The sequence below is a fragment of the Rattus norvegicus genome, chromosome 7 (assembly GCF_021556685.1).
Source record: "Rattus norvegicus strain SHRSP/BbbUtx chromosome 7, alternate assembly SHRSP_T2T, whole genome shotgun sequence".
Lineage (NCBI taxonomy): Eukaryota > Metazoa > Chordata > Mammalia > Rodentia > Muridae > Rattus > Rattus norvegicus.
Window position 1 is genome coordinate 72,365,797 of NC_141540.1, and position 71,452 is coordinate 72,437,248.

Consider the following 71,452-nt stretch of genomic DNA (forward strand, 5'->3'; position numbering starts at 1 on the left):
GTCAGGGTTGGGGACACTTTCTTACTTTATTGGGAAACACGATCTATCTTTAGATCGATCTAAAATAGAATCTTCATAACTTTAACATTTCTCTTCATGTTGAATAAAAAGGAATTCTCTTTCTCATACACACACACACACATACACACACATACACACACTCACAAACATACACATACATACATATACACACACATATTCATACACGCATACACACTCACAAACACACACATGCATACATACACACACATATATACACATACACACTCACACACATACACATATACATACATACATACACACTCACACACAAGAGTGTCTTGTCTATGAATGGAAATGCTCTCCTGATGTTTTGACAGTCAGTGAGATACCATAGAAGAAAAGTTCTGTGATCCAGGCTGTTAACATTTAAGTCCATGACAGTGTAAAAAGTCCTATCATATCTCTTGAACTGCCATACTCAGGAAGTCCCCACCCTCCACATGTTCTCCACATGACAACAACACAGCACAGTAGATAGACATGGCTCTCTATATCACAAAGATTCACTATCCAGTGCCCTAGACACGCAAGACACCGACACCTACTGTGGAGGGTGTTGTAGTGACTAGTACACTTTACAACACTTATAAATATGTAAGCTTGTTGTTCGCAAAAGGGGCTCAATAGAGAACCCATTATTGCTTTTCAGTGCTTTAATTTGGTTGAGTGACATCGTACACTATTTCTCTTAGATGCTTTCCCGATAATCAAGGACAATATACATCCCGAGGCAAGCAAGCCCATCCGTAAGGGACTGTTCTTCACACAAGAGTCAAAGGATGTTTTATTAGCAGTTACAAAGACAACTCTCTGGAAACATTAACCATCACCCTTTATCATGGAGAACAAAGCAAAGGGCAGCGAAGGAATTTACTCACCCAGCTCCCCAGATGTCTGGCACCCGGATGAACCTCCACTTACCAAGTGCTTGGCGGTGACTACCTCATTAGGCTTCCTGTGCTATCACACACCATGCTAGGAGTCAGAGGAAGATGGGATGCAGTGACAAAACCCTACTCAACCCACTCTTGTCCCCGGAGACTCACAGTGAGGCCCACGCCCTTAGAGACCTTCCAGAGAGATCACTTTGCATCTGCCCCGGTGTTTAACAAAATGCTCCTCTTACATCCTGACAGGATGATGCGCTTAGGAGACAGAAGCAGGGGGCTCTCTGTGAGTTCGAGACCAGTCGGGTCTACAGAGTGAGTTACAGAGACAGTCAGAGCTTTCTCAAAAAGAAGAGGAAAAGAAGAAATTTATTTTACAACCTCAATGAGTATTAGAATCGCTTGTGGCACATCTTTGTCAAAGACACCGTGGCAAAGAACGGTCCGAGTGAGGACTACCAGACTTGTGCAGATACTGATGTTGAAGGTTGGCCTTAACAATGTCACCTACCCTGTTACCTGTGCACAGCTGTGGGGCACATTCTATTACTTACTAGAAAGGCAGTTACAAATTAAGTTACCAATTGTGTTTTCTCTCCCGTAACCAGTTTAAGACTTTAAAGTAACCTTTCTAGAACAGTTGTTACATTTTCTCATCCTAAATGGTCTTCCTGTGCTGCTCACTGTTGGGTTTGGGATGGAAGCCAAGAAAACTTACTTCAGAGACAGAAGCTTTAAAAAGAAAGCTTCTGAGTGCTCAGGGAAGCAATCAGCTCGGGATTTGAACCTCGACCTCTAGGGGAAGTTGGATTGCATATTTAAAGAGTAAAAACCACAAAAACAAGGGAGGCTTCGGTTAGCTGCGAGGTCATCCAATCCTGTTTTGCCGTTAAGATTTTAGCAAGAGACTCTCTGTTAGAGGCTGGGCCTTGTCCAGGACACCTGGCTTCAAGGCCCTTAATATATTCCCCTGGTCCTGGGTTCAAGGTGATAAGGGACAAAGAAACAGGTCAGCTCCAAGCAGTTAATGAGATTTGGTAGGCAATTGTTATATATTGTTACAAGTCCCGCAATTGTTATATATGTTACAACTCCCCCACTTTGGTTAAGATAACAGCAGGTTCTATATTCTTTTACTAGTTCAACAGACAATTAAGAAAACATTATACCAGGGTGGGAGCTGGTCTCCAAGCCTAGAAATGTGAACCTAGCTTGACCCTGCTAACAAAATGGAGGAGCAAAATGGAAGAGCTGTTTGTGAGAAGGCTGCGAGTCCTTGCTAAACAGCTCTCAATAGTGTGTGGTTTATAACATGCCTCGTGTTAAAACATGTCTCCGTTTCTTCCCCCATGTGGTCTCATTAGCCACACTGTTACCCTGCTTGCCAGCAACACATAATCCCATACAGTTCATAGTTGTGACTTTCTAGAATAATTACACGGAAAGTAAATGAAATTAAAGATACTTACTATAAACGGCTGCCCTCTAGATACTCTGTGCATAGTAAAGTATCTGTGGAGCCGGCGCTCATCTCGATGGACTCCCAACAGATGGAGGGCTCCAGTTTGTCACATTACTTTGGAATTTCAAAATGTGCCTAATGGGAATTCACTGTCTGCACCAGCTGTACAGGTGACCTCCCTGCCTTCCACTTACCACATTCAGAATATATGAGACAGGTTTAAACACAATTTTAAAATACAGCATATGCAAATATCGCTGTGCTTGACATATTTACTCTGTTGCAAAAAAAAAAAAAAAAAAAAAAAAAAAAGTCCTTTCTGCTTTAAACCCTGGGTGTATGGTCTTTCTGAAAGTCTTTCTGCAAACAGATGTGGATTATTCTTCTGCTTCAAAAGTTGCAAAAGCTTCTTTGCCATTCTTTACACTTACTAGACAGGACAATGCTTTCTTTTATGTGGTAAGAGTTTACCAAGACTTCTTGTCAAACATAGAATTAAATGAGGGACATGTAGACACTATCCTGACTCAGAAGTGCCTTTGCTATGAATACTCGAATGTTCTCCCCATGAATGGAGCATTATTTGGGTTCAGCGTCTGTGTCCAAATACCCATTCTATAAAACACGATAGGCAGTGTGAAGATTGGAACACGGGTTGTGTTGCTTGCAAAGCTGCGCTCTTTTCTCATATCCCACACTACATCCCTGGGACCCCACTAGTACCAACTGTGGGTATCTCACACTAAAAAGAAAGAGTCCCAAGTCAGGGACAGAAAATGCATCGAGAGGAATCTGGAGTCTCTTTTTTGAAAGACAATTTTCAAAATTCATGAGCTTGTGCCAAAGGAGATGGGGTATAAACTCGGAGAGACTCCCTGGCCAAAAACAAAAACAAAACAAAGCAAAACTAATCAGCCATAATGCCCGGACTTTTATATACCGGAGTGGAAGGGCATCTACATATGTAACAATGCCCTCCAGGAGAAATCACTACTGATTAAAAGAAACTTAAAGGATAGACAATGAAATACAATGTTCGCATCCTGTTCCGAATGAATTGACTCTAAAAGGTGTGGGGGCCCTGTGAATACAGACTGGGTAGTGGAGGATAATTAGTAACTGTGACTCACTTTGTTGATGGTTACATTTAGGGGGAAAAAACTTATGAGCGATGAGAAAGGAAGTAATTATAGTGAAATGGCCTGACTTCAGAAATTCACTTTAAAGTATTTTGGCCACAAAAAAAAGTGCAATAAAGGAAAGAAATGAGACAAAATTGGCCAAATCTGTATATTTATTAAATCTGGGTGATCTATGTATAGAGGTTCATTTTAATATGTATTCTGTGCTTTTATTTAAAATTAGCATATTTAACTTTTTATCCTTGAAATTAATTTTATCCCTAAATGTGTTAATTTATAAATTAGAATTAATTCATTCTTAAAATTAATGTGACCTTTATTAAGTTATAGCTTAAATTTCCATTTCCTATAACTAAAGGACTTTTCCCTATGGTGCTTTATCCACACAGCAGCAAAACAGCGAATTAAAATGACACAGGTCCTGTAAAGGTGCCCACAGTGACTACTGTTGAACCTCTTGGCATTCTCAAGAAAACAGTGCATAGCGGGGTAAGGCAACTTCCAGTGCTATGTAGATAAGAAATTCCCACCTCGCTGCCTTGAGGGAGAAAGAGGATATATAAAGTTGAGTAGTCAGGAAGGTGGGAAGGATCTACTGGGGGTGGGAGGAAAAACATGACCAAAGTATATTTTATGAGAAAAAAAAAAGAACTGAGAAGTTATGGATACGATGGTCTGTGTCGTCTGCCAGGGAGTAAACTGTCATTGTCACTGGCGTAGCCAAGGAGCCACGGCCATGTGCTGAGAAGGGGACAGGACATCACTCTCTACTTCTAATCCTACATCATACATGACAACTGCTTCTCATCACACTCCTGGCACTCAGGTTAGACAGACAGAAACAAGATCACCTATGGAACAGAAAATAATTGGAATGTGGGGTCTGGCAGACAGCAAAGGGGACTAGGAGGCCATTCACGTTGGGAGCAATGTGTTCATTGTCTACAAACATGTTTGCTGGAAACGTTCTGCTCTCCGTGTCTTTCTCGCTGTTATGTAAACCAACCTTGTTTATGTTGTTTTCAGCATAGACAACCAATACTATCTTAAATTTTTTTCAAGGGGTTAAGACGAACCTTTGATTTTATTAAAGGAGTAAAATCTAGCTTTGAACAGTTTTGTTCCTGAGGCAGAGAGGCAGAGGTCTCATCAGCCAGAGGTTAGAACATTCCCCCAATCTTCTGTGAGAAAACAACCCCTTCAAGCAACCCATATAGCACCACGGGGAAGGGTTGAGGGAGCCAACTTCTTTATCCGGAAGTGTAATTTCCTTTGATAGTCTGCGATTTGAGCCCAATCTTTGTCACATCCCATGGTTTGTTTTGTTGTGCTTTGTATTTCTATAGAGACAGGGTCTCACTGTAGCCAACACCAACATAGGCCCCAATTCAGGATCTTCCTCATGGACCTCCCAAGTGTTAAATCACAGACACGCAGCCCCACCTACAGCACGAGCGCTGACTCACTCTTAGGCATTCACCATTCCCAGGATAGCAATCCCAAAGTACACTTCCACTAGGGAAGAACTTAAGCCCCTTCTTTCTCCAGACACCTCGTCTTCCTAACATGAGCTGATATCACAAAGTGAACGGTGCTGATGACTGATGATATTTAACATCTGCCCATTTTGTTTGTTTTACTTTGTTTTATTAAATGCAGGGTCTCATATATTTCAGGTTGACTTCAAATTGAATGCATAGCCAAGGGTGATTTTCAACTTCTTTTTTTTTTTATAGTTAAATTTTTTTCCTCCATCTTTATTAAAATTGGGTATTTCTCACTTACATTTCAATTGTTATTCCCTTTCCCAGTTTCCAGGCCAACATCCCCCTAACCCTTCCTCCTCCCCTTCTATATTGGTGTTCCCCTCTCCATCCTCCCCCCATTACCACCCTCCCCCCAACAATCTCGTTCACTGGGGTTTCAGTCTTGGCAGGACCAAGGGCTTCCCCTTCCACTGGTGCTCTTACAAGACTATTCATTGCTACCTATGAGGTTGGACCCAGGGTCAGTCCATGTATAGTCTTTGGGTAGTGGCTTAGTCCCTGGAAACTCTGGTTGGTTGGCATTGTTGTTCATAAGGGGTCTCGAGCCCCTTCAAGCTCTTCCAGTCCTTTCTTTGATTCCCTCAACGGGGGTCCTGTTCTCAGTTCAGTGGTTTGCTGCTGGCATTCACCTATGTATTTGCTGTATTCTGGGTGTGTCTCTCAGGAGAGATCTACATCTGGTTCCTGTCGGCCTGCACTTCTTTGCTTCATCCATCTTATCTAGTTTGGTGCCTCTACCCCCTAATTCTAGGATCGCAGATGCATACCGCCCCAACCCATTTATGATTTTGTGCAATAGTAGAACTCAAAGCCAGGCTTCTCACACGCTAAGCAAGTTCTCTGTGACTCATGAGCCATCCCCCCAACCCTCTTTTGGCCATTTTTGTATCTGCCTGAAAGAATATCTGTTCAGGTGATATGACTTTTTAACTTTTTATTGGATCTTTGTGAATTTCACATCATGTACCCCATCCCATTCATCTCCTTCCCCCAACCCTGTACCCATCCTCCACCCTTACAACCTCTGCCCAAACAGAGAAAAGAAAATCTTATTGTAGAAGTCATAGAGTGTCACAGTGTGGCCCACAGTACACCCTTTGTCCTCACAGGGTCATTGCAATGACTCATTGGGTCTGGCTTCTGCTACTCTATCAATACTGGAACCTCACTGGGACTCCTCTTAGATATCCTATTGTTGCCTTGTGTCATGGAGATCCTATTGTTTGGGATCTGTAGAACTGACCTCCAGCAGATCAGCTCTCTTGCTCTCCCACCTCCAGGGCCAACTTTCCCACAATGCCCATGTGAAGGGTGGGGCCCTCCTCTCCACAGGCGTCAGATATCAACATGTCCCTAGGTGGCAGCCCAGACCAGGGATGCTTGCCTGGCCTTTGATGGTAACAGACCCTTGCTGCTATAGGGCCATGGGCTTAGATTGTCCACCAGTAGCAGCACAGGCCAGGACCCCACCATGGTCCCAGGTGGCATAACTGTCTACTCACATCACGTTGTTCCTCACTCCCCTCGAGCCTCCAGTTCTGCCTGTCTTCAGAGTGCCCACACCCTTTCTGTTTCTCTCTATTCCATTTCTCCATCGCTTACTTGCTCCTCTTAGTGGTGCCCGGAATCTCTGAGTGACTGGGGTCATCTCAGGAGTGGTCTCAGGAGTGCTATGCACTTCTCGAGCATTATGGCACCAGGCATAGGTCATCTCTGGCATGGTCTGCTCCACCACCATCAGTCCTGTGTGGCACTGTACTGGTGGTCATCTCAGATCTCAGGCTAGTTCCCTGTCCATGTCCCATGGCACTAGTCCCATGGCATCTTGAGCTAGCTCTTTACCAGGACTGCCAGAGTGGCCCCTCACAAGGGCCATCTGTCTCCTGCTCACTCCTGCCTGAGGCCACAGCCCCAGGTTGGGTTCTTCTAGTCTCCAGCTTGCTCCCCATTCTCAGATCCCATCCAGACTGCCTGGCTCTAGACTGGTCAGCATTTCAGGCTTACTCCTCACCCCCACCCCTGGGAATGTTAGCCTACTAATCATTCAGATGTTCATAGGTCAGAACACTGAGCATAGACGGAGCCTCTTGCCTCCCTGCCACCTACAGCACACGTGCGACACAGCAGCCACACCTGTACTGCCTGTAGGGATAGGATGATTTTTGAAGGCTGTAAATGACAGAAGAATCCATAAGAAATCTTTAGAGAGAGTTTCAAGAACGCTAGAAAGGAACTCCCCAGGAGCTATCTTCCTCCCTCATGTGTCCAAATGGCCCTGACACTGATTTAATCCCTAGATTCATTCATGTTACTTATAATACTCACTCCTCAGATCCATGCTGTTAGCAAGGTCTGAATAGTACACTCAGATCAAAGACAATTTATATTTCACCGTTTCAACAATATATCAAGTGTGGGTTCCATGTCATGGAATGGGGCCCTAAATACCAGCAAAAACTAGGTGGTTACCCACCTAATATTCATGCCACTCTATGGCACATGTGGGCACATCTTGCTGACAAACCATTATCATAGATCATATTGTTATGTAATTGGGTGATATTGCTGGTATTTTCCTTCAGTACCATGGACAGGGCCTTCAACTACCTTGCACATTAGCTGATGGGGAGAATCTTCTAGTTGAGCATCAGCCCAATTTCTCCTTATTCTCCATGTCATAAATATGTGGTATCTTCAGCAATAAGGTCTTACCAGCAGGTTAGGGATGGTTACTAAGAGCACTGGCAGTAGCCTATAGTGTTTGGGTGTGGTCTACAAGACCCCTTCGACCAATAATTCAAAAATATGCAACCTACTCCTGATAGCGGGGTTTTTATTTGATAGCATATGATATCTAATTAGGGTTTCTCTCTCCTTGGTTACATGATGACTCCATATTGTTAGGTTTGGTCTGTCACTATGTATTGTAATGCTAAATTCTATATCCCAAGATCTAGCTGACTCAAAATGAGTGAGTCCTCACGTATGCCAGCTTTCATTGTACAAGCCTTGCTCCTTAATTTAAAACTATTTGTCAATAAAGATGCTGACAGCCTGTAGCCCAGCAGAGATAAGCAGGGCTTTGGTTCCTGGGCTTGGGGTCTGAGGAGAGACCATGAGGAGAGGGAGAAGGAGGAGGAAAGCAATATGGGGAGGTGTGTTGTGAGCACAAGGCCGTGAGGGATGGCCTATTGGAGTAGGATCAGCCTCTAACCCACATTTGTTCTTTGTAAAGAATCACTCGGCCAATTTTTCCAAGCACAGTTCAGATTAGGCAGGATTTCAGAGTCCATGTCTCCTCTTCCTCCTCTTCCTCCTCCTCCTCCTCCTCTTCTTCTTCCTCTTCTTCCTCCTCCTCCTCATTTTTAAATATGGTTTTTCATTTTCTCCTGGAGAGAAAATGTTCAGGAACAATATGTATGCATCTGACTCAAAGGGGAAAATAGTAGCTTGTATGTGTACATTTCACTTTCTTAAAAAGCACTTTAGGCCAATGCTCAGTATACTAACATGTGCCTCCAGTAACTGAAGACGCGACTCAGCATATTTAACCTAAGAGTCTGTAAATGGTTCCAAAGGTTTCCAAATCTCTGCCCTAGGATAATTTATTTCTCTCTGGTAGCATAGAGTCCGCGGAGCAGGGGAGGCAGATAGATAATTGGGCACCGGCATAACTCCTTTCTCAGTTGGCAACCTTTTAAAGCCTGTTAAATCCAAATGGCAGTTGGCCTCTCTGTCCCTCCTCCGGCTGATGTCTGTTGCAGACTCCCCAGCCTGTTTTGACTGGCTCTTAAAAAGAAAAGCAAAACACTGTTGGTGGCCTGTGTCAGGCAGGGAAACACCCCCCACAAAACTGCAAGAGCAGAAAAGGCTAGTCTGTTCATAGCACAGGGCATAGCCCAGTGTCTGTGCCTCTGCCTAATGGGACTTCTTGTCTTCAGATTAGCCCACAATTGGGAAGTGGTTCATCCTAAGAGAGATTCAAGTAAGAGAGTTCTTCTCTTTGAACAGCAGGCAAGTAAATAGAATACAATCTGCAGCCCGCACACAGCTCCAGGCTGAGAAAGGCACAACTCAGGCGCCCGCCGCACAAGCCAGCTACCAATTCCCTAGTTCGCGAGGGTTAGCAACAGGCTCTTTTGCCGAACTGTTTTGGGAGGAACAAATCACCGTAGCAACACCGAGATGAAATTTTTGTTATTTAAAACATGGAGTCTCAATTCTGACTGCACATTGGAATCACTTGTGGAGATTTTTAAGAAGAGAAATGACTAGGTCCCACCCTCCGGACTTTGTTTTGTTCTGTTTTGTTTTTCTTTAACTCCAACAGGGAGTTTGAAGCCACAGAGACCAGAAAAGGCTGGCATGAGATGTGGAGAAAGTTTATAAACAGAGACTTTAAAGCAGGACTCTGCAGAACAAACTTCTCAGGTGAAGACCTGCTGACCTAGAACAATACCTGTGAAGGAGGCGGTTGGTATTCTGTCTAAGCTCCACCCCCACAGCTACCTGGTAGCAGCCAGGTATGCTCCGCCCCACAGTTGCCTAGCAACAGCCAGCCGTGCCTGACTACATAAGGGGCTGCTTGCCCGCTCCTCCTCCTCCTCTTACTCTCTCTTCCTCCTTTCTCACACCCCCTTGCTCTTTGTTCTTCGATGCTCCTGCCCCCTTCCCCCCCCACACACACACACACATGCCGATGGCCAGCTGCCTTTCCACTCTTCTACTCTTCTCTCATTAAACCTCTCCACGAGGAACCATGGTGGCTGGATGTGTTCTGTCCAGGCATGGGCAGAGATTCAAAACCCTAACAGAGGCTATATCACAGTGCCCAGTATCAAGACCCTGGGCTATGAGCAGTTTGTGATATATTCTTTATATAAGTTAATTGCTTAATAGAGTACTGCAGTTAAGCCAAAGTCAGCGTAGCTCAAAATACGGCCTGTCATTATCCGTGTTTTGATTGCAAAGAGGCACCGTGACCATGGCAACTCTTAGAGAGGAAACTATTTACCTGGGGCTGACCTACAGTTTCAGAGCTTTATCCCATTCATGACAGGAAGCGTGGCAGTACGCAGGTAGATATGGTGCTGGAGAGGTAGCAGGCAGCAGGAATGAGACCCTCTCTTCTCCCCCAGGGCTGTTGGCTACAAGGGCAAAGGAAGTGGGGTGGGGGTGGGGGTTAGGGCTGGAACAGCTATGATTGACTTCCAGGATGAGCTCCACTTTGCTGGAGTGAACAAGGGTTCTATAGATCTTGTGGAGTGGGTGGGGTTTCCAGGGTGAATATACACTATTGGCTAGGGTGGGAAAACTTCTTTTACATGAAGAGGAATTATAAGAACCTACCAGGCGCGTTCAGGTTCTATGGTGGTAAGGGATGGGGGACTGTTTAACCTGTAATCTGGCCATAGACTGTATGACTATGCTCAGAGGTTTTGGGGGTTTACAGTAGGAAAGTGCTAAACCTAATTATCATTCACAGGAAGGGCTGAGCAGGACCTCTGTGCTAAGTCACGCAGCATTTGCAGGAAATTGTGCAATATTATCCTCTAGATAAGGTCAGGCACCTGTGCTTAGAGACACTCTCCATATAGGATCAGGAAAGAGGAGGATGAGAGTCCTCCATTTTTCACCAGACTAGGAGAGCTTATCTGAACATGGTAACTTTGACCTTAACAGCAGGCTCTTCCAACATAAGAAGAGAAAGAAAGATTGGTCCTGGCTTGAGCATTTGAAACCTCAACCCCTGACCCCATGACACCCCTCTCCAACATCTACTTCAACCGTATACATCTTAATTTTTCAAATAGTTCACTCCCTATGAACCTGGGGATGGGGAGGCATTTTCATTCAAACCTCCACACAGTCCTTACATCAGAAGCAACTGCACTTCCCAGGAGCTTGTCAGAGATGCTGGGCCTCCAACCCAGGCTGGAATGCTGTTCACAAACTGACGGTAAGATCCTATTGCTGAAGTCAACATCTACACAACTCATTAAACATGGAGAAGCCAAGCTGGTGCCTCTATAAAGCCTTCACCCCTACTGACTAGGAGTGTTCATGGTATGGAACAGGACTGCACACACTATCAGAGAAAGGTAAACACTAATCTAGCTATAAACCCTTCAATCCTCAGTGGTGACCTGCCTGCATGATACATTGGTGGAAAGGTGACAAAATCTGTAGAAGTAACCAGCCACTCTCTGACTGGATTTACGGTCCCCTTCACGAGACGGAACCCATGCCTGACACTGCTCAGATGACCAAGAACCTGGGAGTGCGTAGGCCATGAGCCTAGGGGAAAACTAAATACTGCTGTTCTGCTAAAGGAATGTTGCAATAAAATGACTCCTAACAACATTCCGCTGTACCCGTTTGTCTTAGTCGTGGTTTCTATTCCTGCACAAACATCATGACCAAGAAGCAAGTTGGGGAGGAAAGGGTTTATTCAGCTTACACTTTCACGTTGCTGTTCATCACCAAAGGAAGTCAGGACTGGAACTCAAGCAGGTCAGGAAGCAGGAGCTGATGCAGAGGCCATGGAGGGATGTTACTTACTGGCTTGCTTCCCCTGGCTTGCTCAGTTTGCCTTCTTATAGAACCCAAGACCACCAGCCCAGGGATGGCTCCACCCACAATGGCCCTTCCCCTTTGATCGATAATTGAGAAAATGCCTTACAGCTGGGTCTCATGGAGGCATTTGCTCAAAAGAGGCTCCTTTCTTTGAGATAACAATAACTTGTGTCAAGTTGACACACAAAACCAGCCAGTACAGGTCTCCTCCAACACAGGCATCATGGTGGAAACTAGGGCATGTCTCCTGGTGGCTGGAAAGCATAACAGAAAAACTTGAAAGCCAAATCCCAGTCTTCCCAACAAAGGCTTGTCCCCAGTGTCTACCGGGCTCCATCTCTTTTTGCTAACATACAGGGCTAGAGAGATGGCTCAGCAGTTAAGAGCACTGGCTGCTCTTCCAGAGGATCTGGATTCAATTCCCAGCACCCACACGGCAGCTCACAACCATCTGTAACTCCAATTCCAAAGGATCAGACGCTCTCTTCTGACCTCCACCAGCACCAGGCAGATGTGGCGTGCAGACATGTAAAATAAAACATGCTACTCATATAAAATAGTATGCTTGTCATTGCATTTTAATGCATGCATGGGTATTTTGATCATATTCACTACCATCACCCTCACTCACCTCCCTTGGTCCCTTTTTTCTTCCCTATGTTCTCCTCATACTTTCACGGTTTCTCTGTTTGTTTTAGTCCCATACATGAGACAAAGCTTGTTTTTCTAAGTGTGCTTATTTCACTTAACACAGACAGCAGTCTCTGGTTTTTTTCCATTTTCCTGCAAGTGACATGTTTTTATTCTTTATGGCTAAATAAAACTCCACTGTGTATGTACCATATTTTCTAAATCTATTCACCCACAGATGGACACCTGTACCACAAGATGCTCTACAAGAATACACTTGCCAATTAAAGTTCAAGAAGTAATACTCTTGCTACATATGGAACACTGAAGCCTGTGGTCCTTCTAGAAACTCCCCTTCACGAATTGGTAGGAAGGACTGATGCTTTCCAGGCACTTCGCTGGGGTTAGAGGTCATAAGGTCACTGACTCACAAGTCCTTTGAATAGAAACAAAAGGTGATAAATATGCACCACAGTCACTCATTTTTAAAGCTGGGGACACTGCTTAAAGGGAGCCAGCAACAGGAATGCTTTATTCAGCATGTAGAGGCTGCCAAGGGTGGCATCTTCTGTCATCTTCATTTCTAGTCACATACGTAGAGACACACACAAGAGTTAGGTAAAAATGAAGTAAGGAGTACGGATCAACTTCAGCCTAAGAGTCCAGGGGAGGCACACTATACACTTGTACCGTCCTAACTACTTCCTGAGGATGAAGCGCTGAATTAATTCATTTCATTAATTCTTGCTTCGTGGAACTTAACAAAATTTTTAGGCAGAAGGTGACGAGAGAAACAAAATAAAAGTATAAATTATGAGGATCATAGAAAGTAAAAATTTTCAGGGGGAAAATTAAATAAAGAAATATGGGTAGTAAGCGACAGATCAGGGTTGAAAATGTAAAAGTGATCAAGCAAAGGCCTCAAGGGCTTCTCTCCCCTCGAGAGAGGAGAGAAAAGAGCAGGCAGATACCCGGAGGGAAGCGCTATAGGAGAACGGTGACCCTGAGGCCTTGAGCCAGTTGTACTCCCTGGGCAAGCCAACAGCACAAAGAATCTGGTGCGCCTGGAGACGCAGAGGTACTTACCGCGAAGCCGGAGAGCCTGAATTCCATTCCCTGGACCCACACGGTGGGCAAAGAGAACCAAGAACCACACGCTCTTCTCTGACCTCCACATATCCACTCACAAACACGCACAAATAAAACACACTTCTTTTTTTTTTTTATTTAACTAAAAGAAAAAGACTCAGGCTTTTTCTGAGAGATGACTCAGCGGTTAGGAGCACTGACTGCCCTTCCAGAGGTGCTGAGTTCAATTCTCAGCAACCATGTGGTGGCTCACAACCATCTGTAAGCGGATGTGATGCCCTCTCTGGTATGTCTGAAGACAGCATACTCATATACATAAAATATTTTTTTAAAAAAAGACCCTAAAAGAATACAGGAATCACTAATGCTACCCCTGGTTTGAAACAATGCTCTTCTCCTCCTGGGGCTGAGAGAAAGGCCTTGTTAAAGAGAATACAGTCATGGTTCGCCAAATTAATAGTTGTTGAGGTGCTATTATGCTGTAGAAGTTTCTGGAAATCCACCCTCTAATGTACCGGAGAGAGGCTTCCACTGTTAGACCCTACGCCTTGGAACTCTCTAGAAAGCTATGCAAGGGGCTGCCAAGGAAGCTGCTGGAAGCTGGATACAGTCAGATGTCTGCACGAGAGAAACTCACACAAAGAAGCTAGCCGCTTCCCTAAAGGAGCAGGGCAGTGGAGGAGCCACATTTGGTGGAAACTGAAAACTACAGAAGTGAGACAGAAAGAAGCCACTGAATAACTGGGAGCCTTCCTAGAGAGCACACCAGAACCAGGAAGAAAAATTCTGCCCAACATCCCTCGAGCACCCTCTAGTGGCAGAGTTTAACATGGCACCCACCTTCAGAAGAGCAGCAGCGTCACGGTGGTAACCAATGGGGTTTGAAGCTGAGAGGCTAGCCAGGACTCCATGTTGAGGCCACACCTTCAGGAAAGCAAAGTAAATACGTGAAAGATGACCCAGATCTGAATTTTTCAATGCTCTGATATTTTTAGGGATTTTATTCAACGTCCATGGCGAAAGCCTTGTAGAATGTTCTAATTAACATAAAATTTCTAAGCAATGTTCCTGAGTTGCTTTTAAAAGACCAAAAAATAATGAGTGATGGACATGGTCACTTAAGAGTAACGCAGAGTCTCAAAACATTAGCTGGCTGCTGGCTGCCTCACAGAGACTGTCTTCGGAATGAGAGACACTTCTTAGATGTGAAGTCCTCTTTCCTCTTAAAACCATCTTGCTGTAACGATTCTATCCTCAACTTAGAATATTGAAACAGCAAGTTACAGGGTAATAAACTTCCCCCTCTCGTGGAAGGAGGCAGAAGCCTCACCAAGTGGAATGAGACGCCGCGTTGAAGTACTGAGAACAAAGTCTGAGCATAGGTGGGCAGGATCATAATCGCTTCCGTTGGCACCAGAAGGAATCGCTCTCGACTTTCTCATCGAGTCAAGCAAGCTGCTAGAACTTTCGTCTAATCAAATCTAATCTCCATCTCCAAAAGTCCCCAAAGTACTTTTAGACTGAATAACTTATTTGGTTCATTTTTTTTACATTGCTAATGGGTTTCATCTTTAGACCAGACATGAGGCCAAAAACTCTTTCCGGTTTTTAAGAGTTAAATGTTAGCCAGAAAAGAAGCATAATTCTTCCTTGACAAGAAGTTTTCTCCGAGTCAGATTCCCAACACAGAATCAGAAAACTGAGAGTAAAATGGAACCCAGGTGCTAGACTCGTTTTTAATTTAGCCATAAATGAAAAGAGGAGAAATATTAACTCTTGATACAAGTTGTTGTGTTATTACAGAAAACATCTTAATGGAGGAATGGCCCCACTTTGCTCAGTGATTAATTGTATAAACGAACTGTAATGTGCTGGCCACATAGTAACTGTGTGTTGGGGGTGGGGATGGAGTGAGTGACCACAGCAAGGAGACATCTTTGTGGTAGCTGGATGTGCAATGGACGTTGTGGCTTAGGTAGTGACCAGGGTTTACCACACATCTTTTCAGTCACGACACAATTTCTCAGGCTCTGTTCACAGTCATCGGTGGGATCATCAGACAGCAAGGTGACATTCTGACGCTGGAACGATATTTTCTCATAGAAAGCCTCATTGCTCGTCGATGTTGTGACTTCGGGTTAGGCATGGCCAGGCTGGTGATTTAGGCTTTTGTAAACATATAACCATGCATCCGTTTGTCATCCATGAATGTGTAGGTCCTTTTATACAGCCCTTTGGGCATTAATGCCTTGGTCATATGCAAACTGATTCATTCTGAGATGTTTTAATTGCCCATTATTTAAATACATTTCAAATTTTTAAACAGGGGGAAACGTAAGAGGCTCAAACTAACATCTGGGGCAGATCAGATCCTTACTGACTGCAGATCCTGCGCCAAGGAACATTATTTGGGTCATAGTCTACCTAGACCCACTCAAGCAAAAAGCCTCTATTAGGAAAGTATTTTATTGTAGCGTAAAATGTAATCTGCTGGAAATGTATATGAATTTTTATGAGTCTCGTTTTATTTAAATTCAGAGAGTTATTAGTTATGTGCCACACTGAGGATTTGAAATCCTTTGAATCGCTTCTGGGCCTTGCGGATCCTTGCCCTGGAGAACATGCATGTTGATGTATATACATGCTCTCACATGGTTCTTGCCTGGAGAACATGCGTGTTGATGCACATGCTCACACAGCCATCCTTATCAGCAAGCAGCTAAGTCTCGACTGCACGTCAAGTGGCAAAGTTCCCACACACACTGATTCACCTGCTGTAATTCGGAAACAGCTCCTTTCACCTCCAAGTATGTGCAAGAGCAATTAGTGGAATTCAACGTTAACCCAAACAAAATGATTTTTATGGAGGGGTCTAAAGTAATTAGTTGCTTATATCACCAAATGATTTTAAAACAATGTGCTTAAAACTGTGGAAACTTTTCTATGGTTTGTGTGGTATTTAAAATATACCCCGAAAAGCATGAGAAAGTATAGTGTTCTATTACATATTATGAACCCATCATTAGTTAAGAGCTGGGAAGAAGAAAGGAAGGAAGAGAAGGAGAGGGAGGAAGGAGGGAGGGAGGGAGGGGGAGGGAAGGAAGGAGGGAAGGGTAGAGACTAACCTTCGGGTGGGATATTATCCAATTGGTAAAGATTATTAGAAAAACTAACACTCTACAGACCCCACTTACAGCATGTATATTATAGCTATGCCATGCTGTTTATGGTCAACATTTAATAAGACATGGTCAGCAGCCATGGTTTATGAGCTGAATCTGGCCCAGCATTTATTTTGGTCCAGCCTACAAGGTACGTGCAGTTTTTCACATTTTTTAATGATGGGGAAAAAATCAAGAAGGATAACACTTTATGATATGTGAAAATGGTGTGAAATTCAAGTTTTAGAGTCCAAAAATCAGGTGCTATTGAGACCCAGCTGCACTGCCCACTCATTGGCTGCTGCACTGCTGAAGGCTGCAGAACCAACCTGTGCCAGCAGAGACAAGCCACAAAGACCGAAGCAGTCATTGGCTCCAAAACAGAACACTGTGTACCACATTGTAGGGGTTTGGAAGGTGATATTTAGGTCCATAAATATATCATTTATATATATTTTGTTATTATTTATATATATTATATATATTATTTATATATACATATGGTTTATGGATTAAGTTTTTTGATCCCCAGAGGTTTCTCATGATCTAACGATGTAGTACAGAAACTCACCTCAACATCCAGGCCACCTTGAGTAAGCTACTGAACTGGGTGGTGATAGCTCACACCTTTAATCTCTGCACTGGAGGCAAAGGCAGGTAGAAAGCCGAGTTCAAGGCCAGCCTGGTGTCACAGAAAAACCCTCTTGGAAAACAAACAAGAGGATTTGTTGAACTGACTTATAGGCTGTGGTCCAGGCAGTCCAGTGATGAGTACCGGTCCATGTGGCTGGATATCTCAGAAGTCTCAGCCTGATGCTGGAGTCCTGGAGGACTCTGGAGAGCTGCTGGCCTTCAGTGTACACTGGAATCTTGAAAACGTTGCATTGAATACTGAGCACAGCCACAAGAAAGGCAAGCTTACCAATCAGAGGGAGGGCAAGTAGGCACAAAGCCGGTCCTTCTTCCTTGTCCTCTCACATGCCACCAGAAGGTGTGACCCAGATTTAGGGTGGGTCTTCTTAAGAGACTATCACACACACACACACACACACACACACACACACACACACACACACCAAGAAGGCTTGGCTGAGATGTGCTACTGCATGGATGAACCTTGGGGACACTGTGTTAAGTGAAGTAAGCCAGTAAGTAAATGGCAAATGTCCTATAATTCCACTGTGTGATATACTTAGTCAGAAATCATAGAGAGAGCAGAATAGTGGTCTCCGGGAGCTGGGAAGGTGGAGAAGTGAGCACCGTGCATACCGGGCACAAAATGTTGATGTTGCAACATGAGAAGAGATGTGGAGACAGGGCACTCGACATTAAAATTCATGTAACACCAGTGTACATTTAAAAGTGGATTGCTCGCCAGGCATCTTGACTCATGCCTGTGATCCCAGCACATGGAAGGCAGAGGCAGGTAGACCTGAGTTGGAAGCCAGCCTGGTCTACAGAGTGGGTTCTAGGCCAGCCAAGGCTACACAGTGAAACCTTGTTTCACAAAAACAAAGATGGGATAATGCAGAGTGTTTTGTGTCTCTTTTCTCTCTTAAATACATGAACTTTGATATCAAATCATCCAAAAAGTAGAACCCAGAACTGGGTGTGCTGATACATGCCTCTAATCCCAGCACTCTGGAATCTGGGACAGAAGGACCACAAGTTCAAAGCCAGCATGGGCCACACAGTTAAATACCATCAATAATAATAATAACAATATAATAACAACAAAATAAAATTTAAATGCCAACTATTACCACAGTTTTAAAAAATAAAAAAAGGCCTTATAATCATTTAAACTTTGGAAATTGTTTAGAAGTTTTATGGCAATTAGAACATTCCCCCAGAATTTGGCCACAGACAATTGGATAAAATCCATAACAATATCTGAGCAATAAAAATTTCAGAGCTTGGGCTGGAGAGATGGCTCAGTGGTTAAGATCACTGACTGCTCTTCCAACGGTCCTGAGTTCAATTCCCAGCAACCACATGATGGCTCACAACCATCTGTAATGGGATCTGATGCCCTCTTCTGGTGTGTCTGAGGATAGCTACAGTGTACTCATATACATTAAATAAATCATTTTTAAAAAATTTCAGAGTTAAAAAAAAATTTCAGAGCTATATCAGTGTTTCTCAACCTGTAGCCTGTGACCCCTTCAGGGGTCAAACAACCCACTCATGGTGGTTGCCTAAGACCATCAGAAAACACAGACATTTACATTATAATTCATCACAGTAGCAAAATTACACCTAAGCAGCAATGAAATAATTTTATGGGTGGGGGGTCACCACAACATGAGGAGCTGTATTAAAGGGTCACAGTGTTAGAGGGTTGAAAACCACTGACTTAAAAGGCTGGGGGGGGGGGGGTCTTCCTAGGAAGATTTCCAGTAGCCAAGTTTCATACTTTACTGTGATCAACCAAATGGGGATCCCCTCTATCGTAATGTAAAATTCATTATCCTAAAAGCAATTACACTGTGAACACATGAAGGCGGGGATATTGACAGCTTGAACATTTGGCCAAAAGAAGTATTGAAATATTTGAAGAATTACATTTAGTTACTAAGTCAGTCACTTGTCTGAATACAAAATCCCATTTGCCAAAAGATTTAAGTCCAGATCCAAACAAATCTTCACATCTAAAACAGATGCAGCGACGTTGCAAATAATAATTTTCTATCACATAAAAATCAGGAGAGATACAGTTTGCTTTTAGGATATCAATGAAATGCTGATAATAGAACATTATTGGGAAAAAGAAGCATTTTGTTACCATGGGCTTTGTTTTAGATCAATAATTTGATAAAAATACTCAAGTGTCCCTTTCTATTTATTTTAAAACAAGATAAAAATCTACCAGAGTAAAATGCCTCTGGGTCTGTACATACTGCCTCAAAAAATAAAAACTCATTTTCAAAGGATGACATAGTCCCCAGCTCATCCACAGAACTTTTCCTGCTGTTTTTCCAAAATCTAAATGCAATCTCAAGGACTCCCTTTGGCAAACCAGAGCAGGAGAAATTCCAAGAGTGGGAACCAAAGATAAGAGCCTCTATGACAGAAGCTGGTGTCCAGTTCCCTGGAGAGCATAGAGCAAAGGTCACACTGCTCTGTGCGCACGGCTGCCTGTTCTCCACCTTCCCACCCTGGGAGTCACTGGCCAGGAAGTATGTCTACTGCCACCCAACTGGGGCTTCTTGGCCAAACCCCAATTTAAAGAAATGCATGGAGCTCGGAAAAGAAACTATTAGGCATGGGGCAGTAGGGGAAAGAATCTTTGATCAAGGCTCAGTGGTTAAGAGCACTGGCTGCTCTTCCAGAGGTCCTCAGTTCAGTTCCCAGCAACCACATGGTGGCTCACAACCATCTGTAATGGGATCAGATGCCCTCTTCTGGTGTGTCTGAAGACAGTGACAGTGTTCTCAAACATGAAGTAAATAAACAAATCTTTTTTAAAAAAAATCTTTGACCAAGGCACTTCTCTTCCTGTGAGCCCCAAGCATGCTGGTCTCATCTCTACGCACACGTCTGAAGAGCAAATGAAAACTACAGTCCAGTCAGAAAAGGCATTACTCTTAAACCAGGTTTTAGTTGTACGTTTCTAATTAATTCAAACTGCTCAGCTTATCTCTTGAGTTTTGTCAACTCAGTCTGAGGTTAGATCTTCAACCACAAAGTGTGTGAACAATACAGGCTCAATGGTTCAGGAGTGAGAGACCTTGCTGCCCTTTCAGAAGACCCAAGTTTGTTCCCAGCACCCACAACTGGCAGCTCACAACCGCTTGTAAGCCTTTGTGGATGTCCACAAACATGAACCCATTCCAACAAAATTTGTAATTTTAGTTTTTTCTTTTATTAATTTTTATTTATATGAGTACAGTGTAGCTGTCTTCAGACACACCAGCAGAGGACATCAGATCCCATTACAGATGATTGTGAACCACCATGTTGTTGCTGGGAACTGAACTCAGGACCTCTGGAAGAATAGCCAGTGCTCTTAACTGCTGAGCCATCTCTCCAGTCCCCTGGTTATTTTAGTCTTAAAAAAAAAATCAATAAATTCTACACGCCAAGCTCAACGGGGGGGGGGGGGGGAGCACTGGAGAAAAGTCCCAGTCAGAACTTTCCCTTCTGATTCATAGAATTCTAAATTTCCAAACTTCTGTAATTATCATGTTTTACATATGACTTCTGAGATTACATGTCCAGGTTCTGGGAAATGACATTATCTAAAGTGTGTGTATCCAACCAGGTGATAACCCATGTCATCTGCTAAGGCACTTTGTCTCCTCATCCACAAGCTAACTCCCTTCAGGGATAATCCTGTGACATTTAGAGCCCTGTCCATCTGCCAGGCACTGGCTCAAGAACTTCCTCAGAACTGTATCTCTAACTCCCTCCCACTTCTGCCATACCAAACCTAACCATTCTTCATCTGAGGAAAGAAGGCTCAGAGGGGGTCAGTAAACCACCCAAGACCTTCAGATGACGCTGAAGGAGCTTCCCTTTGACTGCGCAAACACCATTCATCATGTAGCTGCTTCACCTCCCTAAAGGTAAGAACCTTCCTGGGGTTTATCATCCAGGATAAAGAGCAATAGATCAGATCAGTAAATGACCAGAACCCTGTGCTAAAGGTATAAGAGGAGAACTGGACAGCTAGAGGTATGAAGGGTGAGGGGTGGGGGTGTTGGCAGAGAACATTTTCCAGAGAAACCTCCCAGCACTCCTGGGACAGGTCACCACAGACTGTGTCTGTCCTGTACAGGGTACCTGATGAGTGTTTCAAACAGGTCATCTCACTGCATGTCCAGAATAGTTCTGTGAAAAAGGTAACTAAGGTTATTTGCTTCCTTTCACCAATCAAGAGACTCTAAGACTAAAAGTTGCCTGATGTTAAACAGATCCAGGGGCCAAAGATTTAAAACAAACACTTATAAATCTGACTTAAAGCCCAGGGTCTTTCTACTATACGACCTCCTCACAAGAAAGAGAGGTGAGAGGAGGAGGAAAAGGAGGAGGGGGAAGGAGGAAGTAAACGCTCGTTAAAAATATTCTGACATAAACTAGAGAGAACTCTCAGGCAGTAAAGGATTGTAGGGCATGGGTTCAATTCCCAGAGTTATGTAGGTAGAGAAAAGTAGATTCCTGAGATTCCTGAGTCCTATTTGCCAATTAACCTGACCAGAGGTAAAAGAGTTGGTCTCAAAAAAAGAAGAAAAGAAGAAGAAGAAGAAGAAGAAGAAGAGGAGGAGGAGGAGGAGGAGGAGGAGGAGGAGGAGGAGGAGGAGGAAGAAGAGGAGGAGGAGGAGGAGGAGGAGGAGGAAGAGGAGGAGGAAGAGGAAGAGGAAGAGGAAGAAGAAAGAGAGAGAGAAGGAAGAAAGAAAGAAAGAAAGAAAGAAAGAAAGAAAGAAAGAAAGAAAGAAGTTGTTGTTTGCCAAAACTCAGGGTGTGCTTGAATTGTGGTGCACATCTTTGATCCCAACACTTGGGAGGCAAAAGCAGGAGGATCTTTGTGAGCTAAAGGCTAGCCCTGTCTATATATCGAGTTCTAGGACTAAATTGAGACACCCTGCCTCAAAATAAATAAATAAACAAACAAACAAACAAACAAATCAAGGTCCTCTGACCTCCACATGAATGTGGACATACCCACGAGTGTTTGCGTGTGTGTGTGTGTGTGTGTGTGTGTATACGCGCGCGCGCACACACACACACACACACACACACACACACACACACACGCATACACACAATCTTGGTACCATAAACTCCTGGATACTGCCAAAGCAGCCTGGCAAATTAAAATCGACTTGAGGCTACCAAACTCAGTTTATAAACAAACTGGAAAATTCATACTTAACGGTCTAACGGAGAGTTGAGTCCCAGCCAATCAGAAGCAGCTGAGCGCCAGCTAATCACAAACTGCATCTATTGGACAACGAAGGAAACCAGCGCGTGACCAGTTCAGCTCCCCTGAACCTTACTCCCCCTTCCTTCTGTGCTCTCCAGCCTACTTAGCAGCTCCCTGAGCCTCTCCTGCCTTGAGTTGGTGACTGAGTCTCTTCTTGACTGTGAAAGACTTTTTTTTTTTAAAAAAAAACTGCCCAAAGCCAGCCAACCACAGCACATCCCATGGGGTGATCTTCTGTGTCTGGAAATGTTTGTGCAAATGTGAGCATGTGTCAGCTCGTGCTGGAAGGGCTAAGGTGAGAATTTAGACTACCCGACCTCTGGGTACCCTTGAAGCTAAAGATAATATTATTCCATGGAATAATTCTTGGTTTCCATGGAAACGCGAGCGTTCCCAGAAGTTAAGTGCAGCCACAAAATGAAGTTCTACTTAGCACTGGTTTTGTTGCTTGACAACATTGTACTTCTCTGAAGACAAGAGCGTTGCCTCGTCACCTTAATTATGCCAGGCGTGGTCCTCCCTCTTTTCAAGGACACACAAGCATCCTTACCCACCTCTCTGTTCTCATCTTGCTTATCCTCTCGACCATAACAAACACTTCCCCAGACAGTTTCTCCTGTTTCCATGGCCCCACACTCCCTCTCCCCTGGTCCTGGCTGTCCCTTCTTTGCCTCTCTTACTGGTTCCTCCTCCTGCCAGTCTCCACTTTGGAACACAGTTTGGGACTACCTCCCCTGGTATCAGTACGCTGTCCCTGGACCAACTGGTTCAGCTCCTGATCCTCAAATATTACCCAAGCACAAACAATGCCCGCACTTGAGTCTTCCACTCTGACACACCTGGGGTCAATGTGCTCACGTCCAACACGCACCAGAAAGCAACCACGTCTGATCGCAACGCAGAACTTCTCTCTTCCTGTTCCGGTAATTTCTCAAGACAACTCTTGGCTGTGGCAGCTTACATCCGCAATCTCCAACAGGCTGAGACAAGAGGATTGCACAAATTCAAGGCCTCCCTGGGCTGTGTAGTGAGTTCTAGGCTAACTTGGCCTCCAGAATGATAACCTGTCTCAAAGAAACAAAACCATGTTCCCTCCATCCCCATTTAGAACGCATCAGTAAATCTCTTTGGTGCTCCAAAATGTATGTTACAATCAACAATTTCTTTCCACCTCTACTGTTTCATGGCTCACCTGAAGTAGCGCGGAAGCTCTTCATTCTTGTCCACGGAGTTGTGTTCCCAGTTTCTATTAGAATAGCATTTGACCTCCTCGCCGGGTCCTTACATCATCTTCGCAGCAGCCAGTCCTTGCTGCCTCCGCTCCCTTTCCTCCTCACTCCCCAGGATACAGCTACCACAGTCCCTGCTGTTACTTCACTCACCCCTCCTGGCGTGTGTTTCCAATATCCGGGACGCTAACTTCCTCACCGCTTCAACATCCGCTCCAGTGCCCTCCACTTCCGGTGCCCCACATTCTCAATCGCATTACTCTGTCTTATTCTCTTCATGGGCTCTTTGTTTGCTTGTCCATTGTCTTTATTTCCACTGGACAATAAGCTCTAGGGAGGCTGAGATCCATCCATCTTGTTAGAATCCCACTGCTTCAGAGGGTGCTGGTTCTCAGTAAATATTTGTGGAAGTCATTCCATACGTTAAAGTTTTCTGTTCCTTGAGTCTGGCGAGGATTTTCTGCCGTAACAGGCGTTAAAGGTATTAAAGACATTAGCCTCTGTCATAAGCGAGAGATGATAGACTCTCAGGTGGCCCAAGTGACCCTGACCAGACTCTATCGGTTCTGAGTCTTATGAGTGGCCCATAAGTGGCAGCTTCACCAGAGGCTTACGGGATCCCTTCCTTTTGCTGCTTTCCCAGGTTCTTAATCTTGCATTCCCAACATTTTAATGTGAAAAATGGAAATAAAATAATGAATTAACTAATTTTTCCAGGATTACGTGTGCTTACTCAAAATATAAGTCCAGCGTGGTGGTGCGTGCCTTTAATCCCAGCACTCAGGAGGCGGAGGCAGGCAGATCTCTGCAAACTGGAAGCCAGCCTGGTCTTTATAGTGAGCTTCAAGCCAGCCAAGCATGTATAGTGAGATCCTGTCTCAAAACAACCAAAACTAAGTTAATAACAATGTGCTTACTTAAAATGCAAAGATACCAAGGCAGAATAGTGCTAACAATTGGGCCAGGACATAAATTACTCTTTATACAGTCAGATGTATGTCCTATTCCCCTAGAATACTATCCAAAGGTAACATTATGACCCAATTCCAATTTCATAGAGAAATTCCCATGTGGATACCCTCCACAATCTCTAGTGAGTTTCTGGTTTCACAGCAAGCACGTTTCAGCCCTAGCATAGCAAGTGGAGTTTCAGGAAACTCCACTATTTCTAGATATTAAAGCAAATCTCATAAGGAGGATTAAGGATTAGGTGTTATTAACATTGACAAAGACAAAATAATCATTCTTAATCACAACTGCATTACAGGGGAAGTGACTCCCTTCTGTTGGATTTTGGGTTACCATTATTCCGAAACTAGCTTCTGAAAGATCCAAGGTAACTCATCATCGTCGGATGTGGAAAGACACAATTTGCCATCGGTCTCCTATTACTTCTAGACTGCTCAGTTATCTGTGACTGGATCAATAAGGGCTGCTGGCTCCACAGGAAGGATGATGCCCTGACAGAGAGAAGCACAGACAAGGTGAGCATGACAGATGGCAATGTGCGAGATACTTACAGAGACAGAGCATCCCCTTGGCCTCTTCCACCACCAACCCTGCTTCCAAGAGACGCTGGGCCAAGTGAGAGGTGGGCTTAAGTGAGGTTGGTCATGAGGGGAAACCCTTTATGCTGTTGTTACAGAATTCACATGAATACTGGAGAAAACTATTTCAGAACTGAGTCACCCAGAGGGCTGCTCATGATTCTCAGCAAGTCCTTTTGCTCAGTCAAACAGCCAAATGTTTCATTTCTAACTCTTCTATCAACAATTTAACAATGACTTAGTTTCACTTCCTGGGGCAGGTAATATGCTCCATTGTTAGGCATGGCGCTCACATCTGTAATCCTCATGCTAGGCATAAGCAGGCAAGGAGACTGCAAGCTTCCAGGCAGCCAAAAAAAAAGAAAGAAGGAAAAAGAAAGAAAGAAAGAAAGAAAGAAAGAAAGAAAGAAAGAAAGAAAGGAAGAAAGGAAGAAAGAAAGGAGAAGAAAAAGAAAATCTTGAGGAAAAAGGTACCAGAATAAGATGAACATCAGCACAGCTCTGGAGAAGAAAAGTGTCTTAGTTTGGGGTTTTATTGCTGTGAAAACACCATGGCCAAAAAGCACATTGGGGAGGAAGGGGTTTATTTGGCTTACACATCCATATTGCTGTTCATTACCTAAGGAAGTCAGGACAGGGACTCAGACAGGGCAGGAACCTAGAAGCAGAAGCGGATACAGAGGCCATGGAGGGGTTCTTACTGGCTTTCTTCTCCTGGCTTGCTGCCTGCTTTCTTAAAAGCCCAGAACCACTGGCCCAGGGATGACCCTACCCACAATGGGCTAAGTAAGAAAACACCCAACAGGGTTGGGGATTTAGCTCAGTGGTAGAGCGCTTGCCTAGCAAGCGCAAGGCCCTGTCAAGGCCCTGGGTTCGGTCCCCAGCTCTGAGAAAAAAAAAAAAAAAGAAAAGAAAAGAAACACCCAACAGTTGGATTTTATGGAGGCATTTCCTCAGCTGAGGTTCCCTCCTTTCAGATACATCTAGTTTGTGGGTCAAGTTGGCATAAGACTAGCCAGCACAAAAGGACTTCTGGGTAGTGGCAACTTGCAAGCCATCAATACTACTATAAACTGCCTACGATTGTCTGCTCTTTAAACTCAAAATCCATTGACCAATCTTCTGACAAGAATGCCCCCACACTGGGCTGGCGAGATGACTCAGCCAGTAAAGGATTTGTCATGCAAACCTAATGACCCAAATCCCACCCCCAAAATCTACAGAAAGCTGGTTGTGCCTTCACATAGTCATAATAAACACTAATCCTTTCAAGAAGAACGAGCACAGCCCTGGTTTTCTTTCTTTGTGTGGCATGCGGCACAAGGACACGATGAGCTGATGTTATGAAGTTGTGTGCATTTATGTGCATCTGTGTTAAAGGACAAAAGCCAGCACCCTGGGATGTGATTCCCAATGATCCAGTGTTTGTGTTTCCCCTTCTTCACAGCAGCCGGGTGACACTGGATTCATTAAAGAAAATACTAATTGTTCAATAGGTGAGAGACACATTAAGAAACCAGTAGAGGGTCTGGAGAGACAGCTCAGTGGTTAAGAGCACTGGCTGCTCCTCCAGAGGTCCTGAGTTCAATTCCCAGCACCCACATGGAGGCTCACAGCCATCTGTAATGGGATCCGATGCCCTCTTCTGGTGTGTCTGAAGACAGCTACAGTGTACTCATACACAAAATAAATTTTTTGTGTAAAATATTTTTTTTTTAAAGATTTATTTATTTATTATATATAAGTACACTATAGCTGTCATTAGATACACCAGAAGAGGGCATCGGATCTCTTTACAGATGGTTGTGAGCCACCATGTGGTTGCTGGGAATTGAACTCAGGACCTCTGGAAGAACAGTCGGGTGCTCTTAACCGCTGAGCCATCTCTCCAGTCCAAATATTTTAAAAAACAAATAAAAAGAAAAAGATCAGTAGAAACAATTATCTGTTGTCACTATACTATTTTGAAAAATGCTGAAACAATACTACGGGAACTAAAACCCTGCTCCCATTCAAACCTGAGGCAGATTTTCCTCCTCATTTAAACTGAAAATTCCTCTCTCTGAAATAGAACTTATCTCACAACTCTGGGTCCTATCCTAATGCCTGTAAACTCAAGGAGATGAACACGTGTCCTCTAACCATGATGCTTATAATGAGCTACTACGGAGAAACGTAACTCACATCTTTAATCATCAGATCCATGGTTCTCAACACATACTCTGCAGAAGATACACACTTTGCAGTATTAATGGCTGCTCTATTAAAAACAAAAGGAAGAGGCAAAACCAAACACAGAGGTACCGTGTGGTATCTTAGATCCTAAGATGCTGAAGGCTCCTTTTCCTCGGATGCTAATGGGAGCCAAGGCAGCATATTCTAGGCATGCTTGTATGCCCGTTTGTATTGTGGTACTATTCACAGTAGCCAAGTTATGGGATCAACCCAGATATCTATCAATAGATAAATAAAGATAAGTAGAGTGGATCCATGATGTAGTTTTATGCACCCATAAAGAAAAACAAACTTATATCATGTATAGGAAAATAGATGGAACTGGACAGCATGTTAATTGAAGTAAGATAGACTCGGGAAGACAAATGCAGAATCCAATTTTACTTGTTATGACATAAAAGTGTAAGGAAGATTGTTTAAAAGCAGGAAAGACACCAAGAGGAGGGAGAGAGGGCCCTGAGGGAGGGTGGTAAAGCACATAACTTTCGTGCTTGAAAATGTCACAGGGAAACCCATTGTTTTGTACAACTAATATATGTTAATAAAAAGAAAAATTGGTAGGGAATAAGGATCCTTTAATCAAATACGTTTGGGAAATATAAATTGTGTGGGATTAATTATGTATCTCACTGCTGTAGGTTTTTTCTTTTTTGTGGAGCAGTCGGCACGGGGTCTTACTGCATAGCCCTGGCTGTCCTGAACTCACTCTGTAGACCAGGATGGACCTGAACTCAGAGGTCCGCCTGCCTCTACCTCCTGAATGCTGGGATTAAACACGTGTGTCACCACCACCCGGCTGGCAGTAGAATTTCTTAAGAAAACATTGTTGTGCATTGTAAACTCCCAGGAAAGGGTTAAAGTTTGCACCTTTTTCCAAAATTGATGAGATGTATCACACTTTGAAAAGCAACATCTTTCAGAATCAAGTTTAGAAAGTAATATGTCAAACGGATATTTAATGAATATGCCTTGCTTATGAGAATACTGTCTTAGATTTATGGTTCTTTTGACCTGTCACACAGGCAGAAACAGCAACTCCTTAATCAGGTTGTTATGTGACTGAAATGAAGTCAAATACAGCCAGGCCCCAAGTCATACAGTCAAACACTGCCGGACAAGGTTTCAGCCTACAACAGACCACAAAATGCTGGGCGTAGTGAGGTATGTCTGCTACAAAAGCACTCACAAGACTGAGGCAGGAGGATCGTGAATTAGTAACAGGTCTGAATACACAGCTAGTCTCTGTTTCAAAAGAAAACAAAGACAAAATGACCATTCATTTTGAGCCTACTGGATTCTAATGCACTGAAAAAGCCCTTATTCTCATGCCCATAAGACAAGTGCAGCTCTCACCCCTCATCAAAGAAACTTCTCTTTGCTGTAACAGATGGAGAACATTACAGAAAACTACAACTGATCAAGACGAAGAGAACAAGAGACCCGACTGTGTCTAGTTCTAGCTCATATCTCCACATCACAATTCCAGCACTAAGCCTCAGAGATCACTGCAGAAGAGATGCAAAGATCAGAAGGGCCAGACAGCAGAAGTTTTCTGGGGTTTTGTGTCTCCTAGAAATACCAGAGGGGCTGTGCCCATAAAGTCTCAACAACATGGCTGCCTAGTAAGAGTGACAGCAATGGCCATGCTGATGTGGAAGGAAGAAACTCATAGGACCTCAACCACAAAGAAAGACTGGTAACCGGGAATACTGAAAGCCAAAGAAATCATCTTCCCCAAGGAAAAAAGCTCACAACTGGTTATCCAATGCCAGGTGATCAGGCCCTGAAATCATCGACAACATACAGCATACAGGAAAAAAAAAAAATTGTATGGACTGAGTACTAGTAGTGTGTGTGTGTGTGTGTGTGTGTGTGTGTGTGTGTGTGTGTGTGTGTGTGCGTGATCTCGACTCTCACCACTCTCAGACACTCTGTATGGCTTTGCACCTGGGAACAGAACTGTCATGTTTGACTCCAGCTGTCAATCCGGAGCCAAGTCAGCCCAGCTGGCAATCCCACCTTGTCTGGGACTTTTGCTTCCTTACCTTGATAAATCTCCACCCACCCCTGCCTCTCTCACACAGTGGAAGATTCGAAAAAAACACCAGGATCTAAGCACAAACAAGAGAGCACAGAACTTCCAGATGCCAAAAAAACGAGCTGAAGGACTTCCTAAATCAAGGAGCTTAGGCAAAAAGCAATATATCATTTAGGGAAATGCAGACGCTGGAGAGTGCACTAGACCTGCATTTAATTTCTAATCTGTTTTTGCACCGCTGCATGCCAAAGTTGATTCAAATAAATATTTAAATAAAACCTGAGCTGCACAGAGTACTGCGAAAATGACCGGGTCGGGTGTGACTGGAAGCTCATCGGTGGTGCGCGTGCGCCCTCTGCTGCTGGACAGCGCTTTCAACAACCCACGCGGTCCTTTTCTGTTCTTTTCCTCTTTAAATACTGGGGAATGTTATCGGTTTGGTTTGATTTGCACATAACAAGTGGAAAAACGCATGCATAAACTTTCTTTGAGTTTCACCCTCATCTCAGAGAGATTTCGTCAACAAAAGTACTCAGATTTCTTGCTGGGTTGAGACCATGGCATATATACTATTCTTTAAAGAATAAAATGTCCTGACTGGGTGTAATGGCCCATGCCTATAATCCTAGCAGCTTGGGAGATGGTGGGGGAAGGATGGGCCTGAAATGTTTCTGACTTTGAGGATATAGCTGAGGTCATGTGTGACTGTGATCCTGCCCCTTCAAAATAAATAAATAAAATGTCCCATCGAAGGTATTTTATGTGGGTATCCTGATGGCACATCATATAAGGTTCGAATTTTAATCATTACATAGACTTTTTAGTCTTCATGTTTCCGTGACTTATTTCTCAAGATTTCCAGGTTCAATGTTTACAAACATGCCCCGTGTGTTTTTATAGAACCTGGTTACAATAAGTACAGCTTATTATTAAAAATAGGAAGTTGGGGGGTTGGGGATTTAGCTCAGTGGTAGAGCGCTTGCCTAGGAAGCGCAAGGCCCTGGGTTCGGTCCCCAGCTCCGGAAAAAAAAGAACCAAAAAAAAAAAAAAAAAATAGGAAGTTGGGGGCAAGGGCTGAAGAGATGGCTCAGCGGTTAAGAGCACTGACTGCTCTTCCAGAGGTCCTGAGTTCAGCAACCACATGGTGGCTCACAACTATCTGTAAAGGGACCTGGTGCCCTCTTCTGGTGTGTCTGAAGACACTGACAGTGTACTCACACATGAAGTAAATTAAGTAAATCTTTGTTTATAAAGGTAGGGAACGGTGCGCACTCAGCACGGGTGGTGAGCATGCGTGCTGTGTACAAATCTGTGTGACTGAGCTGGTCTTTAAGAAATAGAAATGGCTTCCAAAAGAGCTCTGGTCATCCTAGCCAAAGGAACAGAGGAGAGACAATGATTCCTGTGGATGTCGTGCAGTGAACTGGGATTAAAGTCACTGCTGTGGGGTTGGGGATTTGGTTCAGTGGTAGAGCGCTTGCCTAGTAAGCACAAGGCCCTGGGTTCGGTCCCCAGCTCCAAAAAAAAAAGAAAAAAAAAGTCACTGTTGTAGGCTTGGCTGGGAAGGACCCCTGTACAGTGTAGCTATGAAGTAATGATTTGTCTGGGCACCAGTCTGGAGACACAAAAAACGTAGGGATCATACGATGTGGTTGTTCTTCCAGGAGGAAATCTGGGTGCACAGAATTTATCTGAGTTGGCTATGGTGAAGGAGCTCCTCAAGGAGCAAGAGAGCAGTAAGGGCCTCATAGCTGACGTCTGTGCGGGTCCTACGACTCTGTTGGCTCACAAAGTAGGTTTTGGAGGCAAGGTTACAACACACCCACTGGCTAAGGACAAAATGATGGACGACAGTCTCCACAGCTACTCAGAGAGCCCCATGGAGAGGGTGGCCTGATCCTCACCAGCCGTGAGCCTGGGACCAGCTTCAAGTTTGGGCTGGCCATTGTGGAGGTACTCAGCGGCAAGCAGGTAGCTGACCAAGTAAAGGCACCACTTGTTCTAAAAGACTAGAGCCCAAGCCCTGGACCCCAAGGTTGAGCAGGCATTGGAAGTCCACAAGTGTGTCCACATGGGAAGTAGCATGCGAAGTAGCTGCTACACGGGAGTCTCACCCTAGATCCGTACATTTCTGAACCTTGCTAGTAGAATAAACAGTTCACCAAGTTCTGAGAGAGACAGACAGACAGACAGACAGACAGACAGACACAGAGACAGAGAGACAGAGAGACAGGGAGAGAGAGAGAGAGAGAGAGAGAGAGAGAGAGAGAGAGAGAGAGTTGGGGCTGGAGAGGTGGCTCAGCAGTTTAGAGCATTTGCTGCTCTTACAGAGAGAGGTTCCAGGCTCTTTTCCCAGTGTCCTCAAGGAGGCTCACAACTGTCTGTAGCTCTAGTTCCAGGGAGATCTGATGACCTCTGTGGGAAATGTATGAATACTGTGTGCATACATGCTGCAAACACAATACACGTCTTAGGGTTTCTCTTGCTGAGGTGAAACACCATGACCAAAACGCAGATTGGGGAGGAAAGGGTTTATTTGGCTTATATTTCTATATCAGTGTTCATCACTAAAGAACTCAAACAGGGTAGAACCTGGGGGCAGGAGCTGATGCAGAGGCCGTGGAGGGGTGCTTCTTACTGACTTTCTCATCATGGTTTGCTTAGCCTAATTTCTGGTACAACACAGAACCACCAGCCCAGCAATGACACTACTCATAATGAGATGGGCCCTTCCACATCAGTCAGTAGTTGAGAAAATATCCAAAAGCCAGGTCTTATGGAGGCATCTTCTCCCCTGAAGGTCCTCCTTTCAGATAACTCTAGCTTGTGTCAAGTTGACATAAGACTAGCCGGCACAACATAGAATATAAAGAAATTTTTTTTAATCTTTAAAAAAAAAAAAGAATACAAAGTTGCCAGCCCTGACTGAACAAGTCTTTAATCCGAGCACTCAAGAGACAGAGGCAGGTGGATCTCTGGGAATTCCAGACAAACTTGATCTACATAAGGAGTTCCAGGATAGTCAGGGCTACATGGAGAGACCTGTCTTTAGAAATAATACTAATTATAAGTTAATCCAGATTTGGCGGTACGTGTCCAGCTACTTGGGACTGTGAGGCAGCAAGATGCCAAGTTTGAGAACAACCCAGGCTACACAGTTCAGTTCGAGGCCAGCCTGCAATAGAGTAGAGCCTCTCCATCTGATAAAACACTAAATCATTGAATAGAAAGGGTACTCGTTGTTTATCTAAATTCCCTATTTTACCGGTTTTTCTCTGCTTTGCCTGATAAGCTTACCTCTATTCTCCTGACCTCTGAACCTCACAGTTAAAACTGTTTCATGCTGATCAGAGCAGTTAGCTCGTCTTAATAAAGAATAAAAACCAAACCTCTCTCCCTTTGTTTTCTGTTTACCCCCTCACATCTTTAACTAAGAGTAAAAACATGAGACTAAAGTTTAAGAAACTTGTTCCTAAAGTTACTTAATGACGAAATGAAAAGAACTCTCTAGTTTCTTTGTTCAGCAAAGAGATTGTACTAAACCCCCATAATAGTTTAAAAAGGCACATTTGGAAGGAGGAGAACCCACAGGATGTAGAACCCTCAGTCCTGAAACCCCCTGAATCACGTGTGGGAGCCTTAAAACACCAGGATGACCAGCCCCCATCTGAAGTGTTTATAAAAAGATAAAGAGAAAAGGAGATAGTTTGGTGGAGGTGTGGTGAGGTGTCAGGAAAGGGAGGGCCTCTGCGGAGCCAATGCTGAGACACCCCTTCCCCCTGAGGGACCAGCCACATAATGGTATAGTATAGAATAGAGTTTATTTAGGGCATGGGGAGGGGAGTCAAGAGGGTAGTAGAGGCAGAGAAAGAGAGAGAGAGAGAGAGAGAGAGAGAGAGAGAGAGAGAGAGAGAGAGAGAGAATATAGATAAGTAAGAGGCCGTCCCTGAGCACGTGGTGGGGGCGGGGCAAAGGGATGAGAGGAGAGAGCAGGAGTTGGAAGGTAAGAGCAAAAGAGAGCCGGGAGGTGCAAGCAGGAGGGACAAAGGGCTCCTCTTGTAGTGAGCCGGGTATACCTGACTGTTGCCAGGTAACAGTGGGACGGAGCATACCTGTTGCCAGGTAACAGAGCGTAGGTGGAGCGTAGACCCAATGCTAACACCATCTGTTGACCAGTGGTTACATACGATCCCTGAGTCCAGAAGCTCAAAGTATTCTGTGCTCTAAAGTGAATATTGGGGGTGGGGGTGGGGTGGGGAGTATATGCAGCAGGAAAGGACTCCACTCCGTTAGGGCTGCCAAGGTCCTTCAAGGAGTACTTCTCAACTTCGATGTCTGTGTGTGAATCGAAGCACACTGACTTAGTAGCTTTAGTATTTCTAACCAGCTGCTAGCTGATGTTAATGCTAAGGGCCAATGGTTCCGCTTAGACAGTAAGAGCCTGGGGCGGGGAGGGGGGGGAACCCGAGAGAGAGAGAGAGAGAGAGAGAGAGAGAGAGAGAGAGAGAGAGAGAGAGAGAATTTGCTATAATATAGAGTAATATAACATCTGTATATACTGAAATTGCAGATCACAACTACATTACTGTCGTAATGTCATAGCTGCTGCAGAAATGGGAAGAAAAAGAAAAAAACCTTGATAGTTCTCCGGGGGTTCTCTGTGCTGTCTGCAGTTGCTTTGGTGTCTTCTGTCTGTCACTCTGCCTCCAGACAGCAGAAAAAGACTTAGTGCCTGCTCCCCACCTGCTCCTTCGGAAATGCTGCCAGAATTGGGTGAGAGCATTCTACGCCCAGAACCTCAAAGATGGCGGCCGTCTAAACCACAGAAGCTCAAGTTGCAAATCATTTCCACCAGGCGATTCTTAACCATTTCGATCAGTCAGAGCTCCAAGGAGCCACTTCTGCAGACCGTGCAACGGTGTGAGGCTGATCAAATCAACCCTGGAAATCGTAATTGGCAAACCTCCTCGTGTGGTTTTGAGAAATTAATCAAGACAGGTTTGGTGAGCCTTTGCTGAGAGAGTCTCTTTGGGACAAACGACTCCGTTCCCAGTGCACTGTTACAAAGGAAAACTCCAGCTGCAAATCCCAAGGTGACCCATTTATCCACTCGGTTGGAGAATAATGACTTCTTAAGCACAGCAAATAATTCCGCTGGTTTAAAACCAATTTGGTTAATACGATTAAATGAACTATTTGATCTTTCGGGTTCAAAACCCGTCAATTTGACTCAGGCGTTAACATTTTAATAAGGACGTAAGCGTCGTGAAGATTCCAACGCCTTCCCATAACGTTTCGGAGGAGTGAGTTTCCGAAAGTGGCACATGTCACATCACACTTCAAATCCCCAGAAGTACTCAGAAGAATTGATATTGCAATATTTCTCACCTTAAGAACTCATTTCGTTTATTGGTGTTACCAAAGGAGAAACTGGAGTCAAGCTCTGCCCCCTCCCCACCCCACCCCTTACCCCGTGTGCTAGCCTCAGTGGTCACCTCCCAGTCTCAAGGCTTCCTCAGAGCACAGAAGCACTGTGAGTGTCAAAGGCCTATTTTCAGTTGTCATCTGAATGAATCAGCCAGTGATAGTTAATGCAATCAACCGATACCTCTCTTCTTGGAACCCACAGAATGTCACTCATTTGGGGCCTCTTTCCAATTGTTCCTCCTCAGACACACTGTCATATACAACCATCTTCTCTTTGTTCTTACATTTCACCTCTTAGCCATAAATTGATAGAGCCCCATCTGTAATTCCAAGACTGGCCTCTGGATGCCAAATAGGAGGACTGCCCCGCTATGTAGCTAGGAAACATATATTGTGTAATTTATTTCTTTTTACAGGTATGAGCGCTCCATCTGCAGGCCAGAAGAGGACATCAGATCTCACGAAAGAAGGTTGCAAGCTACCATGTGGTTGCTGGGAACTGAGATCGGGACCTCCGGAAGAGCAGCCAGTTCTCTTAACCGCTCAGCCTTCTCCCCAACCCCTAATAAACACATATTAAAATTAAATAAAATTTCATTCTTGCTCCAAACCAGCCACATCCCAGCCATCAGTGCCATCAGTGGTTTGGGTGTGGCTTAGGTGTTCCACATCTATTGAGAATGAGGGCCTGGGGCGCAGGGTAATAGTATAAGATAGGGCAGCCTGTATAGTGGGGGTTACTGGAAGATCCCTACATCACTGGAGAGCTTGAGGTGTTTTTTGTGCAACCCCCAGGCAGCTCTGCCTGGCTCCTATGACAAGAGCGAGACCAGTGTTAGCTGCCAACTTATGAAAACCTAGAATCACCTGGGAGTGAGATCTCTGGCCATGCCATGGATAACCAACTCAATCACCTTAATTGAAGTGGGAAGTGTAGTGAGAATTTTGGTTTCTTTGAAAAACACAGAAAGAGTATAAGAATGTGTTTTCACTTTAATCCCAGGTGCGGGATGTGGGGCTGTTACACTGTCTACAGCAGGTGACTGTGATTTGCCTCATGCTCTGGCAGGGATGGGATTTTACCAGCCGCAAGCATGTGACCTTTGTGATCCTGGGGACTCTTCAGAGGATAGATAAATGCTAGGGCCCTGAGAGAAGGTTGCTGGATTGGTGGTTGGTTGCTGTTGGTTGTGTTTTGTGAAGTGGTCTTTTAAGTAGTCATGCACAAAAAAGAAACAAGAAATTAGATCTTCTGACGGTAAAGTTCAAACTTGCCCCAAGGAACACAATGCTGCCCCCAATCAGCAGAAAATGACAAAAATAATAGATTTTCCCTTCTATCCTTTTTTCTCTCCTATCTAGTGTTAGGAGGTTGAAAGAGTAGAAGAAAACAAGTGGAGACAAGTGGAAGAAAGAAGAACCCACAATGTAGCAAACTTCCAGCTACAGGGAATACTTGCCCACATTGGGCGGCTCCATTCCCTAGCTGGGATCCTGCAATGCATAGCTTGAAAAGGTGAGCAGAACGGTGGCCATCTCCATCAAGCTCCTGCCGACCTAACTCTCCCACCATAATGGACAGTGCGAGCTAAAATACCTCCCTCATGTATTCATGAGGTGTGTTTACAACACCAGATTACTAGGAACAAGCCAATAACTACACATAGAAGTACAAACGAGTCGTGATCTATTTACATCACCCAATTCTCTCTGCAAGAAAAGGGTGTTACCGGTACAGGAAGCAAGATTAAGATGCACAGACGTTTACGTAGAAGGCACCTGATACTAAGAGAGGGCATACTGCGGGGTGGCTTGCAGGCTCAGTGCTAGGCCTCAGGAAACAGAGGTAGCTGGCGTCGTGAGTTCCAGGACAACCTATCCAAAAGAAAGAGGGGAGGGAGGGAGGGAAGGAAGAAGGAAGGGAAGAGGGACGGAAGGAGGGAGGGAGAAGGGAGAAAGCATATGTGATGATTCCATGTATGTAAAATTCTAGGATGGTTAAAATTAATCTGAAATAAATCAGAGCAAAGGGTTCCTGCATGGTGGAGAGGAAGAAACAAGCTAAGAAACAAAGGATTCTGGGATGATGAAAAAGTCTTGTGCCACCCATTGTAAATTCAGACTGTGTTTGCCCCATTAGTATATGGAGGGATTAGAGAGAATTAGAGAGAACTCATCAGGGAGGGTAAGCACACAAAGATGTCAGTTAGGAAATTTACCATGAGGGGCTGGAGAGGTGGCTCAGTGTTAAGAGCACTGACTGCTCTTCCAGAGGTCCTGAGTTCAATTCCCAGCAACCACATGGTGGCTCATTACCTTTAGGGATTTGAGGCCCTCTTCTGTTACATTGAAGACAGCAACAGTGTACTCATGTAAATAAAATAAGTAAATAAAACTTAAAAAAAAAGAAAGAAAGGAAGACAAAGATAATGTTAAAGTTCATCTGGAAATCACATGAAGAGAAATAGCCTCCCCCACCAAAAGTAACCAAAGTAATTGTGAGAGACATTTCCTCCCAGACATGGAAGCATTGTATTACATATACAAATGTGTCCTATTTTAAGAAACATGAAACCATAAAAGTACAATTTTTAAAAAGCATGCATGTGATATGCATACATACACACATGCATGCATACATGCATACAGGCAAAAAACACAATGTTTAAATCTGAAAAAAAAAAAAAAAGCCAGGCTGGAGACCCCGCTGAGGTGTTAGATATTCACAGACCTTACAGAAGACCTGAATTTGGTTCTCAGCTTGCATGCCAGGCAGTTCCCACCATCTGTAACTCCAGCTCCAGGGAGTCTGATGCCCTCTTGTGGTCCCCACAGGCACCTGTTGCACTCATGTGCACACCAGCACACAGGCATCCACACCCAACTTAAAATACATCTTTAAGTAAATTCTGAAGAGGCCCAAGGTGGTGCAGTCCCTTAGACACTGGTAGACGTTTGCACCAGCGCAGCCTCTATGGAAACCAGATGAAGCTGGTTTCTTTTGCTCCTCAAGAGCTGACAGTAGAGGGTTGGGGATTTAGCTCAGTGGTAGGTAGCTACTGTCACGTAGGTAGAGGAGCGAGCCTGGGCATATGCATGCCCGACAGATCTGCACATGGTACACATGACTACTGCAGCAATGCTCATGACAACCTGTTAGGGAGCAGCCAGGTGTCATCGTTGGAAAAGGGATAAGGAAGATGTGGTGCAGGTGCAGAATAGACAGGTCAGGGAGACAGTCAGGATGAAACCTGTCATCTGCTGGGAAACAGATGCTAGAGAGAAATGTGTAAAGCAAAGTAAGTCAGATTCATGATGAATACGTCTTCGCTGAAATCTGGAACCAAAAGAGTATGTGGGGGGGGGGGGAGTCGGGGGGAGACAGACAGACAGAGACAGAGAGAGAGAGAGAGAGAGAGAGAGAGAGAGAGAGAGAGAGAGAGGTAAGAGGAGAAATGGAATCACTAGAGAAGGGGCCAGGAGAGTTACAAGGGTGAATACTGACACCACACAACAGATAACTGAATAAAAAATACCATTTTAAAGCCCATTACTTTGTACACACAAATACACGCTAATAAAAGTTTGACTGTAGAGTTTCCATTTAAGTTGAAAAGAATGCAACATATGTATTATCTACTCAGACATGCCCACATATCTTGTCTGGACTTAATCCAAGTGTTGTCTGCAGCAGAAGTGCAGCCAGCAAGGAGGTGCAGCCAGCAATCAGGAGGGGCAGGCGACAGGACAAGGTCTCCTTTTCCCCTTTGAGACCAAGTCTCACATAGGCCAGGCTAACCTCAAACTCACTCTCTAGCCAGCACTGGCCTGTAATCCCCATCCTCCTGCCTCCGCCTCCCACATGCTAGGATTACAGACATACTACCACACTGTCTAGAATATTCTCTGAATGTAAAACTCAGGTATGTGTACTGACAAAGTATGTTAAAATTATATGAGTAAAGTCTTATAAACACATACAAATTAAACTAAATTGCATTATAGATTGAATGTAGTTCTTAGGTTTAAAAGAATTTAATACAGGGGGCTGGTGAGATGGCTCAGCAGTTAAGAGCAGTGGCTGCTCTTTCAAAGGACCTGAATAGAATCCCAGCACCCACACAGTGGCTCACAACCATCTCTGACTCCAGGTCTAACGGATCCAAGGCCTGGTTCTGGCCTCTCCAGGCACCAGGCAAACACATGATACACAGACACACATACAGGCAGAACATGCATATGCATAAAATAAAAACAAATAAAACCTAAAAGGAAAATAAGTATTGACCTGTCCACACACATACACACATGGACAATGACCTTGACCTTTGAGTGAATTATTCCTGACTTCCACTCTTTGTATTTTTGACCCTGACAAAATCTCGACGAATGTCCCTACGACCCAATCGTCTCATTGTCTGTAAATACTAACATCGACCGCCCTCCATCACACAGTGCAGGCTTCACAGAGGTCACAACCAAATTTTAAAACAATCTCGTAAGAGAATAAAAGGGCCAAAAATAAGTACCCTGTAGAAAATACAAAAATGCCATTTATTTTCCTTGTTTACTAAATGGTTAGCTATAAAGATCCCATTTCCCCCTTGTGGTTTAAGGAGTTCCTTTTACCACGGTTATTTCATTTTTTTGTAGGCAAACGCTAAAATCGGCATGTTCTGCATTTTATGCACAGAGCCTAACTGATCGTTTATATTCTATACATTCTGTGTTGAAGAACTTCATGTTCCTCAAGATCCTGACAGACAACCACTGTCCTCATATGTTCGAGTAGTAGCGACCACGGTTCTGAAAGTCCCTGTGAGCGTATCTGGCATACGTCTTGTTATGCGGGATCCTGCCAAAGGGTTCTCGGTCATTGAAACAGGCCTGGAAGACTTCATCCACGGCTTTCTGGGCCTCTTCTCTGCTGATGTTCCGGACCGCCAAGATAGACAGAACAGCTCTGTCTCGCACACAAGTCTAAGAGAAGGAAAGCACACGGTTTTAACGTTGTGTGAAACTTAATCATAGGATACCACTATATGTTACCTAAACCAAAATAAGATTAATTTCTCCAGGGTTGGAGAGAGGGCTCATCAGTTAGGAGTTCCCCTACTAGAGGACCTAGGTTCAATTCTCAGCACCCAAACAACAGTCTGTAACTCCAGGCCCAGGGAATCTGACACTCTCACACAGACAAACGTGTCATCAAAACACTAAGGCATGTAAAATAAAATACGTCATATCACTTCTCCTCCTGTTCTTTTATTAATTTCTGCCATTCTAAAAAGTAAAATAAAATTAACAAATATAATTCTCTAACCTTGGAACATGTCAGTCACTCTAAAACTATTTAGATGTAAATAAGACCCCTGTTTATTATTTTCTCAGGCATTGTCTGCCAAACATGAATTCCCGCTTTGCGAAATCACAAGAAATCCATAGACAAGGTCCTGATTGATCTTGCTGAATTAAAATTAAAACACATTTCAAGGGGCTGGAGAGATGGCTCAGTGGTTAAGAGAGATGCTTGCTGTTTCAAAGGACCCGAGTTTAATCCCCAACTGCCATGGTGGGCAGCTCACAGACACCCATAACTCCAGCTCCGGGATCTGAGGCCCTCTTCTGGCCTCCAAAGGCATCAACACTCACATGCACACACCCACACACAGCCACACATACAGGTAACTAAAAATAAAACCTAACTTTGAAAAAAATAAAATAAAATGCACTTCAATTCCAGGCCTCTTTCGTAACTTCTCAGCAGACTGCTGATAGATTAACTGTTTATCCTGAGGCAACAGGAAACTATTCAGACAGACACCCAAACTTAAAAGGTGCCTCTGGTTTTAGACAGAAATTAAACATAATCTTTCATAGGTCTCAGTTTTACTATGAGAATAACTTGTCTAATATCTTCAATCTGTTGATCCTCAAACTTCCATGTTTTAAGATGTGTAAGGCCCTGACATTCCAATTCCTAGAGACCTTTTAAAATACTTTTTTCTCTCTTCTCCGAACTAAAACTCAAAAGAAAGTCCATTAAAGATAATTGTGGTGGTTTGAATAGACTAGGCCCAAGGGGCGGCACTCTTTGTGAGGTGTGGCCTTGTTGGACCAGGTGTGGCCTTGTTGGAGGAAGTGTGTCACTGTGGGCTTGGACTTCAAGACCCTTGTCCTAGCTGCCTGGAAGTCAGACTTCTAGCTGCCTTAGGAACAAGAGGTGGGACTCTCAGCTCCTCCCCTGGCATCTGTCTGGACACTGCATGCTCCTACCTTGATGATAATGGACTGACCCTCTGAACCTGTAAGCCAGCCCCAACTAAATGTTGTCCTTATAAGAGTTGCCTTGGTCATGGTGTCTATTCACAGCAGTAAATCCCTAACTACGATAATAACCAAAAGAATATCATCTCTTCTCCAAACTAAAATTCAAAAGAATGGTAGGTGATCTGTCCATTAAAGATTGTCAAAAGTAGGCATGGTGGCTCAGACAACGCTCAGGAGGCATGAGGACCAAACTCAGGCCAGCCCGGCTACATGTCAAGACTGTCTCAAAAACAAAAGTAAAAATCTAGGCCTGTGTGGAAACATTCCTCTATTCCCACCAGCTCCAGGCTGAGGCAGGCTGAGTCTGAGCCCAGGAGAAGAAAACCAGCAACACAAGACCTAGTATCAAAAAAGGAACAAATAAAAAATAAACCGATTTTTGATGCTAGTCACCAATATTCTGCTTTCCTAGTTTTACCTCCACTCATCACTCAAGCTGGAAATGCTCACACGCAACGGGACAACGCAAGATACACAGCGAGACCCTGTTCCCCCTCCCCGAAAAACAGATGTCAAAGCTGCACAAGACTCAATGACAGACCACAGTTGGGATTTACTGGTCCTTGCCAAGCGGTGGTGGCACACACCTTTAATCCCAGCACATGGGAGGCAGAGGCAGCAGATCTCTCTGAGTTTGAGGCCAGCCTGGTCTACACAGCAAGTTCCAGGCTACACAGAGAAACCCTGTTGTAAAAAGCCTCTGCATCAGCTCCCGCCTCCAGGTTATCTGTCCTGGCTTCCTTCAGTGATGGACTACAGATATCAAAGTATAAGCCAAGTAACCCCTCTCCTCCCCAACTTGCCTTTTGGGCACGGTGTTTCATCATCAATAATCATCCAAGCTAAAGCAAATTCATACCAGAATAGTGAGGTATAGCTGTTTCAGACCGGACCATGTTTTTATGGGGAAGGCTGTGGAAAGGCTTTGGAACTTTGGACAAGAAAAGCCATTGAGTGTTGAGACCTCAGTGGGAGGCTCTGTGGGAGCCTAAAGATAAGAGTGTTGAGAGCTGTGCAGAAGAGAGAGGCCTGGCATGTGACGTTTCAGGGGGAAGTTTAAAGACTCAATCAGGGCCATTTGCTACTTTGATTTAAGATTCTGTGGTTCCAGTCAGGGGGGCCAGAACAAGAGACCAAAACCACTGAGGTGAAGTGTTTCCCCAGAGTCAGCTGTGTGCAGAGGTGGCAAGGTTGTACCTCGTGCTGGCAGCCAGACTCGGTCATGTGTAAGAGTCACCCAGGTGGAACTGGTTCTGAGGGCAAGAAGGGATCATGAAGAGCAGCCGAGGAGCGGCACTGTGAGAGGCCAGGAGAGGGCACTTGTGAAGGTGCAGCCTCAGAGGCAGTGGAATCCCCAGGACTGAGGGGTTATGGAGAAAGCTGAGACTCTGACATGAAGACAGCCCAAGGCTGGTTACTGTGAAAGTGCGTCCCAAAGAACAGTAAAAGACCCAGCATTTTGGAGATGCCAGGACCATAGGACAGCCCCTAAGAAGAGCAGCAGCAGTGGAGGGGAGCCAGCAAAGCCTAAAAGACAAGCTGTGTGTGCTGCCAAGGACAGAGCTGGAGACGTGACTCGGGCCCTCTGGAGGAGGTCAGAAGATTGTGACTGAACCCCAGACATTGGACATTGAGTTATTTACACTGTTGGGGCTTTGTTTTGCTTTGTTCTAATCATGACTGTGCCCTGTTTCTTCCCTCTTGAAGTAACAAAGTATTTATTTTTTCATTTTATTGGAGCCCACAGTTGAAAGACTGAATTTTTAAAAGAGACTGAATTTTTACAGAGACTAAACTTTTTTGGTTTTGTTTTTTTCAAGACAGGGTTTCTCCATATAGACCTGGCTGTCCTGGAACTCACTCTGTAGACCAACTGGCCTCAAACTCAGAGATCTGACTGCTCCTACCTCTTGAATGCTGGGATTGAAGGCGTAGCCACCACTGCCCGGCCAAAGACTGAACTTTTAAAGTGTCTGAATTGGTAAAGACTAAGCGACTTTGTAATAGTCTGTAATATGTTTTCTTATTCATTAATCTGTGATCTGGGGGTTGAACCAAAAAAAAAAAAAAAAAAAGGAAAGATTATGTCTTAAAGTATTGTGTGTCAAATTATCAAGGGGTCGATTGTGCGTGTGTGTGTGTGTGTGTGCGCGTGTGTGTGTGTGTGTGTGTGTGTGTGTGTGTGTGTGTGTGTGCGTACACCCACAGGACTATTAGGACATAAGGAAGGCAGGCTATGATTTCACTTGGATTCTCTATCTCTCCCCACTTAAAAGTATCCCAGAGTTGGGGCTGGAGAGATGGCTCAGCAGTTAAGGGCACTCCCTGCTCTGGCAGAGGACCCAGGTTTGGCTCCCAGCACCCACGTGCAAGTTCACAACCACACGTAACTCCACTTCGTGGGAGGTCCAGTGTCTTCTTCGGGCCTCACAAGCACTCACACTCACAGCTCGCCTCTCAGGCAGTCCCACGGCTGCCCATGACCATGACGTAATCTCCATCAACATGGGTGTCTGTTGGTACTGAGTGTACTTCCTTTCCTCTGCTCACAACACTGGGGTTAGGTGATCCCAGGGCCATGTTTACCTGATGGTGTTGTTTTAATCCAAAACGCAGCCTGAGAAGCTCGTTCACCAGTGAGCAGTCCCCACTGAGGCTCGCAGCTCGGATCTGTCACAAACACAGAGGGCAAGTAAGAAGCAAAGAGGCTCTCAGTCTCTCCACACCAGCCAACGTCTAAAACTGCGAAAGAATAGAAAATCACCATGTATTTCTGACTCCAGTGTATCTGACACTTCCCTCTAAATAATATCCTTAAATATCTGCTAGCACATACCCCAGGAGTGTGCTGTACAAATTGGGGCACTGGGGCAGGGGACTTTCTAAACCTCACCTGTAGCCTCATGGGCAGTAACAATTCCTCCTCGAACACAGGGTCAGAGTTGGACCTCCTGGTTAAAATTCATGATCTCTAGAGGATACAGTCCTAGAAATTACCAAAGGACTTCAAGAAAGCAATCCTTCCAAACAAACTACCATGTGATCCTGGCCACAGACCTCAGCCGCTCAAGCCTCAGCCATGAGTCTCCTCAGGCCCCTCAGACTGTGTGTAGGACGTTACATCATGCAAAGCTCAAATGACGCAGACCAATCTACTGAAGTTAGCCCAGATCTTCTGATTTATGACGTTAACAGGTTTCTTTTTTTTTAAGTTCTGGGACTGCCCCCATATATGGCACAGCATTTAGCCAGTTTTGTAGTTCACTGCCAAGAGAATGTCTGCTCCTTGTTGCTTCCACACTGACACGGGTGCATTCCTCTGTGAAGCTCGAAGCATTTAACACACGTTAGCCAATCCCACTGGAGAGAGACCTGCTTAAAAACTCAGATTTTGTCTACTCTCCAAATAATGAGTTTTAGTTAGAAGCAGTGGGGGCACATACTGACTTCAAGAGAAGGAGAAAACAGTCTACATTATAAACTACATGCCTGAGATTTGCTAATTCCTCAAGCCCTCATTATAATGAGATCCTCAAGTAATGAAATTCAAGCACTAAATATATATGTCCCACTAGGAGTGTGCAGACTTCTGAGAGCAACCCAAAACCATTAATGATAAATACCTTTTTAATATTGTGCTCCTGAGGCTAAATGTTTTACTCCAGGGCAAACAGTGACTCTGAATAGGAAGCAACCAGCCCAGTAGGAAGCCGGGCAGGCCCAGTTCTGCCAGTAACTAGGATCCAAACTAGTGTCTCACTTTGCACACACGGAAGACAAGGATAAGTGGTCCTCAGCGGGCTCTTGTTGACAGTGAAAGAGAACCAGAAGGGCTGGGGATGGAACACTGGTGGGCTCTGCCCAGCATGCATGGGCTCTCAGCTCTACCCCAGTTTTGCAAAAGCAAATCCAAGGCTGGGAATACAGTTCAGTTGGAAGTGTCTGAAAAGCATGCACGGGTCCCTCGGCTCAAATCCCAAAACCATACAAATCAGTCATTTTTTAAAAAGAAAAAAACAAAAAAAAAACCCATCCAAGAATTGCATTTAGCTCTCAAGTGTACCCCAAGAAAAGTATTCACTATGATTTTATTATGATTTAAATGAGTCAATGCTACTATTAGGCCTCGAATATAACATTTATAGCAATTCTACAAAGAGACCATGCTAAAGTGACAAGAGCAAAGAAAGGAATATGCTTGAATAAGTTGCACCTGAATAAACACTTCAGTGTTTTGGGGGAAAAAAAATGTCTAAACTCACCTCCGAGCACGCCAGGTGGTGGACGTTGGTGAACCAGTGGACGTGGGCCCGGCAATGGTCAAACGCGTGAATGAGCTCGTGGGTGACAACCCTGCCCATATGTGCCTGATTTCGGATATTGTTCTCGCACAAAACAATCTAGGAAACACCAAAGTAGGAAAAGTTTCCCTCATTTCTGAAACCAGTTCCTTTTCTAGATCCCATTTCTCTCCTGCATGGCCACCTGCTGGGAGCCTCACTCAATCTCTCCCTCACATCCCCTCAAGCCCCACTTCTGGTGACCTCTCCTCAGTAGGCCATGCCTGCAGTCCAGTTAAGAACCCGTTCGTATGCTGCACCCCCAAAGCTGACCACACCAGTTTGCCTCGGATGCCGCAGCACTGCGGTTCTACGAATGGGCTTTGGGAAGAGACAGACATATTTAAAGCACTGTTCAGGGCCCTGCTAACCTAGCAAGCTGGCAGTTTTCCATATATATATTTTTTTTCAACTGTTAGGGAGTAATACAGACATGAGTGTGGGTGGCCACAGAGATTAGAAGAGACTCTAGAGCTCTAATGTAAACTCTGATCTCCTGAAAGAGGATTAAGTGTCCTGGAGTAATCTCTCCAGGTCCCCAAGCAAGTTTCTTAGCCTCTCTGTGCCTCAGTTCCCTCAGCTATAAGAAGGAGATAATTGTGGTCAGGGAACCACTGGGACTATGCAAAGAGCTTCTCTGCAGGTTTCAGAACAAGCAGCAAGTAAACACCAGTCCCCCAGCTAGAATGAGGGAAAGTTCCAGGAATGCCCCCCACCCCCACCTCCCCCAACCCCCACCTTCCCAACCCCACCGCCCAGCAGATGTCAGAAAGGAGAGTGCAAGCCAGTGGCTCGCTAGGCAGGGCCCTATGAGAACAAGGAAGGCAGGAGGGTCCTAACCATGACAGCTGTGTTACCACGCCTGACATCGGGAGGTGCAGTCGCTTTCAACATTAACTTGCCCAACTAACATTCATTAAGACCTAATAATTGGCTTGCAATCTATCAGACAGGAATGAATAAATATTCATCCAAGTGATTAACACATGCAGTGGTAGTCCTGGGCAAGTACAGGAACATCACGCTTGATCTGGAGAACACAGGCCTCTCTAGCAGGAATGTTCAACTCAGACCTGCAGGCCGGGTGGGGGGTGCGGCTCTCTTGGGAGAGTGCTTACCCAGCAAGCACCAGGCCCTGGGCTCTGTCACCCAGTACTGCTCGCGCCAGACAGGCAGACCACTAGGGACACAGAAGCAGAACCAGAAGTTCCTGGTCATCCTCAACTATACGGTGAGTTCAGGCTAGCCTGAGCTACAGAATCTGTCTCAAAAATAAGCAAATAGTGCTGGGGCGATGGCTCAATGGTTAAGGACACTGGCTGTTCTCCAGGACCTGAGTTTAATTCCAGCACTCATGGGGCAGCTCACAACCATCTGTAACTGCAGTTCCAAGGGATCTGACGCCCCCTTCTGGCTTCTGTGGGTAACAGACACATACATGAAGCACAGATCTACTATCAAAACAACCGTGCAGATAAATATGAAAAGTTAAATTTGAAAGACAGTGGGGAAGGGAGGTACCTAAGACAGTTTGCGGGGAGGAAAGAAAAGGAGAAATCATGTAATTAGACTCTAATTTCAAAAAAACAATTTATTTAAATCCAGAATTAGGGGCTGGAGATAGCTCAGCGGTTAAGAGCACTCAGCGCTCTTCCAGAGATCCTGAGTTCAATTCCCAGCAACCACATGGGGTTTCACAATCACCTGTAATGGGATCCAAAGCCCTCTTTGCTGTGTCTGGTGTGTACTCACCTCATATATAGAAGAAAACAGGGATCTGACCTATTTAAACAAGAGGAGGGAATGGGAACAGCATGTGCAAAGGAGAAGGAGGGCTGGAGGAAGAGATCGTGTGAGAAGCTGAAAGCTGGACCAAGGGCAGAAGCGGAGTGGGTCAGAAGACTTGAGCCAGGGGACATGGCAGAGGCCGTGCCACACAGACCCTTGTATTCTACATCAGCGAGAAGCTTCCAAGGAGAACACTGAAACAGAGGCATGCTTTGTGTTTACCCTTAAAAGTACAATAAAAGAATAAATGCATTCAGAGAAACTAGATAGAGGCCCTACGGCTAACTCTGACCCTGACCCTGACCCTAAACCTAACCCTAACCCTCAAACCCTAACACTAACCCCCTAACCCTAACCCAAACCCTAACCCCCAAACCCTAACACTAACCCTCAAACTCTAACCCTCTAACCACTCTAACCCTGAGCCTAACCCTGACCCTGACTATCCTGACCCTGACTATGACCTTAATCCTAATCCTAACCCTGATCCTGTGACCATAACCCTAACCCTAACCCTAACTGTGACCCTAACACTAATTCTAACCCTGACCCCTCTAACCCTAACCCTAATCCTAACTGTGACCATGACCCATGACCCTGGCCCTAAGCTTGTGACTCTAACCCTAATCCTAACTGTGACCCTGACCCTGACCCTGGCCCTAACCCTAACCCTAACTATAACCATGACCTGAGCCCTAACCCTAGTCAACATGGTATTCTAGGCAAGAAGCAGAAGATAGCACTTGCAGGCAAGAATGGTAGGAGCTAAAGAATAATTTAGAAGTTAAATTGAAAATGGTTGAATCAGAAATAAGGAAGGAACCAGAAGTATTCTACAAATGACTACACTAAATGATAGAAACATCTACTGAGATGTTAAGCTGAGTGTGGTGGGTCATTCATGTGATCCCAGAACATGGATCGGGGTACACTGTCTCACCTAGCCTGAGCTACACGGAGACCAGCCTGGGCTACACCAAACAAACAAACAAACAAACAAACAAACAAACAAAAACCACCCTGAAAGAAAAGAGGACGGGGGGCTGGGGATTTAGCTCAGTGGTAGAGCGCTTACCTAGGAAGCGCAAGGCCCTGGGTTCGGTCCCCAGCTCCAAAAAAAAGAAAAGGAAAAAGAAAAAAAAAGAAAAAAAAAAAAGAAAAGAGGACGGAAGGTGAAAAAACTAAAACCCAGATTGGGTAAAGAATCACCAAGGTGAACTTGGGCAAACAGGGTCTGAGGTATACTGCAGAATCCATGGACTACATTTTTTTTTAATTTTTAAGATTTTCTTAGCTATTTTATATGAGTACACTGTGGCTGTCTTCAGACACACCAGAAAAGGGCATCAGATCCCATCACAGATGGTTGTGAGCCACCATGTGGTTGCTGGGAATTGAACTCAGGACCTCAGGAAGAGCAGCCAGTGCTCTTAACCGCTGAGCCATCTCTCCAGCCCTGGTCTAAGGTATCTTTAAGACAATCCAAGTGAAAGTGGAAGCAAGCATTTGAATACACAGGCAGAACATTCAAGACAGAACTCAAAGAGAAACAAGATCCCCTCCGCGGAACACAGAGGAGAGAAAAGAAGGTCTGTGGGACGTCAACACTTAAGGGTGGAAGAGAACATCAGCAAAGGAGCAGACAGGAGAATGTACAGGAAACCACGGAACAGTGAGGCTCCACACACGCTAAAGACCCTGTGGTCCTGAGCCACCGTTCTGAGTACACTATGACCCTGTGGTTCTCCTCAGACTTGTATCTCGGAGACACTGCAAAGATCAGCAGGAGGGAAGGATCAAGAATACCTGCAGCACTATCTCGTCCAATTACAAGGTTGGAAACAGAATCAGATAGGGTGAGCTCTGATGGCAATGCAGAGGAACAGTATTTAAGTGAAGTTTAGAAAACCAGAGAGAGCTGGAGAGATTCCCAGCAACCACATGGTGGCTCATAACCATCTGTAATGAGGTCTGATGCCCTCTTCTGGCCTGTAGGCACACATGCAGGCAGAAAGCTGCATGATGTATACATAATAAATAGATATTTTTAAAAAAAAGATGACCACACGGTTATCTGAGGTCCTGAGAGCGCTCGACTCCTCAGATCTGGGTGGCAGCCACACGCACAGAGGCTTCCCTGTTACTCAAAGTGTACTTACTCATAGCTTCCTAATTTTCTGGATAAATGGAAGACTTCATGATAAAAACTGCAATGTAAAACAGGACGGACGGACGGACGGACTAGGGCTGGACTGCACTTAACACTGCTGAGAGCTGGGAATTCCAAATGTTCGCTCTGCTTTTGTTCCTGAGACGGGTTCTCCAGCCCAGCTGGCCTCGAGCTCTCGAGGTAGCTGAGGGCGGCCTTGAACTTCTGATCCTTAGCCCCATCTCCTGAGTGCTGGGACATGTGCCACCAAGCAGGGATTATGCAGGGTTAGGGGCTGAGTTCAGGGGTCCATGGAAGACCCATGTAAGAAGCGAGGTAAGGCCTCGGCCAAGTGAGCCACAGCCCCAGCTCCCAAAAACGCTCGCTCTCCTTAACCACTGCAGGGGAGTGGGTAACCTTATCAAGAGAAAGCTATCGGTGCTGTGACGGCAACCTACCAGAGAGGAAACTGCGAGTAAGAAAATATAACCTGCCCAAGCAGAGGGACTAGGATTCCAACTCCAGTCTCACTGTAAAATCCACAGTGTTGGCCCATAATTACTGCAGAGAGTTAGGAATAACCAAATATGTATCAAATTATCCAGCAGAAAGCAGTAGGTGGGGTTCAGCATCGACGCTATACTCAAACTGGAAAGGTTACCTACAACACTCTCAGCTACCTTTGCCATGGCTCCTAATCCGCCTGCCACCTCCAGTATTGGCAAAACCCTCCACTGACTGAAAACTAAAAACAAAGCTGAACGCTCACGAGCGGGTGAGGCACCATTACGAACAACTTTAGCACGGATAACTAGTTTATTCTCATCACCAGGCTAAAAGATAGATGTGGTCATTATCGACAATATGAAAAATAATCCCACTCCCTCCACGCAAAAGTTACCTCACGTGGTCTTACCTCTTACCCCAGCATTCACAGCGGCAACCACACGGCTCACATCTGTTTGCAAATGTCAGTCACAGTTTTCCACATGGTGTCCCCGCCCTCCGGCTAAACTACGTAGCATGTTACTCAACAGACCTGTGGTTTCCTACGGTTTCGGTTAATGGCATTTGCCTTCTCTTTGCAGAGGCTTTGTATATTTTAACTGAGTATTAGCTGTCAATCAGTGCGTCACTGTCCTGTTGTGGTAACCACATGCCATAGTTTGGACCCTGACTGACTACCTTCCATCAGCCTAGGAGTTAAAGAATTAGTTCCTCTTTTTTTTCCCTTTGTGTCTAAGTGTGTTTTGTCTGCATGTGTGTCTGGGTCCACAATCACGCCTGCAGGGGCCAGAAGCGGGTGATGGGCTTTCTGATGGTTGTGAGCTGTCACGTGTGTATAGGGAACCTTATCCTATGGGAAAGCAGGCAGTGCTCTGAACCCCTCTCTCCTGCCCCAAAGGACCCGTTAGCCTGTGGCACTACATAAGTGGGGCCCAGCAGAAGGAAGTTAAATCGTTGTGTATGAGGGAGCTGTTGTGACACTGATGTCAGTATATATAGCTGCCCCACGATGCACACCACAAAGGCGACGCGGTCACACGACCATGGACTGACGCCAAGAGCCAAAGTTACTCTTGTCTCCATACAAGTTCAACTTCTCAGTTTACGGGAACAGACAGTTACCACAGCACAACCCTCCAGCCTGCCGCACACTCCTAACCATTCGAGTTCATGGCTCACCTCCTTCAGAGCAGCAGCACTCCTTAAGAGCAAGGACCACAACCGACCTTGCTTTAAAAGTCCTACGCAAGGACTGCAGGATAGGATGCGTGGCATGTGGACCGTGTCAGGCGCGTATCAGAAGGGATAAAAGGGAAGGGAACGACCCAGCAAAGAAACGCACCTGAGACGTGGACGCATCAAAGCCTCCGCTGACGTTGCCATCACAGACTTCGCAGGAAAAGTGCCTTCCCCTGTTCACGGCACTGGAAAGCACAGAGAGACGTGAGCAGCCCCCGCCAGAACACCTAGGACCGCAAGGCACAGCTCTCTCACCGTCTCACACGGTCAGGACTCAGCTATCTCATCTCTAGACTAAGGAGAGTCTGAGGCAGTATGGTCTGCAGAGTCCGTACTGCCTCGGATTCCATTGGGGTCCACCTGACTGGGACCACACTGGAAAGATGACAGAGTTCCGACCTTGGGCCATAGTGGTAAGAGTAGATATCAGAAGTCACTTCCTCTAATCCTGAGTTAACATCTGGAAGCCTCCTATTAGTCCATGCTAACCACAATGCCCTGTGCTGAAGGGCTGGAGAGGCCAAGTTTGGTAATTACTTACAAGAGAGACTGAATAGTGCCCTTACTAAGCCTGCCACGGTTGACAGAGAAAGGTTGTGGTCCCAAGTGAGAAATCCCAAGTATAAAAGCTCTACCGTTAATTAGTTCAGAGCAGGGGGTGGGGAGGTACAGAACAGACAGTGACTTTTTTTTAAGATTTACTTATCTATCTTATGTATGTGGGTACAATGACACTCTCTTCAGACACACCAGAAGAGGGCATCAGATCCCATTACAGATGGTTATGAGCCACCATGTGGTTGCTGGGAATTGAACTCAGGACCTCTGGAAAAGCAATCAGTGCTTTTTTTTTTTTTTTTTTTTTTTTTTTTTTTTTTTTGTCTTTTTTCTTTTTTTTTCCGGAGCTGGGGACCGAACCCAGGGCCTTGCCTCTTGCCCAGGGCCTCTATCGCTGAGCTAAATCCCCAACCCCGCAATCAGTGCTCTTAACCACTGAGCCATCTCTCCAGCACAACGGTGGCTTTTAAAAAAAGATTTACTTACCAACCTGAATGTTTCATAGCATCAAGTAGAAGCTTGACATACGGATCTACAAAGACATTAATTATGCCCATTAGAAAATGTAGCAGCAATTAAAGCGTCCAAACAGCATTGAAAAATAACTCGCAAACACCATCTTAAACCAGTTTCTAAAATGATGAATAAAACATGTAAATTAATGCCAATTAGATCAAGTCCTGAAGGGGTTGGGGATTTAGCTCAGTGGGAGAGCGCTTGCCTAGCAAGCACAAGGCCCTGGGTTCGGTCCTCAGCTCCAAAAAAAAGAAAATCAAGTCCTGATGAAATAGAACATAAAAACAGACACTAAAATGCTCCCCACAAGTATCTTTATATCAAAGGTTGCTTTTGCTTAAATGACTAAACACTTTGCATTATAGCACATGTTAGGAGACCAGGGCATCCTGGGCCATGGTCAGAAAAACAAACCAGCACAGACCTGGATTGGAGGCAGGCAGCGCCTCCACTGTTCTCTGTGTCACATCTTGCCTCACTCTGACTACCACATTCCAATGGGACCTGCCAACCAAAGCTCTTCAGTGAGGGTTGGCAGGCAGAAATGTGTGAGTCTGTGCTAATAAGAAAGAAGACAGGCAGCTCAGGGACTGAGCCCAGTGGTGGGGCCTTGCCTAGAAAGCACAAGGGTTCAGTCCTCACCTCTGGGGAAGGGGAGGGAGGGAGGGAGGGAGGGAGGGAGGGAGGGAGGGAGGGAGGAAGGAAGGAAAGAGGGAGGGAGGGAGGGAGGGAGGGAGGGAAGAGGAGAGGAGAGGAGAGGAGAGGAGAGGAGAGGAGAGGAGAGGAGAGGAGAGGAGGAGAGCAAGAGGGCACTAAAAAGACAGCTCAGGGGTTAGTAGCATGTGTTGCTCTTGCAGAGGACCCAGGTTGAGTTCCCAGCACCCACAGAGTAGCTCACAGTCCTGGAAGCCAGGAAAGCAGACAGTGCGCAGACATACATGCAGGCAAAACAATCACACACAAAAATAAATAAATAAAAAAAAAAAACTTTAAAAAAAGACAGTAAAATCTTTTATCAGTTGACTATTCAATTATGACCGATTCTGCTATAAAATAGTAACTTTATTATTTGGAACAAATATATTTAAATCTTACTTTCCTAATAAATCTGAAGTACACAGGCAATCTATGCTGATGCAGAAAAGCAAGGCAGTGTCCCTGGACTGAAGAGAAATTGCTCAGTGGGAACCAGTGTGGCTGCCTGACCCGCAGCAGTAATAAACCTCTTAGATGTCATGGTCCTCCTAGAGAATAATCCCTAGAAAACTGCACGTAGGTAGGTGCATAAACACGAGGGTTTTCCTTTTTTTTTTTTTTTTTTCTTTTTTCTTTTTTTCTTTATTCTATGTAAGTGTACTGTAGCTGTCTTCAGACACACCAGAAGAGGGCATCAGATCCTATTACAGATGTTTGTGAGCCACCATGTGGTTGCTGGGATTTGAACTCAGGACCTCTGGACGAGCAGTGCTCTTCATCACTGAGCCATCTCTCCAGTCTCCGAAACGAGGGTTTTCAAACGTTTCTGTTCTAGCTTTCTCCCCTGTCACTACTGCCGTGAATGAAGGTTAAAGAATTCCCCGCCCCAGGGAAGGGGTGCACAGGTAGAAGTAAAACTGCCTTATTAATGAAGAGTTCTTTCCAGCTTTCTCAACAGCATCCTACAGCCCGTGCAGCTGCATAACTTACATAAGAAATTAGTGAGTGTGACCCAGAAGGGCAGACTTCCAGCCTGGGCCTTCACTAGCCCGAGTGGGGCGGGAGCCCACGCCCCCTCCCGCCCACGCAGCCCTGGGGCTGCAGTGCAGCCCGGGATCTGTGGGGTCCAGGCCCTTCCTCGCCCCCGGGTCCGGTGTCACCCCGACCCCAGCCTCCAGGTCACGGTTCCTACTCGTCTCCAGCGTCTTCAAGAGCATGAGCGGACAACTCTGATCCCGGGTGAAGAGGCTGGAAAGGAAGCCCTGCTGGGACTTCCCCTGAGCCGGTGGCTCGGACGAGCCCTGGCCTGAGTCGGATCGCTGCAGCAGCGGCTCGCCTGCTTCAGGGCCTGGCTCGCCGCCTCCCGGAGCTCCCGCCATGCGGCCCGCAAGCCTCCTCCTGCCCGCTCGCCCTGGCCGACGCGGGGTAGCCGCTTCCGCCGCCCGCAGACGGACCGGAGGACCGCGAGGAGAAGCCCCGACTAGCAGTTCGGGGCGGGCTTTTGGGTGGGCGTGGTGGTGGGCGGGGCGTGGTGGGCGGTGCTTCGTGGCCCACCAATGCTGGCCATGAAGTTCCCTTCCGCACCTCAGCCATCGTCCTCTCACTCCCTCACCTCCTGTTTCTCTCATTCCCGCTACCCACTCAGAATTAAAGGCAGTGTTTTCAGAAACGTTTGGAAACAATAACGACTGACTGGTCTCATCAAAATGTGGCTCCTCGGGACCCATTCATCAACCCTACTCTTGCTCCAGAAATAACTTGTAATATGATACACACCTCACTTCTACAGCATATACGTATATATCTCAACTCACTCTGTGACATCTGACTCGAAGGCCTTTTCCTCAGTTCCCATAATCAGAGTACAGATTAAGTGTATTCCCCAGGGCATTACCAGCACGCTGACTCAAAATTATTGTTGTCTGATCTGCAGTTGAAGGCACTTTGTCTGTGTTAGTGCACTCATGACAAACTTTAGTGTGTGTGTGTGTGTGTGTGTGTGTGTGTGTGTGTGTGTGTGGTGTGTGTTCCTTCCTCACTAAATTATTCATCTCAGTTCACACTGCTGAACAACTGCTGCCATGCGCCAGGCAGGATGGTTGAGTCTGAGGAAACAAGGACAAATGAGACATTTTCTGAAGTTGAACCACGGCATATGTTTTATGTAGGAAAAACGTCTGAGAAAGACAGGCGTGCAATGCCTTGTGAACAGCTCTTGGGAGTCACGGTGCTCGATAATCATGAGTTGATTGGGAAGCAGCGGACGTTCACTTGTTTGAAATATTATACAAATATGAGTGCCTGCACTTACAGACTAATAAAGCTATAAGCCAAAAAAAATATTCTTTTTATTAAGCTCCACTTATGTGCATTATTTCCCATCCTCACTACAACCCTGCAAAATAATATCAACCCTAATATCCAGATAGAGGCAAGCTCAGCAAAACAGACTTATCCAGCTACGGAAGGCTGAGGGTGTGACTCAATTGAGAGTGTTCACATGATATGCATGAAGGGCTGGGTTCTATGCCCAGGGCCACGTAAGCAGACAGTGGCAAAATGTGCCTGTGACAGCAGCACTCAGGAGGTAAAGACAGAAGGGTCAGAGATCCAGTGTGATCCTCAGCTATACTGCAAGGTCAACGCCAGGCTGGGTTACATGGGACCACTTTGATATCAGACATGGAGATGCAGAGTTTGGAGTTTGCCCAGCTGGTTTCCTGCCTTGCTTTGGGGGATTACAGTTAAGTGACTAAATGAATGTCAGAAGAGACCTTGAATTTTGGACTTTTAACATTGTTGAGACTGCTATAGACTATGGGGGCTTTTGAAGTTGGACTAAAAATAGTTTGCATTATGCTATGTTTAGGTATGGCCCCCATAGACTGATGTGTTTAAACAAGCCTATGGGGCCAGGGAGTGGAATGTGATGGTTTGTATACGCTTGGTCCATGGAGTGGCACCATTAGGAGGTGTGGCCCTGTTGGAGTGGGTGTGTCATTGTGGGTGTGGGCTTTAATACCCTCATCCTAGCCGCCTGGAAGTGAGTATTCTGCTAGCAGCCTCCAGATGAAGATGTAGAACTCTCAGCTCCTCCTGCACCATGCCTGCCTGAATGCTGCCATGTTCCCACCTTGGTGATAATAGACTGAACCTCTGAACCTGTAAGCCACCCCAATAAATGTTGTCCTTTATAAAACTTGCATTGGTCATGGTGTCTGTTCACAGCAATAAAACCCTAAGAAAACATCTAAAGAAAATAAACAAAGGCAATTTAGAATGAGGCTGGAGAGATGACTCACCAGCAGAAAGCAACTGCTCTCAAAGAAGACCTGGGTTCAGTTCCCAGCACCCACACAGTAGCTTCTATCCATAATTCCAGTCCCAGGGGACCCAGTGACCTCTTCTAACCTCTAAGTGTCTTAGGGTTTCAGTGCTGTGAAGAGACAACATGACCAAGGCAACTCTTATAAAGGAAATGATTTAATTGGGGCTGGCTTACAGTTTCAGAGGTTCAGTCCATTACCATCATGGTGGGAAGCATGGCAGGGTGCAGCAGACATGGTGCTGGAGGAGATGAGAGCTCCACATCTTGAACGCAGTCAGACTTGAGGGTATACGAGACCTCAGAGCTCCACCTCCACAGTAACACACTTCCTCTAACAAGGTTATACACCTCCCCCAATAACGCCATACCTGCTAACAGTGCCACTCCCCACGGGCCGAGCATATTCAAAACACCACACTGAGCAGCAGTACAGGCGAAACACTCATACACATAAAACATAATCTAAAAAGAATTGTTAGAAAAGTGAAGGATGGGGGGCTGGAGAGATGGCTCAGTGGTTAAGAGCACCCGACTGCTCTTCCAGAGGTCCTGAGTTCAATTCCCAGCAACCACATGGTGGCTCACAGCCATCTGTAATGAGATCTGATGCCCTCTTCTGGTGTGTCTGAAGACAGTGACAATGTACTCATCATATATAAAATGAATAAATATAATCTTAAAAAAAAAAAAGAAAAGTGAAGAATGAACTTGTGGAATCTGAGCCATTAAAGTTCTGTTTGAATGCTAGAGAAAAGTTACGTGGACACGATACAGACCATAACCTGTTGCTCTACCTTGCCTCTCTGAGGCTGTAACCAAAGACTGACAAGAAACAACCTCCCCTCTCAGGGTGGAGTCCACCATCAAAGGAAGTCAGGAACTGAGGAAGGAATGGAAGCTGACACCTCGGAGCAACACCACGTACTGACTGTGCGGGAACACTGCTTACTGAGGAGTACACTGCTTACCGACTCTCGTTTTATTTTGTCTTATTTTGTTCTGTTTTGAGACATGCTTTCGCTATTATCAACCAGGCTAGCCCAGAATTCTATGTGGACCCCGCTGGTCTCAAACTCACAGAGATCCAACTGCCTCTCCCTCCAGAGTTCTGAGATTAAAAGCATGTGCCTCTATACCCAGGCTTCAGGCTGCTTTCTTATACAACCCAGGACCACCTTCCTAGAGGTGGCAGCACCCACAGTGGACTGGGCCCACCGACTTGTCTCCAGGCCAATTTGATGGTGGCATGTCCTTAACTGAGTCCCCTCTTCTAGGATAACTCCAGTTGTGTCAAGCTCACAACACAACTTACCAGCACGCTTAGAAAAGGGTTGAGATGCTACTTGAAATATTACTCAGCTACATGAATAAGCAAAAATGAAAACCCGAAGATAAAACTAAAATGCAATATTATTCCAGAAAACAGTTTTCAATACACATTACTAAAGGAACAGAAAGAAAAAAATAAAAGTATACCAAAATATCAGTGCGGGGTATGCACACATGTGTGTATGTGTATGTTTCTGTATACTCGAGAGCTAGGATGTGTGTGTGCCGCAGCACATATGTGGAGGTTGAAGGATGGCCTCAAATGTCCACACTACTTCCTGAAGCCTTAGATGTGACCTGCAAATCCAAACTCAGGTGCTCATGCTGATACCTCGGTGTGCTGCCCACTGGGCCATCTCCCTAGCTCCTAAACTTCCTAATGCTCCACAATAAACATGCATTACTTTCTAATCACAAAGATTAATTTTAACAGACTCAATGGGCTTTCAATGCCACATGCATAACTTCACATATAATTTTACCTGCAGGGAGAAATGCAAAGGCACTCTGTAAAAGTAAGAAAAAACAGAGAAGTAAAAATTTTTTTAAAAATTAAGTACTCTGAAATGTGGGGAATTAAAATACGAGTGAGTTAAAGAATAAATACCACAGAGCAAGAGGGCCAGATGTACAGAGTACAACTTGGTTCTCGAGGAACAGGAGGAGGAGGAGGTGTTGGTGGTAGTAGTGGTGGTGGTGGAGGTGATGGTAGTGAAGATGTTGTAATGGTTGGTGGTGGTGGTGGTGGTGGTGTAGTGGAGGAGGAAAAGGAGGAGGAAGATAAGAATTTCTCTCTAAAACTTTCACTTCTACACTACAGCAGTAATTAAAAGTGAAAGGACCAGAAACTGATTAAATGTCCAGGAAGAGACATTAATATACATGTGCAACTCTGTAGTCTTTTTAAATTAAATAGATTCATTTTTTACATGATAAAATACACAGTCGATCCTGTTTTGAATTTGTATTTACTAACTGCATAAAAAGGAAACCCCTTCAAAGAACTCACAATGGTTGTCTGTGCAGACAGGACCTGGAGGACTGTGTTATTTTGTGCTTGCTAAAGCAAAAGTAACTTTTAAACCAATCTCAGTAACAAACAAAAATTACACATAATTTTAAGCGTTTGGAGCATTTTAACATTTAATCCCGTTTTGTAATCGACAAATAAAAATCATATCTATGGCGTACAGCAAATACATTTACACTGCAGAACTGAGTCCGGCACACATACCCTTCTATTTTTGGGGGTGGGGAGTATGGTCCGATTTTGATTCAGGACTTTCACTTTCTTTTTTGCTTTTGGTTTTTAACATTAACTGGAGGGCTAGAGAGATGGCTCAGTGGAATACACACTATGTATTCCTAATATAAAATAATCTTAAGGGGGGAAAAAACCCTAAATACTGATCCAAGGACATCCCGCATGCTAGGCAAGTGCTCTACCATTGAGCTATCACCCTAGTTCCGGATTTTTCCAGTCAAGATTTTTTCTGGACCCGCAAGTCCAGACCGCAGGGTTCAGGGGTCACGCCACGCCCCTCGCGATTGTTTCGTAACTAACGTCTGACCTACTTATTCAGCGTCAACAAGAATTCGAGGAAAGTATAGCACTTCCTTATTTTTCTAATAACTCCAAAGGTCCTGAGCGAACTCTATGACCCCAGGGCTGTGCACGAAAGTGTGCTAAGCGGCGAGCCAGGACTCACTTCCGGAAGGAGCTCAGAACCGGAAGTAGGCAGGCGCATGGAATTTTGGGAAGAGTTGACCTAGCGCTTTGACTGTTACCAAGGCAACCGGAGGCGGGCCCGAAAGGCGGACAACCTTCCACCTCCTGAAGCTTATCACTTGTCTAGTTCTCTGCCTCCTTTTTTTTTTTTTTTTTTTTTCTTTTCTTTTTTTTCGGAGCTGGGGACCGAACCCAGGGCCTTGCGCTTGCTAGGCAAGCACTCTACCGCTGAGCTAAATCCCCAACCCCTCCTTTTTCAAAATATAAGTTGGATTTTTGTTATTTTTTTAAGTTACATAGCAATGTGTCCTACTGTAAATGTAAAACATTCTTTTTTTAAAAGATTTATTAATTTATTTTATTTATATGAGTACACTGTAGCTGTCTTCAGACACACCAGAAGAGGGCTTCAGATCCCATTACAGATTGTTGTGGGCCACCATGTGGTTGCTGGGAATTGAACTCAGGACCTCTGGAAGAGCAGTCACTGAGCCATCTCTCCAGCCCAAGTATTCTTTTTTCAACTGTGCAAGTTAAAAAAAAAAAAATCGTGGGCTGGAGAGATGGCTCAGTGGTTAAGGGCACCGACTGCTCTTCCCGAGGTCCTGAGTTCAAATCCCAGCAACCACATGGTGGCTCACAACCATCTGTAATGAGATCTGATGCCCTCTTCTGGTGTGTCTGAAGACAGCTACAGTGTACTCATATATATAATAAATAAATAAAATATTTTTAAAAAAATCGTTAGTTATTCAGCTACCCAGAGGCAAAGTAAAAAATTCACGTATTACCTGTCCGGTTTTCCCACCTCTATAGTAACATTTTTGCATTGTCTAAATGATTTCGAGAAACTCATTTGTATCTTGCTTCTTTCATATATATCTGTGAATGTTATAACTCTGATAATCTCTGAGACAGGAAAACATTGACGCCCCGAGTTTGAATGCAGCACGTGAAGACAATTCTTTCCAAGAGGTTTGGCTGTAAAGGAAAAGAGATGTCAGAAGAATAACAAGCACAAGAAAAAGTTGGAATTGTTCCGATTTATAGAGAAGAGGCCATGACTCGTAGTACAAGGGAAGAAAGAACCCATAGAAAGAGGCTTAAAGGGGTTGGGGATTTAGCTCAGTAGCAAGCGCAAGGCTCTGGGTTCGGTCCCCAGCTCCGAAAAAAAGAAGAAGAAAAAAAAAGAAAGAAAGAGGCTTAAAACGAACAAACAAAAAAATCGTGCAAAAAAAGAGGTAGCTAGTGGATGAGCTAGCCATCTCACTTCATCTCTACACAAGGAATGAGATGTCATCAAGTCCGTGATTCATATTAGAAGTGACCCTAGGAGAGAGCATGCCAAAGTGGGGTTGGCTGGCTAAAAACTGAAAACCTAGGGGCTGGAGAAATGGCACTGTGGGTAAGAGCACTTGCAGCTCTTCCAGAGGACCCGAGTTAGATCCCAGCACCCATATTAAGCGGCGTATAACCATCTGCCTCATAGGCCAGGTGAGGTGGCCCTGGTCTTAATTTGAAGCCAGCGAGGTCTATACAGCAAGCTCTAGGCCAGTACGGGCTACACAGTGAGACCCTGTCTCCAGATAGCCCAACAACAGGAGCACTGGAAAGAGATTCAGTAGCTAAGGGCTCCATCTGCCCTTTGAGAGGACTAGAGCTATGTTCCCACACGTCAGCTATCATCTATCACTCCAGTTCCAGGGGACGATGACTCCTTCCTCTGCCATCCATAGGCATCAGGCGTGTGCAAGGGACACAGAAATAAATGCAGGCAAAATGCCCATACATGTAAAATAAAATTTTGTTGGAATTTTCTGAGAAAATCCTCAGCTGTAGTAGGCTCTCAGAACCAAGTACTGAAGAGAATATGTTCCAGGCTGCCATAGGTGTCCTTAATTCACAGGATATTGTCATGGAAAATGTGTAAAGTTAGAGTTGGGAGCAAGAAAGGATGGCGGAGGGGTTGGGGATTTAGCTCAGTGGTTAGAGCGCTTGCCTAGGAAGCACAAGGCCCTGGGTTCGGTCCCCAGCTCCGAAAAAAAGAACCAAAAAAAAAAAAAAAAGGATGGCTGAGTGGATCTGCATTATAGATTTAAAATATATAGGGCTGGAGAGATGGCTCAGCAGTTAGGAGCACTGACTGCTCTTCCAGAAGTTCAATTCCCAGCAACAACATGGTGGCTTACAATCATCTGTAATTGGATCAGATGCCCTCTCCTGGTATGTCTGAAGACAGCTACAGTGTATTCACATATATAAAATAAATAAATCTTTTTTAAAAAATTAAATAATGTAAATAAATAAGCCCATAAACATAATTAAGACTGAAAACAAATGTAATAAATGTTTTAAAGTCAGACATGGTGGTGAACTATTGTGATTCCTACACTGGAAAGCAGAGGTAGGCAGCTCCCTGAGATCACTGCCAGCCAGCCTTATACATATGAAAACATACACAACGTACATAGATATACACAGGCACATACACCACACACACACACACACACCACTAAAATACTAACATCACCAGAACATTTTGGGAAAGATGTGAGTTTTGTGGGCCAAGGGAAAACTTATTCATGTGTAGCCTGTTCAGCTGTTAAATTTCAAAAATCCGTAGGACTTAATGAGAAAATGTTTCGGGAATAAAGGACCAGAATTTAGGGAACTGAGAGAAGACATAGAGATGGAGCGAGCTAAGCTGGGTCTTGATGACACATAGTTAGGAGTGGTGCGTCACACAAATACTGATGAACTGACCAGGAGATGGATGCATGGCTTCCCTGTAAAAACAGGAAACCTTTAAGGTGTGGTGATGCACACCTCTTATCTCAGCACTCAGGTGGCAGAGGCAGGTGGATCTTCGTGATCGCTATGAAGCAAGTTCAGGAGAGCCAGGGCTACACAGAAAAACCTAGTCTCAAAAATTCAAAAGAGGAGGAGGAGAAAGGGGGGAGGGGAAGGAGGGGGAGACATTTCTTATTGTCACCTTTAAATCCCTCTTGGTTTTCTTTTTTCTTTTTACAATATTCAGTCCTATAACGAGTGTCACATAATAATAGGTTCTCTCCATCCCTCTTAGGAATTACCTCCTAACCCAAGAGAAGCCAGATTGAACCAGTCAGCTTGGAGAGGAGTTGGAGCCAGAACAGCTGAGTTGAACCAGCCAGCCAGGGTTCAGAAAGAGCTGGAAGGGGTGAGCTTATTCAGCAATAAGCTTCCAAGATGACAATGACATCAAGGCAATAAAAGTAACTTTTATACTGACTTAAAGAAATATATCCAAAAAAAATATATCCAAAATCATTATGTCAGCCTAAAATGTATACATTACCCAAATTTTTAGGTGGAGGTCATGAATCTTTTTTTTCTTTTTCTTTTTTTGGGAGCTGGGGACCGAACCCAGGGCCTTGCGCTTGCTAGGCAAGCGCTCTACCACTGAGCTAAATCCTCAACCCCAGAGGTCATGAATCTTAAACAATCTGTTTCCATGAATTTACATCAAGTAGATCTGATCCTTCAGATTTACATGTGTGTGATGTGTATGTGTGTGTGTGATGTGTATGTGTGTCATTCAGAGGACACCTTTGTTTCAAAATGACTGTTGTTCTGTGTTATCTTCCCTACAAAATGTGTCTTTGTTTTACCCACATATGTTCATGACTGTAAGAAAATAACTTTTTCACTCTTAGAAAGAAACTGTGAGGCCAGGAAACAAGGAAACTAAATATAGTCAGCAGGCAGCAGGTGTTTCTCAGGTCTGATTCAGCACACTTCTAAGTTGCCATGGTAACATATCTGACAAGAGCAACTTAGAGGAAAGGGGTGTTTCCTGCCTTGTGTGTTTAGGTTACACTGCAGGGAGTAACAATGGCCAGCGCTGAAGAGAGCAGGCTGCATGGCATCCCTAGCCAGGAACCTGTGTAGCTGTGTTCAGCTCCCTCTCACATTCAGCCCAGGACCCAGATCACCCAGGACCCAGTTCATGAACTGATCCCTCCCACAATTAATGGATGTGATCTCATAACTAATATAATCCCCCACGCACAAGCCTGCCTGTGCTGGTTTGAATGAGAATGCCCCTTTCTCCCATTGGCTCATATATTTGAATACATGGTCCCCAACCAGTGGAACTGTCAGAGAAGGATTAGGGGGTGTGGTCTTGGAGGAGGTTGTATCACTTGGAGTGTCACTTGAGGTTTCAAAAATCCATGCCATTCTTAGTAAGTGCTCTCCTTCCTCCTCTCCCTCCCTCTCCTTCCTCTCTCCCTCCCCACCCCCTGTTTCTCTCTCCATTTCTCTCTCATCTCTGTCTCTCTGTCTCTCTCTTTCTCTTGTGCTTGCTGCTCGTGGATAGGGATATAAGTTCTCAGCTACTGCTGTCGTGCCCCACGTCATGACAGTCAAGGACTCACCCTCTGAAACTGTGAGCTCCCATAAACTCTTCACCACATTAGAAACCTAACAAGAAAATCCACAAAGCCCCACTCCAGAAGATTCTAGATTCTACCAAATTCACAATACCACTAACCATTGGTCTTAGGGTGTTACTGCTATGAACAGACACCATGACCAAGACAACTCTTATATAAGGACAACATTTAATTGGGGCTGCCTTACAGGTTCAGAGGTTCAGTCCATTATCATCAAGGCGGGAGCAGGGCAGCGCGTCCAGGCAGGCATGGTGCAAAAGAAGCTGAGAGGTCTACATCTTCATCTGAACGCTGCTGGGAGAATACTGGCTTCCAGGCAGCTAAAACTAGGGTGTTAAAGCCCACACCCACAGTGACACACCTAATCCAACAAGGCCTAATCCCTATCAAGTAGTGCCTCTTCATAATGACCAAGTATTCAAATATATGAGTCTTTGAGGGTCACTCCTATTCAAACCACCAGTCCTCTCCCTGGCCCCCATAGGCTCAAAGTCTTATCATTAGACAAAAATACATTCAGTCCAATTTCAGAAGTCCCCATGGTATATCAACAGTCTCAAACTTAGTTCCTTTGGAGACTCATGGCAACCTCTTAACTGAAATCCTGTAAAGTCAAAATGAAAAAGCAGATGGAATACTTCTAACGTCCTGAGGAGGTACATTACCATTCCAACCCGTAGGGAAGAGAGAACAGTGAAGAGATGCTGGACTGAAACCAGCTGGACAAACCGCAAACTCCGAGTCTCCATGTCTGATATCAAGGTAATCTGTACTCTCCAGCTCCTTTCAGTTTTGCTCCCTGCAGCACTCCTTTGTCGTGGGTTATCTCCACTCCTAGCAGCTCTCCTTGGCAGGAATACCACAGCTCTGGCATCACCCACATCTTTGTGTCTCCAGCGAAATCCAGGCTTCGCTTTCCTGAAGGGCCCTCGCACATGCCTGGCCCCACCGGCTGTCCTTGGTTGCAGAGAGAGACTCCATTTCCCCTTTCTTGAATCCTTGACTCTGAAGCCAGAACCACGTGGCTGAAGCTGCCAAGTTCTTCTGCTTGCTGGCGCTGGAACATGGCCCCTCTCCTGCAGATACATTTCTACCATCTTCTGGTCTCTGTGGTTTCCTTCACAGCCTAAGCTTGGCTGTCTGGAACTCATGTAGCCCAAGCTGGCGGTTAACTCAAAAATCCACCTGCCTCAGCTTCTGGAGTCCTGGGGTTAAAGGCGTGTACCTCCACGACTGGACTAAAAATCTTTTTTTTTTTTTTTTTGGTCTGGAGATTTGATGTATTTATTTATTATATATAAGTACACCATAGCTGTCTTCAGACGCACCAGAAGAGGGCATCAGATCCCATTACAGATGGTTGTGAGCCACCATGTGGTTGCTGGGAATTGAACTCAGGACCTCTGGAAGAACAGTAAACGCTCTTAACCGCTGAGCCATCTCTCCAGCCCTGGACTAAAAATCTTCTTTAATTCCTTTTCACAAGTTAGAAGCTTGTGTGGGGGTGGGGTCTTGCCCTGAGGTCACACTCCTTTTATTCCATTTAGCATCCTGCTTTCCTTTAGACCCTTTATTGCCTTGAACCCTGGACTTCATTCTACTACACTTCCTGGTGCCTCTTTTCTCCTCAAACTACACATTTTATATTTTTTTCCTTGCTCCTTTTCATTACAGATTGGCACACACCTGACCACCAATAACCACACTGTTTTGAAATCTCCTCTGCCAATCCCATTAACCCAAAACTCTTCAATTTAGTCTCAGACAGACTTTTCAGACAAAGACAAAAGGCAGACACACGTTGTTCGCCAAAATATCACAAGAACAACCTCACAGACACTAACATTCTTCCCCTTTGAAACCTCTTGAGCCGGACGTCAGGATCTCCGCACCACTGTCTTCCTGTTCCTGCTGGAATGGGCCAGTTCGCCCCCACTTAAAGCATTCAACTGCCTTCCTAAAAGTCTCAAAGTCTGTATTTCACCAGCAAGAAACATGGTCGGACCTGTCTTAATCAGAGGAAGGAAGGGAGACTTGAGAAGGGGGAAATAAGGAGGAAAAAGACAAACGTGGGAGGGTTTAGTAAAACATGCAATATGATAGGAGGTGGGAAAGGAAGTACGGAAAGATTTAAATGTAGATAAAGGTGAAGAGGATAGGAGCACTTGGAGCTAGAGAGGAGGGTTACCCAGAACTAAGGATATACAAAAAAAAAAGCCATAGAGGAACCTGGTGCTCTATGGGAGCCAGACAGATAGCTCAGCCACAGTAAAGCTCTGAATTCAATCCCTAGGACCCACATGGTAGCTGGAGGGTACCAAAGCCCACAAGCTGTCCTCACCTGTGCCACAGAACATGTTTACACACACACATGCACGCACACGTGTGCACACACTGAAAAGAAACCTATTACTTTATATGTTACCTAGGGGGAAAGCAAATGTTTTCAAGACAGAGTTTCACTTGTAGCCCTGGCTGTCCTGGAACCTGTCACATAGACCAGGCTAGCCTTGAACTCACAGACACCTGCCCACCTCTGCCTTCTAAATAGCATGATTAAAAGGAAGGGCTACCTCACCCATACCTGTCGCGTTTTCTCTTTCTTTTTAGCGTGGCTATTAGAACTATCTAAGCAGCTGGCACATGCTTCCTAATATATCTACAGGATGGATCTCCAGAAAGTGATCTCCAGAAGTGTCACGGACAACTTTTGTAAAGCTAATTTACAAAGAACAATTAATTATATGGGTTTCTTTATTTCATTTCTGTGCACACTTTTGTGCAAAAATCAATATCTACTCTGAGTGCTTTTAATTTTTCAGCGAGTCCCTCAAATCAGTAGGTATCAGTCGCTATCTGATGGAGACCGGCTGTCACACTCCACGGTGTGGCTTCATTCCAGGAGCCTGTCAGTCACAGAACCATCGGAAACGTCTAGAAGTCTAGGAAATCCATCTCATTAAAATTGGATGAGATGTAGCCCGGCTAAGTGTTCTCCCGGGTAGCATGACAGCCATGGTAAGATAACAGAGCATTAACTAGGGCGTCTCCGTTCCTCCTCGTCTCTGAGTACTGCTTTCCAGCTCAGCACCAGCAAAGGTTTCCGCTCCAGTCCTTGGACTGTACTCTAGTGGATTTACAAATTCTAGTGTATTCAAAGATGTGTGTGTGTGTGTGTGTGTGTGTGTGTGTGTGTGTGTGAAATTTTCCCCTTCACTCATTTTTGTGGTGCTGAAAAATGAAGTATTTGAATTGTACACTTGCATATCTGATGATTCAATACATGAATACTGTGTCTGCTCTCAAATTAGGGTAAAGAGCACTTCCCTCTCCTTAACCCTACTTTGGTTTGAAGCCTTCGAGCTGATGTTTTCTATTTATTCTTAAAACATGGGAGATTATTTGGGACCCTGTGTGCTGCAGACAACCACAACCTCTTCCTTTAAGCACCCTTGGCTCTGGCACTCATAATTGGGCCCCGTTCTGTGTCCTCTCTCCTGGTATGTAAATCCGTAGAGGAACTAGAAAGGCGTCCACCAAGGTCCCCGGTGGACGGTTGCTTAGTTAAGTTGAGCAGTAGTCAACCCTCTGTATTTTCATTGCTTCTGTAAAAGGAGTATCACAGACTTAGCAACTTAAACCAGCCTCTGTAGGCTTCACCAGGCTGGAGTCAAGGCGTGGGTGAGCGAGGCTTTCCGTACTGAGTGCTCTAGAGGAGAATAGGTTCCTTGCCCCTGCTCTTTCTGATGGTTGACAGGACTCTCGCTTCCTTGACGGACAGGGGCCTCAGTTCCTTGATGACGTCATCAGCTGTTCCGTGGCGCTAAGGAAGCCTATCATCCTTCCTCCAAATCCGGGCTCTCGCGGGTCAGAGAGATGGCTCCACAGTCAAGAGGGTCGGAGAGATGGTTCCGTGGTTACGAGCGCTGGCTGTACCGGGTGTGATGGCTCACTCACGCCTGTTCAAGGTCAGCTTGGTCTACAGCTCTACAGAAAGAGTTCCAGGACAGCCAGAGCTACAGAGAGAGAGGCTGTCTCATTCATACATACATACATACATACATACATACATACATACATACATACATATTTAAAGCTATAAATAAATAAGTAAATTTTTAAAAACTAGAGTTCAAGGCCCACTCAAGCTTGGAGCCTCTTGTCTACATCTTACTTCCTCAGCTCATCTTTCAACAGTTATCCTGTGATAACTCAGGCCTCTCTGGATAATCCAGGATAATCTCCCTATTTTCAAGTTCACAATCTTAATTCCTTCTGCAAAGTCTTTTTGCCATGTGATTTAATGCAGTCTCAGATCCACAGGATTCAAATGTGAACCCCTCTGGCCCTGCAGTTCTGTCTTTTACCTACTGTCTGTCTGCTCCATCCCATGGCAGGGGAAGGAGAGGCAGGTGCTTGACTTTCACGCAAGGCATCAGCAAAACTATTAAACCCAAGCTTGATCTCGACAGCAGTCCTAGCCCTTTCCTCTCTGGCTTTAGAGTATCCGCCAGTCCCCTACAGAGTCTGCAGGCCCGAGCCCCAGGAACACCCTCCTTCTGTTCCTCGGGATAGGCAATGGTTTCAATCTCTAATAGTAACAGTGGGGCCAGCAAGTCAGAATTAAAGGCATTTACCACCAAACCTGAAAACTAACGAGTCTGGATCCCAGCACCTATGTAACAAGCCAGGCACCCTGTAACTACCTATAACTCTACCCGCAAGAGATCTAATGCCTCCTCTGGCCTCTGGAAACACACAAGCATGCACCCCTGCACACTCCTGCACACACACACACACACACACACACACACACTCACACACAAACATGCACACACACAAGCATACACACGCACTCACACGCAAATGTGCATGCATACAAAGAAATAAATAAAAATAAGTCTTTAATAAACTACCTCACTCACTAACTAGAAAGGATCTAATAAAGCCATTCACTGTCAGACTACCTTCAAACCCGTCCTCATGGCTCATCCTTATCTACCTGTCTCGTTTTCTTCTAGTACCCAAATCGTCCCTCCGAAGATTGTTTCTTGTTCCCCTGAAGGGGAAATCTCTGGTTTCTATTACAACTCAGTTGTGTCCCACGATGTCTTTCTGGAAGCTGTCTTGTGAGAGGGCCTGTGATGTTTAGAAAGAATATAAATGAAACCTACAGACAGTGAGAGGATGTTCTTGCATTGTAATACCATGCAACACCTAACTGGTCTTCACTGGCCTTTGCTGGTCTTCACTGGTCTTCACTTCGTAGAGAGAAATGCACCAAAGAACTTCTCCTGATTACAGCTGATTCTGGCCGCTTCCACTCACGGTGCTGATTTGCTTAGCCTTGCCGTTTCTCATGGATACTAGAGGCCACTACTGATTCCTGTTGGTGTTTGCTATAGAACTGGACTGCTGGTATCCTGACCAGGAAGAGTGGAGTCGCCCCAAGGAACCACTTCTAAACAGGCCCACAACCCCCTTTTCCTATTAACCTTCTTTCTCCCCTACCCCCATTCTGTTGGTCAGAAGGGAGGTTGAAGCATTTAAGAACCATAAACAAAGTAGGTTTTGAAGTAAATCTAAGCCTGCATTACCCAATTCTTCTCAGTGCCTCTTCAAGAAGTTCTTCAGGGGACAAGAGTAGTTTCAGTTTTGGTCTTGGTTTTTGAGACATGGTTTTACTAAGAAATATAGACTGACCTTGAACTCACAGCAATCCTCCTGCCTCATCCTCTTCATTCTAGAATTACAGGTGTGTGACACCAAACCCAGCATCCAGCTGAGGTTCTAATTTTACCCTTTGTAGCAGTTTGGAAGACATAATAACTGCTATAAAATAATTGTGTGTTTCATAATATATTGTCCTTATTTAAATAAGTTACTCCCTAAAGTTTCCTTTGTAATGAGTTATTCTCTACTGTGCTCTGGGTAGTCAGTTGTATGTGTCAGAGAGGAAGCAAAGGAGAGAGAGAGAGAGAGAGAGAGAGAGATCCTTCTACCGTAATAGGGCTTAAAAAAGATTTGAGATGGATTCAAAATTAATACATTAATACACGGGAGTAAAATAATTCAGGAAGTTAAAAAAAATGACTAAGTAGAGATCTGGAGAGGGCCAAAGGACGTAGGTTCAATTCCCAGGACTCACGTGATAGTTCTCAACCATTTATAACAGTTCTCTAGTTCCAGAAACCTGACAGCTTCCTTTGACTTCTGCAGGCACCAGGCACACTCGTGGTGCACAGACATTTATGCAGGCAAAACACCTATATGTGTGACTATAGAATAATTCTTTTCTTTAACTTAATTAAAAGTCTCAAAAGGGGGGTTGAGGATTTAGCTCAGTGGTAGAGCGCTTGCCTAGCAAGCGCAAGGCCCTGGGTTCGGTCCTCAGCTCCGGGGGGGGGGGGTAGTCTCAAAAGCTGGGGATGGGGTTGAGCTCATTTGATAAACTGCTTCTGTTCAAACCTGAGGTCCTGAGTTCAGATCCCAGCTATAGTGGTTTATAGATTTATAATTCTAATGCTGGAGAAGTAGAGACCGGAAGAGTCTGTGAGCTTGCTAGCCGGCCAGTCTAGCTAAAACTGAGATTAAAGTTCAACGAGAGACCCTACCTCAAACAGTAAGATAAAGGGCAGTATGAAAATCCCGATTCTAAAGGTCCGGGACGCCAGGCTGTCGAGTTAGTAATGGGCAGGAAAGGGAGCTGGAAAACGGGAGAAGAATCAAGTGCGAGTGGGAACATCAGACCCTGCAGCCTTGCGGAGAGGAGGTTGAAGGACAGCAGATGCGATGCAGGTATGCCACCAGCGGCAGCCGTAGCCGTGATGGCTGCAGGCGCTTCTGCCAGAACACACCCTTTTCTCCAAATGCGAGCACTGAACAGGTAAACCCCAGGTGCAGGAAGCACAAAGGTAGTTTTATTAAAAAACAAACAAAAAACCACTTTGATACAATCTAGACCTCACAGTTTATCGGCCCCTCCCCTTAACCCACAGAGCACGCCCACCACTCGATAGTGCCCCTCCCCTCTTCTCCTGGATCCTTGTGTTCCCTGATCCCTTGCCCACCAGATTTCACCCTCAGCTACCTGCTCACGAAGGACTCCCTCACATCCCTCCACACTCTCTGGGGTCCTTCCACTCAGTGAAGCTAAGCTCTGAGGTCCCTATATCCAGACGCCTGCCTGGCATGCGTTCACAGGGTGCATGTGCTCCTTTCTCTCCACTCTGCCCCTCCGACATCCCAGCCAGAACCGTGGGTGACAATGAGCCCAAATTCTTCACCCATCCATATTCTCAGAAGCCCTCAGGGGCTTCTTTCCTCGGCGTTTCCATTTTACAAGTAGACTTGGGACTCAATCCCGTTTGCTGAGATTTTGTAACAGTCTGCTGAGAACGTCTCTGTCCTCATTGCTACCGAAATTATTACTCTTTGATAAGTTAATAATTTTAATAATGTAAATCTGGGTTGGTAAGATAGCTCAGTTGGAAGGATACTTGTCTACCATGCGCAAAGACCCTAGTCGGATGTCTTGCACCACATGAAACAGGTATGTTGGTAACACAG

General features: G+C 45.0%; 1 protein-coding gene, 2 long non-coding RNA genes, 1 other non-coding gene and 1 pseudogene across 16 annotated transcripts; 3 read left to right on the forward strand and 2 right to left on the reverse strand.

Moving 5' to 3' along the window:
- Positions 1 to 7,104: 7,104 nt before the first annotated feature.
- On the reverse strand, positions 7,105 to 7,235 carry LOC120093981 (small nucleolar RNA SNORA17). Its single transcript, XR_015626257.1, has one exon. It is a non-coding gene; the product is annotated as a small nucleolar RNA SNORA17 (small nucleolar RNA).
- A 13,607-nt stretch (positions 7,236 to 20,842) lies between these two features.
- Positions 20,843 to 30,266, forward strand: LOC148004732 (uncharacterized). Its single transcript, XR_015625408.1, has 3 exons — positions 20,843 to 21,104; positions 24,959 to 25,175; positions 28,861 to 30,266. It is a non-coding gene; the product is annotated as an uncharacterized LOC148004732 (long non-coding RNA).
- On the forward strand, positions 30,800 to 31,680 carry Park7-ps1 (Parkinsonism associated deglycase, pseudogene 1; annotated as a pseudogene).
- On the forward strand, positions 33,338 to 35,530 carry LOC102557532 (uncharacterized). 6 transcript variants are annotated; one of them, XR_015625413.1, is made up of 3 exons: positions 33,338 to 33,514; positions 34,082 to 35,044; positions 35,355 to 35,530. It is a non-coding gene; the product is annotated as an uncharacterized LOC102557532 (long non-coding RNA). The 6 variants fall into 6 exon arrangements; XR_015625409.1 differs by lacking the exon at positions 33,338 to 33,514 and adding an exon at positions 33,639 to 33,739; XR_015625410.1 differs by lacking the exon at positions 33,338 to 33,514 and adding an exon at positions 33,639 to 33,739 and having other exon boundaries at positions 34,082 to 34,604.
- Positions 35,531 to 39,438: 3,908 nt separating this feature from the next.
- On the reverse strand, positions 39,439 to 54,543 carry Atp23 (ATP23 metallopeptidase and ATP synthase assembly factor homolog). Of its 8 annotated transcripts, none has more exons than NM_001134466.1 (6): positions 54,254 to 54,504; positions 52,336 to 52,381; positions 51,395 to 51,476; positions 45,531 to 45,668; positions 43,855 to 43,938; positions 39,439 to 39,918 (listed from the first exon to the last, which is right to left on the reverse strand). In NM_001134466.1, exons 1-6 carry the CDS (start codon positions 54,438 to 54,440, stop codon positions 39,715 to 39,717), a joined length of 741 nt encoding a protein of 246 aa, NP_001127938.1. In that variant the 5' UTR covers positions 54,441 to 54,504; the 3' UTR covers positions 39,439 to 39,714. The 8 variants fall into 8 exon arrangements, 6 of the variants coding, with proteins under 6 accessions (NP_001127938.1, XP_087412527.1, XP_087412530.1 ...); XR_015623903.1 differs by having other exon boundaries at positions 39,472 to 39,918; positions 43,855 to 44,010; positions 54,254 to 54,543; XR_015623902.1 differs by having other exon boundaries at positions 39,472 to 39,918; positions 43,855 to 44,010; positions 51,395 to 51,518; positions 54,254 to 54,543.
- Between the last annotated feature and the right edge of the window lie 16,909 nt (positions 54,544 to 71,452).

Excerpts from the sequence above, each read along its gene's own strand:
- Atp23 (XM_087556401.1), bottom strand. The coding sequence starts at position 54,440 with ATGGCGGGAGCTCCGGGAGGCGGCGAGCCAGGCCCTGAAGCAGGCGAG. Across the intron at positions 51,519-52,335 it reads GCTATGAAACATTCAGGTTG|GTGTTCTGGCGGGGGCTGCT; the intron begins GTAAGTAAATCT and ends TTGCGGTCCTAG. Across the intron at positions 43,939-45,530 it reads ACCACCTGGCGTGCTCGGAG|ATCCGAGCTGCGAGCCTCAG; the intron begins GTGAGTTTAGAC and ends TGTTTGTGACAG.